Here is a 72,089-nt window from a genome sequence, read left to right on the forward strand (position 1 = left end):
AAAGCATCGTCATGATCTCCATCGTCACCGGCGCGACACCTTGATCTCCATCATAGCATTGTTGTCGTCTCGCCAACTATTGCTTCTACGACTATCGCTACCGCTTAGTGATAAAGTAAAACAATTACATGGCGATTGCATTGCATACAATAAAGCGACAACCATATGGCTCCTGCCAGTTGCCGATAACTTTTTTACAAAACATGATCATCTCATACAACAATTTATATCACATCATGTCTTGACCACATCACATCACAGCAAGCCCTGCAAAAACAAGTTAGACGTCCTCTACTTTGTTGTTGCAAGTTTTACGTGGCTGCTACGGGCTTCTAGCAAGAACCGTTATTACCTTCACATCAAAACCACAACAAATTTTTGTCAAGTGTGCTATTTTAACCTTCAACAAGGACCGGCCGTAGTCAAACTCGATTTAACTAAAGTTGGAGAAACAGACACCCGCCAGCCACCTATGTGCAAAAGCACGTCGATAGAACCAGTCTCATGAACGTGGTCATGTAATATTGGTCTGGGCCGCTTCATCCAACAATACCGCTGAATCAAAGTAAGACGTTGGTGGTAAGCAATATGACTATTATCGCCCACAACTCCTTGTGTTCTACTCATGCATATAACATCTACGCATAGACCTGGCTCGGATGCCACTGTTGGGGAACGCGGTAATTTCAAAAAAATTCCTACGATCACGCAAGATCTATCTAGGAGATGCATAACAACGAGAGGGGAGAGTGTGTCCATGTACCCTGGTAGACCGAAAGCGGAAGCATTTAGTAATGCGGTTGATGTAGTCGAACTTCTTCACGATCCAACCAATCCAAGTTCTGAACGTACGGCACCTCCGTGTTCAGCACACATTCAGCTCGATGACGTCCCTCGTGCTCTTGATCCAGTTGAGGACGAGAGTGAGTTCCGTTAGCACGACGACGTGGCGACGGTGATGATGATGTTACCGGCACAAGGCTTCACCTAAGCACTATGACAATATGATCGAGGTGTGTAACTGTGGAGGGGGCACCGCACACGGCTAAGAGAAAACTTGGTGTGTTCTAGGGTGCCCCCTGCCCCTGTTTATAAAGGAGGGAGGAGGAGGCTGGCCCTAGAGGGGGGCGCCAAGGGGGGAGTCCTACTTGGATTCCGGGTCCAAGTAGGATTCGCCCCCCCCCCCCTTTCCTATTCCAACTAGGAGAAGGAGGAAGGGGGAAGAGGGGAGAAGGAAGGAGGGGGGTGTCGCCCCCTCCTAGTCCAATTCGGACCAGCCCATGGGGGGCGCATGGCCACCCCTTCCCGCCCCTCTCTCCTTTCCCTAAAGCCCATTAAGGCCCATTAACTCCTCGGGGGGTTCCGATAACCTCCCGGTACTCCGGAAAATACCCGAACTTCTTCGGAACCTTTCCGATGTCCGAATATAGCCTTCTAATATATCAATCTTTATGTCTCGACCATTTTGAGACTCCTCGTCACATCCATGATCTCATCCGGGACTCCTAACCAACTTCGGTGATCAAAACACATAACTCATAATACTTATCATCATCAAATGTTAAGTGTGCAGACCCTACGAGTTCGAGAACTATGTAGACATGACCGAGACATATCTCTGGTCAATAACCAATAGCGGAACCTGGATGCTCATATTGGCTCCTACATATTATACGAAGATCTTTATCGATCAAATCGCATAACAACATACGTTGTTCCCTTTGTTAACGGTATGTTACTTGCCCGAGATTCGATCGTCGGTATCATCATACCTAGTTCAATCTCGTTACTGGCAAGTCTCTTTACTTGTTCCGTAATACTTCATCCCACAACTAACTCATTAATCACATTGCTTGCAAGGCTTATAGTGATGAGCATTACCGAGAGGGCCCAAAGATACCTCTCCGGAACACGGAGTGACAAATCCTAATCTTGATCTATGCCAACCCAACAAACACCTTCGAAGACACCTGTAGAGCATCTTTATAATCACCCAGTTACGTTGTGATGTTTGATAGCACACAAAGGTGTTCCTCCGGTATTCGGGAGTTGCATAATCTCATAGTCTGAGGAACATGTATAAGTCATGAAGAAAGCAATAACAATGAAATTGTAACAATCGTAATGCTAAGCTAACGGATGGGTCATGTCCATCACATCATTCTCCTAATGATGTGATCCCGTTCATCAAATGACAACACATGTCTATGGTTAGGAAACATAACCATCTTTGATTAATGAGCTAATCAAGTAGAGGCATACTAGGGACACTATGTTTTGTCTATGTATCCACACATGTACTAAGTTTTCGGTTAATACAATTCTAGCATGATTAATAAACATTTATCATGAAATAAGGAAATAAATAATAACTTTATTATTGCCTCTAGGGCATATTTCTTTCAATCCATAAGTGGCTCTCATAATAGATTCATAAGACAATTTAATTTTCTTCCTAGGAAAGTGTTCCATGCCTTTCCTTCACGGAAATTGAAATCTAATGTTTCCTTCTTTCATATCAATAATTACACCAATCGTTTTAAGGAAAGGTCTACCAAGAATAATAGGACATGTGGAATTGCAATCTATATCAAGAACAATGAAATCTACGGGCACATAATCCCTATTTGAAACAATAAGAACATCATTAATACTTCACATAGGTTTCTTAATGGTGGAATCCGCAAGATGCAAATTTAAAGAATAATCATCAAATTCGCGGAAACCTAGCACATCACACAAAGTTTTTGGAATCGTGGAAACACTAGCACCCAAATCACACAAAGCATAGCATTCATAATCTTTAATCTTAATCTTAATAGTAGGTTCCCACTCATCATAAAGTTTTCTAGGGATAGAAACTTCTAGTTCAAGCTTTTCTTCAAAAGATTGCATCATAGCATCAACGATATGTTTAGTAAAAGCTTTGTTTTGATTATAAGCATGAGGGGAATTTAATACGAATTGCAACAAGGAAATACAATCTTTTGAAGAACATTTATCATGATTAAATTCCTTGAAATCCAAAATAGTGAGTTCATTGCTACTTAAAGTCTTGACCTCTCCAATCCCACTTTTATCAATTTTTGCATCTAGATCTAAAAACTCTGAATCATTGGGATGCCTTTTAACTAAAGTTGACTCATCTCCAGTCCCATATTTATCAACATTCATATTGGAAAACAAAGATTTAATAGGAGTCACATCAATCACTTTTAGATCTTCATCATTATTATCATGAAAACTAGAAGAACACGCTTTTACAAACCAATCCTTTTTAGCACGCATCCTAGCGGTTCTTTCTTTGCACTCATCAATGGAAATTCCCATGTCCTTGAGAGACTCATTGATATCATGCTTAGGTGGGATAGATCTAAGTTTCAAAGAATCAACATCAAGAGAAATTCTATCCACGTTCCTAGCCAAATCATCAATCTTAAGCAATTTTTCTTCAATCAAAGCATTGAAATTCTTTTGCGAACTCATAAATTCTTTAACACTATTCTCAAAATTAGAGGACATCTTATTAAAATTTCCATAAGAGTTGTTGTAGGAATTACCATAATTATTAGAGAAATTACTAGGAAATGACCTAGGATTAAAATTGCCTCTATACATGTTGTTACCAAAATTGTTCCTACCAACAAAATTCACATCCATAGATTCATTATTATTCTCAATCAAAGTGGACAAGCGCATATCATTAGGATCAGAGGGAACACTTTTATTAGCAAATAATTTCATAAGTTCATCCATCTTTCCACTCAAAACATTAATCTCTTCAATCGCATGAACTTTTTTACTAGTGGATCGTTCGATGTGCCATTGAGAATAATTAACCATAATATTATCTAGGAGTTTAGTGGACTATCCTAAAGTGATTTCCATAAAAGTGCCTCCCGCAGCCGATTCTAAAAGATTTCTAGAAGCAAAATTCAATCCGGCATAAATTTTTTGTATAATCATCCATAAGTTTAAACCATGTGTAGGGCAATTACGTATCATCAATTTCATCATCTCCCAAGTTTGTGCAACATGCTCATGATCAAGTTGCTTAAATTTCATAATATCGTTCCTAAGGGAGATGATCTTAGCGGGAGGAAAATACTTAGAGATGAAAGCATCTTTACACTTATTCCATCAATCAATACTATTTTTAGGCAAAGATGGGAACCAAGTTTTAGCATGATCTCTAAGCGAAAACGGAAATAGCTTCAATTTAACAGTACCATTATCCACATCTTTCTTCTTTTGCGTATCGCACAAATCAACGAAATTGTTTAGATGGGATGGGGCATCTTCACTAGGAAGGCCAGAGAATTGATCTTTCATAACAAGATTCAACAAAGCAGCATTAATTTCACAAGATTCAGCATTAGTAGTAGGAGCAATCGAAGTGCTAATAAAATCATAGTTGTTAGTATTGGAGAAGTCACACAATTGGGTATTATCTTGAGCCATAGTGACAGAGCAAGCAATCCAACACACAATCACACAAGAAGCAAGCGAAAAGAGACGAATGGAAAAGGGGCGAAGAAAAGGCAAATGTTTTCGAAAATCATTTTAGAAGTGGGGAAGAGGAAAATGAGAGGCAAATGGCGAATAATGTAATGCAAGGGAGAAGAGTTTATGATGGGTACTTGGTATGGCTTGACTTGATGTAGATCTCCCCGGCAATGACGCCAGAAATCCTTCTTGCTACCTCTTGAGCTTGTGTTGTTTTTCCCTTGAAGAGGAAAGGGTGATGCAGCAAAGTAGCGTAAGTATTTCCCTCAGTTTTGAGAACCAAGGTATCAATCCAGCAGGAGACAACGCACAAGTCACCTAATATCTGCACAAACAATCAACAACTTGCACCCAACGCGATAAAGGGGTTGTCAATCCCTTCACAGTCACTTGCAAAAATGAGATCTGGTAGAGATAGATAAACGGTAAAGTAATTTTTTTGGTATTTTCGGTTTATAGATTGGAAAGTATAAAGATTGCAATAAAAAGGAACAGCGACAGGAATTGGCAAGTTGACGGGAAACTAATAGATTCAATATAATGGAAAAGAGACCCGGGGGCCATAGGTTTCACTAGTGGTTTCTCTCAAGATAGCAAATATTACGGTGGGTGAACAAATTACTACCGAGCAATTGATAGAAAAGCGCATAGTTATGACGACATCTAAGGCAATGATCATGAACATAGGCATCACGTCCGTGTCAAGTAGACCGACTCCTGCCTGCATCTGCTACTATTACTTCACACATCGACCGCTATCCAGCATGCATCTAGAGTATTAAGTTCATAAAGAACGGAGTAACGCATTAAGCAAGATGACATGACGTAGAGGAATTAACTCAAGCAATATGATGAAAACCCCATCTTTTTATCCTTGATGGCAACAATACAGTACGTGCCTTGCTGCCCTACTGTCACGGGGAAAGGACACCGCAAGATTGAACCCAAAACTAAGCACTTCTCCCATTGCAAGAAAGATCAATCTAGTAGGCCAAACTAAACCGATAATTCGAAGAGACTTGCAAAGATATCAAATCATGCATATAAGAATTCAGAGAAGAACCAAACAATATTCATAGATAATCTTGATCATAAATCCACAATTCATCGGATCTCGACAAACACACTGCAAAAGAATATTACATCGAATAGATCTCCAAGAACATCGAGGAGAACATGGTATTGAGAATCAAAGAGAGAGAAGAAGCCATCTAGCTAATAACTATGGACCTGAAGGTCTATGGTAAAATACTCACGCTTCATCGGAGAGGTAATGGTGTTGATGTAGAAGCCCTCCATGATCGAATCCCCCTCCGGCAGGACGCCGGAAAAGGTCCCTAGATGGGATCTCATGGGTACATAAGGTTGCGGCGGTTGAAAAGTGGTTTTGTGTCCCTCCTAGATGTTTTCAGGGTATAAGAGTATATATATGCGAAGGAACTAGGTCAGGGGAGCTACGAGGCCACGAGGGTGGGGGCGCGCCCTACCCCCTGGGCGCGCCCACCTTCCTCGTGGCTTCCTTGTTGCGTCTCCAACTTCATCTCCAAGTCTTCTGGTTTGCTTTTGGTCCAAGAAAGATCATCACGAAGGTTTAATTCTGTTTGGTATTCCTTTTCTGTGAAACTCTAAAATAGGCAAAAAAAACAAAAACTGGCACTGGGCCCTCAGTTAATAGGCTAGTCCCAAAAATAATATAAAATAGCATATAAATGCCTATTAAACATCCAAAACAGATAATATAATAGCATGGAACAATCAAAAACTATAGATACGTTGGAGACGTATCAAGGGTGTGGAGGCTGAAGAAATTTGTGCTAGCGTCCATCGTTGACAATTGCGATGGCTAGGGTGTCGCATATCACCCTGGTGGCGGTATCCCGCCTTCGCCCTCATCGGGTGGGCTTGTGAATCAGGGAGAATCTCTATTCAGCAAGTCTGGCCATGACAATGATGACACAATCATTCTCTAAGTTGGTGGTGTTGTCTTCATCCCCTTCTCGCTTTGCATTCTCTAAGAGCATACTCCAAAATCCACTTTGTTGTCGTTTGGTTATCCTTGTTATGGCCACTCTTGTTGTTGTTCGTCACACGTCATAGGCACTGACCACTCTTCTAGTGTGAATTATTTCATTACTGGCATTTGTTGAGATCATGCCACCTTTTCACTATTTATCCCCACTCCCATGGCCAATGACCACCCTTCTAGTGGAGAGTTTGCGCAACCTTTTTGTGCCTTCTCTATGAGGTAGAGTGTTTCATCGTCTTCATTCACAATCTTTCTTGGGCAATGACCACCCTTCCAATGGGTGTTGGATGGTGTGAGCTCAGTAATGGCACATCTCCTTGATGTTCATTGTCTACAGACTATCCTTGTTGGCGGTGTCGACGTTGCCTTAGGTGGGGCTCCCATGTGGTATTCTTCAAAATTTTCCTCCTTTTGTTTGCTAGTGTTGCCTTGTACTATGGTTTAACATATCCCGGTTTGCTTCATCCAACCCTATATGTTTAAGAAGTTGTTTTCTGTGTTGTGTTGTGATCTCGTAATTAGTATTTTCTGTTTTTAGAGTACTTTCTTCAGCAAGACGTCCCCTCGGGGTTTCCTTTGAGGAATGTTTTTAAGTGGGAATCTTGACCCGCAGTGAACTTCTAAAAAATATTTAACATATACTAAAAAAATTCTTTGTATTATAAATTAAAAAGAGGCGTGTAAATCTATGATATTTGTACATTTATACACCTTTACATAGAATTTGCCAGATCTTGGAAACTTAATCTTGTACCCTCGTAAGGCAAAGTATGGAGCACTAAAATTGTTTCCTTTAGATGCCACAAAAATGCCTTTCTTATGAACACACTAGACTTGACTGATATGACTAATCATTTGTAAATATATATTTTGAACATATAGTTACCCAAGTGTTCATCTATGTTATCTTGCACTAATTGTTTCACATACTTAACTCATCAAAATTTGAAATAAAAGCTAACACATGGCCACGTAACCAAAAACGTGTTGCATAGTCCCATTCACTTTTATTTCATATAGAGTCCCATAACTTTCTCACCTACATTTGTGTTCTATACCTTAATCCTATCATGGAAGATGTAGGAAACACCGACACTCATATATACCATTCTTGTTTCCTTCTTCTACTACTGATCCATCTTCATGTGACTCTCCTTCCCACCGAACACCATGATAGATATTGTTTGACATGTTTGGATCTTAATTATACTTAGAAATGAATGGTGTGAGGAATTATCCAATAACACCCAACCACGTTATAGCTCTCTGAACTTTGACGGAGCTCAAGCTTCGTGGACTATGTTACCCTAAGTAGTTTATTTCTAGTCTATCCTAACTTTCTTTCCATTGTACATGGTTCAACCGTGTCATCTTCTTTTTCATGGTTGATTAAACGAGCTTGGGTTTTGCTCATGACCATGATTTGATGCTCACTTCAGGAGGGGAAAAGACCATCAAATTCTTCCGAGGAACTTGAAAATCACATGCCTCTGTTTGCGTGGAAAATGATAAACATAGTATTGTTTGCTTTCTTATATTTAACTAACATAAATATATACTCCACACATGATCTTCCGCCAGTCTTTAAATTGTTTTCTTACATTTGTTGATTTGAGAACACAAAAGCATACTAATACACACATGTAACCTTTAAAAGGTGTACATGTGCATATGACATAACGGTTATGCTAACCCTTCGCACACATGATGTAGATGATCATATCTTAAAGTGAACTCATAAGGCTAAAGATATGCCTATTTGAGTTCACAAATAAGGATTCATTACCCTTAAAGTTTAGGTAAAAGGTTTCCCTTTTTGAATAGTTTGAATTGCTTACTATATGTGTCATGTGGTGGTAACAAGTTTCCCTTTGTTATAAAATCCTAAGCTAATACTTGAAAAATAATATAATATCTGAGTAGTAATTAGTGAAAGTAGTTTTTTTACCATAAGACAGTAAGGCAAAAGCCCTACTGTGTGTCGTTTTTCATTAATAAGGGAATAACAAAACATAGTCTTACAATGGTTGATGGGGGGACAACCAGAGATAGCAAGGAATACAAAATAAGGAAAGTATAGAAAGGGAAATTAAATATTATCAATCCAGGATGACATGCCATCCTTCAGACTTGGTTTGGCTCTCAGCATGGTTAGCTTGAATGTTCTGATGAAGTCATATCTGCATTCAGAAATTGAGCAAGGGATTCCTTCAAATATCAAGTCGTTTCTTTGATTCCAGATGCACCAGTAGCCCACAATCATAATTTCCATGAAATAAGTAAGGTGGTATCTTTGTTTAGCGTCCATTATCATATCATGGATATCCATATCTGTGTTCCATTCAAAGCCAATATTCCACCAAAAACCTTGACAAAATGGGCAAGAAAAGAGAAGGTGAGTTTTGTCTTCCATATCTTCAGCATTGCATAAGACACACATAGTGGAGTCAAGGTGCATATTCTTCCTAGTCAATAGGTCACATGTATTTATTCTGTCATTGAGCATTAGCCAACAAAAGAATTTATGCTTTGGTAAACAACACGATTTCCATATCCATTTGAATGGATCAGCAGCATCTTCATTTTTCATTAGAAATTTGTCGATCTTCTTGGTCATGTTTATAGCGCTGCCCCAAGTGAAATTCCAGATGTCATGATCATTATTATGTCTTATGTTATTTAACTGATCAGATAGCTAGTGAAACTGATGGTGGGCAGTAGTGGATAGTGGTAGTTGGAATAAGCTATAATAATTTTCCACACTTTTGGCAGCCCAAATAGACATGTTCTCCTGTTGCTTGAAGGAGTGTAATTCAGGGAACTTCATTTTCATAATATCTCCATTCCAATTGTCTTCCCACAGCCTAGTAGAGTTTCCTGACTTAACCTCACAGATAGTCTTATCCTTGAATAACTCAAACATTTTCATGCAATCCTTCTACCAAAAAGAACCTTTGTTGTTGTTGGAGTGTGGTGCATCATTGTTTTGGTAATAGGCCTCCCAAATTAATTTGACCCATGGAACATCCTTCTGGTTGTAGAACTTATATAGGTGTTTGATAAGGAGGGCTTTATTTTGCTCTCTAAGATTTAGTACACCAAGACCCCCTTGTTGTTTTGGTTTGCATATCATATCCCAGCTGGCCAGACATTTGCCTCTTTTATTAATCTCATTACCATACCAGAGAAAATTTCTGCTTGATTTGTCAACATGATCCAATATGGTGATATGAACTTTAAGAGAGCACATAGCAAATATAGGCATGGAAGCAACAACAAAGTTTATGTATGTAAGCCTACCAGAATGATTCATGAATCTTGCCACTCCAGACAATCTCTTATCAATTTTGGATATGGCAGGACAGTGAAAGTAGCTTTTGTTAATAATCTAACCACAACATGGCTATTTTGAACTTTTCTCCTAAGAAAAAAGCTATTTTAAAATTTATATGTTGTATTATTTACAATTGTGCTCTTAACAGAGCGCACGAAACGATGAGCGGTGCCCGATTGCGCGACACGGCAAAACAAGCAACCAAACAATAATCATAGGCATTAATTCAGTTAAGAGATGCAAGCATACTTCACTCATGCATACGCTCGTTGCACAATGGCTGAGCTAATCTTATTTTCTCTCTCTCTCCAGCACTCGGAAGCACATGTATCAAAAAGCAAAAGAAGAAAAATGATAAGACACCGATCCATGCGGCAAGCAACAACAATGATCGACCGGTTACAAACACATGCTATTTGGGTGACATCCATCTATCCAACACCCTCAAAAAGGATCTAGATCACTACACAAGAGCCAAGGGCCAAACTCCAAAACCCAACCTCTCTGCACAACATAGCAACCACCCGCCTCGACGATGAAGTGTGTTGGTTAAAAATCACATCGTTGCGATGTTTCGAGAGTCCCAAGCCACGAGGATCAAGATGGAGTGAAGGGCCCGATTATACCGACGAAGCAGTCCTTGAGCATCATCAATCCAATAGCTTATCGTCACGGTACGGCCTAGTCAGCCCTTTTCTAGACACACGCATGACTACGCCCTAGACCAATCATGTGAGAACACAACCGATCAAAAAGATGGTTGATATTTTCATTGTGTTAATTAATCACTTTTTTTTTAATAATAAAGCAAATTGGGTTTCTTTCGTCCGTCATGACAGTTTTTCAGAAAAGTCCCTCTATTTCAGAGAATTCAACCCGTAGTCCTGTTTTAAGTTAAAACGAAGCGTTATTTCGTATTTTACACAAAAGTCCCTGTATTTTCTTGAAATCAACCCGTCGTCCGGATTTAAGTCACACCCAAACCGTTATTTTACATATTTCGACCCCCCACCCCCACCTGATGTTTTAGGTAATTCATCCGCGAATCATATTGAAGTCAAACACATGCTTTTTAAAATCATTCATATCTTTTAAACCGTAACTCCGATTTAAACATGTTATATATGAAATTTGATTAGAAAAATATGTAGAATATGAATATGAGATTATTTTTACCTGTTAAGTATTTTTAAATATTATTTTGAAAATATATTTGAGTCAAACCAAATGATTTTCTAAATTATCTGTATCTTTTAAACCGTAACTTCGATTTTAACATATTATATATGAAATTTTATTAGAAAAATGTGTGGAATCTAAATATGATGTTAATTTTACATGTTAAATAATTTTAAAATATTGTTATGAAAGAAAACTTATAATTTATAGTGCAAGATCCGTTTTTTCATACCGACGGCGATCCAGATTGCAAATAAATACCCCACTATAACCATATATGGAAAAAAAAACATCGATAACTACACGTGCATACCTCTGAAAAATGTCGCAAGGGAAACAACAGATTTCTCATCGCGAGAGTGGGAGAAAGCGAGCGAGAGAGAGAGGGGGAGAGGGAGAGAGGGAGAGGGAGAGAGAGACGCCTTAGGATTAACCATATTCAACACACGTTTTTTTTTGTTTTGTGTGAACACCGAGGCCATCGCCGGCGAGGGTGAGAAGGAGGATAAGCGGCAACACAAATATGATGCCTCGTAAAAATAAAGAAGATGGACCTATTGTGGCCTTGAGTGATGGTTGTTGAGTTAAGAGTGTGTGTTAGGTTTTCTCCCCCGTTGTAACGCACGGGCTCTTTTGCTAGTTAATCATAAAAGGTGAAAAATGCCATAATGCAGCAACCCACGACAACCAGACATCCATCACCCTTTCTTCATGACCAACCAGACAAGAAACTTACAACTCGTCGATATTGAAGAACCTGAAATAATGTTGGCAGCCGATACACCCCGAGAGGGGCAAATGGCGTCGTATATGCAGAGACCTAGGAGAGAAGAGACCGTTTCTCTCCCAAGTTCACAACACACACACAGTATGCTACACATTTCGCGCCTCATCCGGGCTGATTACAATACCGCCTGGATACCCAATAGTTTAATTTCACATTTTTTTTTCTGAGAGAAGCCGTACATATCCTCCGGAGAAAAACAAGGGCCCAAAGGAAACCTCCGCAAACCCTCGTCGCGCCGCTGCCGCTGCCGCCACCTCGCCTCCCCTGACGCATCCCCGCCCCCGCCACCAATCCTCCCTCGACGCGCCGCCGCCCCACCGTGCCTCTCTCGACGCGCCTCCGCTGCCTCGATGCGTCAATCCAATCACTGCCGCCCCTTCCGCCCGCCGGACTGGGGTTCTCCGCCTCCGCACTGCCGCCCGCACCACCAGCAGAGCCACCGCCAGCCGCAATTGGCCCCGCGGTTCGCCGTGATCCTCTTCCGCGCGGGCCCCAACATCTCCAACCCGACCGCCACGGAGATTGACGCGCTCGTCGCCGATCTCCCCTCGCCGCCCCCCGACAACCTCTCCGTATTCTCCTCCGGCCGCGACGCCGCACGCCTCCTCTTCCGCTCCCTTCCCGCCGCCGCGGCCGCAGCGCGCGAGCTCTGGTCGCTCCGCCTCGAGGGCCTCCACCTCCTCACGCCCTACCTCCCCAATGCCGCGCTTGCCGCCCACGCCTTCCCACTCATCGCCTCTCTCTTCGCCTCCCACGCCTCCCGCCTCCTCGACACCGACCTCGTTTCCCGTTCAACCGCCCGCTCCGCTGAGCTCGCAGCCTCCATCCAGTCTCTGGAACACCGGCTGCGCAGTCGCAATTCCTTCCGCGACTTCGACCAGCTCCATCTCCAGAAGAAAACATTGGAGGCCGAGAAGGACTTGGTAGATGCCAAAATTGCCGAGTACAAAGCGTCAATGAGTTCCATACGGCGTGCCATGTTACATGGGACCGATGAGGAGGAGGAGGTGGAGGAGGAGGGGGTGTATGTGTTTGGGATTGGGGAAGGCGAGGATGTGGACTTCGCAAGGTTGCACATGACGATGCTTCGCGAGTGCAGGAGACTCAACGAGGGGCTACCAATTTATGCATACCGCAGAAAAATTCTCAATCACATTTTTAATAATCAGGTGAGGATGTGTGTTCCTCTGCAGTTTTATTTGTGATAGCATTGCAAATTTGTAGTGTGAGCCATTTGATCCTTTATGAACTTCACTCTTAGCTGTAGTTAGTCTGTCTCATGACTCGAGTTATAGGTACCGCATATCAAAACTTCCCTTATTTAGTTTGACTTTCCTCTTTTTTTTTGTGAATTATGACATACCGTTGCAAAACTTGTGACCCAAATTATGCATGCTCTGTTTCTACAGGTTATGATCTTAATTGGAGAGACTGGTTCTGGGAAAAGCACACAGTTAGTTCAGTTTCTTGCTGACTCAGGTCTTGCTGCTAATGGCTCAATTGTCTGTACTCAACCTCGAAAAATTGCTGCCATGTCATTGGCACGTAGAGTGGATGAAGAAAGCAACGGCTGCTACAAAGACAATTTTGTGTTGTCATATTCAACCTTTTTAAATTCTCAAGACCTCAATTCGAAGATCATATTTTGCACAGATAGTTGTCTTTTACATCACTGCATGAACGACACGGGCCTGGATGGCATTTCATATATCATTGTTGATGAAGCTCATGAAAGAAGCTTGAACACTGATCTTCTTTTAGCCTTGATCAAGAAGAAGCTGCTTGATAGGTTGGATTTGCATCTCATTATAATGTCTGCCACTGCTGATGCTGACAAACTTGCTGACTACTTTTATGGCTGTCAAACATTCCATGTTAAAGGGCGAAATTTTCCTGTTGAAATTAATTATGTCCCAGATGTATCAGTGGAGGCTTCCTCCAATGCTGTGCCAAACTCAATGTGTGATGCTTGTGCAACTGCTTCTTATGTCAATGATGTTGTAAGGATGGTAAGCATCATTCACAAGAATGAAGAAGAGGGTGCTGTCCTTGCTTTCTTGACATCTCAGCTGGAAGTTGAATGGGCTTGTGAAAATTTCAGCGATGCAAGTGCCGTGGTACTTCCTATGCATGGAAAGCTTTCCCATGTAGAACAGAGCCGTGTTTTTAAAAGCTATCCTGGAAAGAGAAAAATTATCTTCTGCACGAATATGGCTGAAACATCACTGACAATAAAAGAAGTAAAGTATGTTGTTGATTCTGGACTGGCCAAGGAGAGCAGATTTGTGCCCAGTAGTGGTCTCAATGTATTGAAAGTTAATTGGATTTCCCAAAGTTCTGCTAATCAACGTGCTGGTCGGGCAGGTCGAACAGGAGCAGGGAAGTGTTACAGGCTTTACTCTGAAGCCGACTTCAGTATGATGGATGTGCATCAAGAACCTGAGATCAGGAAAGTTCATCTTGGCACTGCTGTTCTAAGAATACTTGCTTTGGGTGTTAAAGATGCACGGAAATTTGAGTTTGTTGATGCCCCAAATCCCGAAGCAATCAGTATGGCTGTGAAGAATCTTGAACAGTTGGGTGCTGTCAAACATAGACTTAATTGCTTTGAGCTGACTGATACTGGACGCTACCTGGTCAAATTGGGGATTGAGCCAAGACTTGGGAAAATTATGCTTGATTGCTTTGATGTTGGTTTGAGGAAGGAAGGTGTAGTTCTAGCTGCTGTTATGGCAAATTCTAGCAGCATATTTTGTAGAGTGGGCACCGATGAGGAGAAACATAAAGCTGACCTTCAGAAGGTCCGGCTGTGTCACCGTGACGGAGATCTTTTCACTCTACTTGCTGTTTATAAGAAATGGGAAGATGGGCATGACAACAGAAATATGTGGTGCTGGCAGAACAGCATCAATGCGAAGACTATGAGGAGATGCCAGGAAACCATATCAGAACTTGAAAACTGTCTAAAGCATGAGCTGAACATCATTGTCCCAAGTTATTGGCGTTGGAATCCCGAGGCTCCCACTGTGCATGATAAGGATCTAAAGAGAATTATCCTATCATCACTTACAGGTAATCTTGCCATGTTTTTGGGACATGAAAGGTTTGGTTACCAGGTGATTTCGACAGGTCAGGTTGTGAACCTTCATCCCTCATCCTCATTGCTCAATTATGGCATCAAGCCAGAGTGGGTTGTGTTTACAGAAATTTTGTCAGTCCCGAATCAATATTTGGTATGTGTAACCGCTGTTGATCATGATGCCTTGTATACAATTCACCCAGTGTCTTTCATTAAGCAACTGGAGGAACAAAAATTGCAGATAAAAGTGATTAGTGGGCTCGGTACTAACTTACTGAGAAGGTTTTGTGGCAAATATGGCCAAAATCAGCAAAAGATCATCTCGCGTCTCAAGGAAGATTGCAGGGATGACCGAATAACTGTTGAAATTAACTTTCAAAATAATGAAGTTGTGTTATTTGCTACGGAACAGAATATGGAAAAAGTCTTTTGCGCTGTCAACAGTGCTTTGGAATGTGAAGGTAAGGAACGAGTGCCTAGAGAGAAATTTATTTCCTGGGAGGCCTGGCAGTTCTCCTATTGCACTATTTGGTTCAGGTGCTGAAATCAAGCATTTGGAACTTGGGGGGAGGTATCTAACAGTAGAGGTTTTGCATCAAAATGCTCATGATATCGATGACAAGGAGCTTATTTTCTTGGTGGATAGTATTGGCTCTGGCGTCGCTAATTTTCATAAATCCACTGGAAGTTTTCGGATAGCCTCAGATGGAATTAAATGGGGGAAGTTTACATTTCTGAAACCTGAAGATGCTGAAGATGCTGTTTCAAACCTCAATGGCATAGAATTTAATGGTTCCTCATTAAAATTAGTTCCTATATGTACTTTCGATAATCGAGGATTACCATTTCCTGCGGTGAGAGCTAAATTATGTTGGCCACGTAGACACAGCAGTGGACGTGCACTTGTAACATGTGCCAGCGGGGAAGCTGAATTTGTTGTAAATGACTGCTTTGCCCTAGGAATTGGTGGAAGGTACATTAAGTGCAGGGTTAGTACTAAGTATGAGAATTGTGTTTTTGCTGAAGGAATTCCAATGCATGTCACAGAGCCAGAACTGTATGATGCTTTTCATAGCACAACAGCAAGGAGAATCCTTAATATCCGTTTGCTCAGGGTCAAGGGAAATGCCATAGCTAGCCCCTCTGTTTCTACATGTGAAGAAGAACTGGTTAGAGAAATTTCTCCATTCATGCCAAATAAGAGTTTTCCCGGACAGAATTTCCGTGTTGAGGTGTTTCCTCCGGAGGAAAATGATTCACTGACAAGAGCAACTATAACTTTTGATGGAAGCCTTCATCGAGAGGCTGCAAGAGCACTGGACCATCTTGAAGGGCACTTTCTTCCTTGTTGTCAACCTTGGCAGATAATACAGTGCAATCATGTGTTCCATAGCACTCTGTCCTGTCCGGTACGTGTTTACAATGTTATCAGCCAGGAAGTTACTTCTCTGCTTGAGAGTTTCCAAAGCCAAAAAGGTATGCTTGCATTCCATATCTCCTATCCACTTCGATCTTTTTCACTGTTCTATGGTTGAATGACATCCCACATTTTGGTTCATTTATTTGTTCTTTCTGTTTATTCATTTAGTCAGTTTTATGAGTTGGCAGACTTTTGAGCCATCTTTTTCCTGGAAATTCATCAAGGCCCCTTATCCTCCTCAGGACTTTGCTTTGTTATTTTCTCTAGTTTTTCATTTGTTATATGTTTTTGCTACTACTGAAGACCCACTCTCATTCTCTCCTTACTTCTACTATAATTATGCTGATACCATTGCTCTCTTGTTCTCAGCTATATTTTGCCACATCCCCACATTACCGTCAGGTTAGCTCTGTTTGACTAGTCAGGGCAAGACTTCACCCGAAAATGCCCTTGTACTGCTTAAGTCTATTTAGTGATTCTTTGAGCATCTGGACCGTGGCTTGCAAGCTGATACATTTATTTTGGGGTCTGCAAGACCTTATTTAGACCATGCTGATGTATTCAGGGTGGGTGAAGTATAAGATAACTCATGTAGAAATTATGGATTAATAGAAGCACTGTATCTCCCATGTCATTTTCAGTCACTCTTTGTCCATTCACAGAAACGGCGAAAGAAAAATATTGAGCAATATAGCACTAAAGAAAAATCAGCGACATAAGCATCAGGTTTCAAGATTTTGCTAACTCATTTTCCAGACGTCCATCACAATAGCATCAGGTTTTAAGCAAGTATCATAAGCATGATAACATTGTGAAAGACCTGTTTTTCAGGTGATCCATCAGAACTAGCTGCCTAACATCAGATTCTACTTATCAGTACAAGTCCTTGCCATCTTACTACTATCTAGCATCATTACAAAAGCATCAGGTTTAATGTAGCTTCACAAGTTAAAGTTAAAAAAAGGTACCTTCGCAGCCATTACAGTTTTTGGCATCATTATGAGCCATCAGGGCACATAAGCATCTGATAAACAATCAAATTGCAAGTCTCTTCGTGCTCCTTGTATTGCATGCTGGGCAGCAGTGGTTTTTGTAGTTGTCTAGCATGCCACTGAAGTTTCATGATCATCACATTCATTTACTTGGTTGGATCCTAGTATTGCAGGGTTGCAGCTTCATCTCCATCTCCTGACACTCTTCTTTTGCCTCTTCTTTTTGTTCCGGCATCCCTTTCTGGAGCTACAATGGTTCAAATGTTGCATGCCAACTAGTGTTGAATTAAGCTAACATGGAGCAAGATTAATTTGAATGCTTACCTTGCAGAGCTTGCTCCAGTGCCTTCTAGCTGTACAGGTTCCTTGCAATGTTTCATCATATGACTACTTATCCACTGGAGCTTCCTCTCCCATGCTCCTAGTCCAGATCTCTCATGCCCCAATCATGTTACTTCTTGGTCTCCAGGAGGTCTGTTAAGAACTTTTATTATAGAGGTCTCTGAACTGAAGGATGAATCTTGAACCCTGGATCAATTGACACCCACTGCATATTCCCTGTCATAGCTGTGATATTATCTGCATAAGCTGCTTTATAACTCTGCACTGTGTAAAATTCATAATACAAGTATATAACCTTCAGCTCCTCTAATTGGAGTGATGAACACATCAGGCTCACATTGCAGTACAGAAACTTGCCACTGTTTGCCGCTGCATGTTCTTTTCAACAATTCAACTGGATGCCTCCACTCTATGCCATCTCTGTCAGTGTCAATACATTTCAGCTTCATGGCTTGAACCCCTCTTCTGTTTTAGCACCAAACCCCTAGACTTGGCATCGAGTGCACTGACAACACTTGGTAAGAATTTGAGACCTTGATATTGTCAAGTCAACCACTGGAAGAAGCTTCAATTTCTTGATCTTGCTGTTAAGTCACTCGGCAAGATTAATGTTAACGTAGTGCACCTTGCATATCTCATTGAACTCGCTTCTGCTCCATATGTGGGTCTGATGTATGCTCAAATACTTTGTGACTTCCAGACTTGCACACCTTTTTGCTGAGTATTACTTCTCAGCAAGCAATGGACCTTTGAAATTCTTAATGAAGTTAGCCGCCTCAACACTATATTGCCTCTCATTACCAGATTGTGCACACTCGTCTGCACCAGAGTATTATCAATGCACATTCATGATGCCTCAACACAGTCATCTACATATGCTGTGTAGTGGTATTATCAATGCACATTCATGTTGGCTGGGAAGAAGGTTCAAAACTTCAAATATCTCAGAAGGTGCAGTGACAGTAACCTCAGAAGGGGGATCAATGGATGCGGTGCTTGGTCGTTGGCTGCTCCTACACACACTATTCTTCTTTACAATTAAAGTAGCCATATAGGTGTTCGGCTAAAACCACTATTTTGTTGATGTGTGAATAGCCATAAGAATCATCTATTATCGAATCCCTTCCCTCTACTGTATCTTCGACCATCCAAGGGGATCATACCCTGGGGATTACAAAATAACGAAAAAGTAAAAGTGCCCGAGTTGTGAGGGAAAAACTTATGTTTCAGAATTCCGGAAAGACCACCTATTTGTTTGTTTACCAGGATCAGCACGAAATCATAAATCAACTCCTATGAGGCTGCTATTCTAGCATATTTAATTTATAGATGCCTTTTCCCATCTGCTGACCTTATTCCAAACTTTGCTCACAGTATTTGGCGTTTAAGTTCTTTTTTTGTACTTTTTTAGTCACCTTTTTACCAGGAATGCTCTTACACCTTGTTTCTCTCCCAAGAATTGATTTTGATTCATTCAATTAGATCCCAAACCCAACTCTGATGGATCTGTTTTTTATTCTAAAAGATTCCAGTTTCATTATATATGTTTGAATGTCACATGGAATGGAAGTAATTTGTTCTACGAAATTTTGCATTTTAGAATTCGTGCAAGTGGGTCCCACATATGTGTGCAGATGGCCTTCGTAAAATTTTGGATTTAAATTTTCAACCCCACGTTCACACTAAATTTTCCACAAAATTATTTGAAATCTCATTGTCCGCGTGCTGGGGAGTAACTTTGAGCTTATTATTGGTGGATCAATTCATGCAAGTGAGTCCCACGCACTTGTGCAGATGGGTTTGTAAAACTTGGTATTTAAATTTTCAACCTCGTGTTCACGCCATAAAATTCTCAGGAAATTATCTAAAATTTTGGGGGGTGACTTGGTGCATAGAGGAGCAACTTTCTGCATTTTGCTGAGTCCATTTGATTCTTTGCTGATAGTTAAATTGTTTGGACATATTCTAACTCACTGGAATTGGGTTTGAAGTTTGTGATTCCAATTCTTGTGGTAGCCAAACACCCCTATTTGTAGAACCCAATTCCAGTTCTTGAATTTAGGCGATTCATGAGAGCCAAACAAGGTAAATGCAACAATGCCAAGGAGATATGGCCTAATTAATGTGTGTAAACATGCCAGAGTAGCCATGTGTAATCTATCACTGGCTTGCTTGTTTCCAAGGTCTAAAACTGCAGCTGCATTTGCCAGCTAAGTATTTTTGGAGTTTTTGTAGAATGCCATGTTTTTTTTAAACCATGGTTTTAAAAACTTGATGTGGTTGGCGTCAGCAAGTACCACGTTTTTTATAAACCGTAGTATCTACAATACTGTAGCATTTTAGCGGTATTTTAAAAAGAGGTCTTGCCCTCTTTTTCTAAACCAAACTGAGGAAACTATGGTTTGTAGAAACAGGAGTATTCATTGCCCAGGCATTGGAATACTGCGGTTTAACGTCGCCATGGTTTTGAAAATACTGTGCTGCAGTAATTTTGCATGGTGGCAGTATATGCATACATACAGCATTTGTATGGCGTGTTGGTCCGTTGGTTTGTAACTACTTCCTGTGTAAATTCAGTGGTATGTGATGTTTGTGCTCAGATGTAAGTTTCATGTAAGTTTCTTTTAAGTACCACTCTAAACTTCACTGGCTGATACACTAATATATGTAGATTAGCTTCGAGACTGCAACTAACGTAAGCATCCAAGAATATGTAGCATTAGTAAATAGGGATGTCCTGTTCCTTGCCTTCATTACCCTGAATCTCATACTATGCTGTTAATCTTACATAGTTCTGTTCCCACCTTTGTATTGTTTGTTTAGTTCTTTGAGACTGCAAAATATTTCTGTCTGCTGGTGGGCTTAAAGTCGTATCTTTTTCTACTTCATGCAGGTGTATCTTACAATTTTGAAAAGACTGAGAATGGTATTTTTCGATTAAAGCTCACAGCAAATGCCACGAAAACAATAGCAGATTTGAGAAGGCCACTTGAGATTTTGATGAAAGGCAAAACCATAAACCACCCTGATCTGACATTAAGTGCAGTTCAACTGCTCTTGTCCCGTGATGGTGTAGCACATTTGAAATCAATTGAACAAGAAACTGGTACTTACATTATGTATGACAGGCAAAGTCTAAATATTAAAGTCTTTGGACACCAAGATCAGATGGCTGCAGCGGAGGTGAAATTGGTTCATACACTTCGACAACTACTTGAGAAGAAGCCGCTTGAAATTTATCTTCGTGGCCACAACCTACCTCCGGACTTGATGAAGAAAACGGTAGAAAACTTTGGAGTTGATTTGGAAGGGTTTAACAAAGAGATGCCTGAGATAAAGGTTGAGTTACACCAACACCGCCATTTACTTAAAGTTTGGGGCAGTAAGGAGGATAAGCGAAGGGTGGAAAGGATGATCTCTGAGCTAGCCTCTTTTAAACACAGTTCCCTGGTTCAACTTGCATCAGAGAATGTTGGAGGCAAAGAAGATAATCAAAGGGTGGATTACAATGAGCCGTCAGAGGATGCATGCCCTATTTGCTTGTGTGAGATAGAAGATCCTTTTAGGCTTGAATCATGTGGGCACATGTTTTGTCTGGCTTGTCTGGTGGATCAGTGTGAATCTGCCATGAAATCACATGATGGGTTCCCTATTTGTTGCCTGAAAACTGGGTGCAAGGAGCCTCTCCTTGTTGTAGACCTGAAGCATCTCTTGTCAAATGAGAAGCTGGAGGACCTATTCAGAGCTTCCTTGAGGGCATTTGTTGCATCTAGAGCAGGAATGTACCGCTTCTGCCCAACACCTGATTGCCAATCCATCTACCAAGTGGCAGCTCCAGATGCAGAAACCAAACCTTTTTCTTGTGGGGCTTGCTATGTGGAGATATGCACCAAGTGTCATTTTGAGTATCATCCTTTCATATCATGCGAAGCTTACAAAGAATACAAGGAAGACCCAGACTTGACGCTGCTTGAATGGCGCAAAGGGAAGGCGAATGTGAAGAGCTGCCCTTCCTGTGGATACACAATTGAGAAATCTGATGGCTGCAACCATGTTGAGTGCAGGTGCGGCAGCCACATTTGTTGGGTATGCTTGGAGAACTTCAGGAGCAGCGAGGAGTGTTATGGCCATCTCAGGTCTGTGCACCAGTCGTTTGTGGACATTGTGTAAATGTGTAGTAGAACCCAGATGTAGTTTCAGAAGGCAGGCCATGGCCAAGTAATGAATTACTGTTTCTAGTTACTTTTTTGCTTCTTGTTTGCCATGCCATTTCATTCTGTTCTGTCTGGGTGGGGCTCGAGAGGGAGGTGTGGAGGCAGAGAGAAACTTGTGCTGGGGTTTGTCTCCCAAGTGCAGATCAAGCTCGACACTGCATCCTTACATCCAGCAAGTTATTGCCTCATACCCTCTCTAGATTGATCTCTGGTACTCCCTCCGTAAATTAATATAAGAGCATTTAGATCACTACTTTAGTTATCTAAACGCTCTTATATTTGTTTACAGAGGGAGTACTTTTTATTGTCTTTCCTGTGACATCCTTTTGCCCCTTTTATGGAAGTAAGTTGTTCAAATTTATTTCTTGCAGGCTTATTCTCTGGACCACAGAGTTTTTTCTGGTGATGTTAACGGGGCTGGATCGAATAATTGGACCATTCTCATTGGAGACCATGGTATTTTGTAATACAAATGTTTATTTACTTCTAAATTCATAGTTTGCTTTTAGATTCAAGTTTTTTGCTTTTGCCTTTCGTGCACATGCTTCTATTTAAAGGGAAGAAGCGGACCGGGGGCACGCAAAGACATTCACGCAGCAAGTACAGTCTGCTATTGTCAATGCTTGCCGAAAGGTCTACAAATTGAAGAGCTATCAATTAGTCCTAATTTTCAAAAACTGATTTTCAGCAATATTGATAGCTTTTCTATTGTTCTGTTGTTTGCCATACAGGACGATACATGAGAAGCTAGCTGCCATTACTGATCTGCTTGTGAAAATGATGTCAGGGAATCCTAGATTCGGTCATTGAGGTTAGCAAAGAGGTTTTTTAGTGACAATGAGCGAAAAAGGTTCCAGATATCACCCTTGCATGCATGGGATGGGAAATTTACTGAAAATAAGGGTGCTGGAATTGTAGTCCACTTAGCCGATGAACATTTGATTTATGAAAAAGTGGGCTCCGTACTGACATTTGTATTATTATTATTTGCAATTTCTAGTGGAAACCAGAAAGACTTGAAGATCCTAACTCGAGGAGGAGAGATGCTAGAACTTCGTTATGCCAACGGACAGCCAGAAACCATTTGCTATGTCCGGTTCTGCTAGTCAGGTCTGTAACAAGTTGATATACTTATGGATTTTTTTAATTTTATGAGTGTAATAGCTTATTTTAGTTGTGTGAACGTATGGATGGATTTCTGTTTTGTTCTGTTGCACTGTATTTGGCCCCCTTTTTGATATATTTGTTGTACTTCCTATTTCCTTAGAAAATAGTACAGTTGCTAGATTGGAGATGTTTTTTTTAATGGTACGAAAACATTTTTGTATCTCTATTTATTGGTGTTGAGTGCGTTTCTAGAGTTAACTGTTAATTGTTTAGCAGAAGCTATGCAAAGGCTTCGAGTAGAGTAAGTTACATGGTACGTATAAAAGATGACCTGTAAATATGTGCAAATCATACTATACTGTTATTTTAACATCTTATTAGCCATCACTATGGTACATGCAATTAACTATGTTTCATCACAGGTCTACTAAAAATAAGTTAATCCTGTGTCAAGGTCCCATGAAAAGTTGCTAGCCGTTGGAAGGCGTCATGATATGTTGATGGAACATCCTTGGGATAAGACACATGTAAGTTGTACTACATATAACTTCAAGGAATCATTCAAAACCTTTTTATTTTGGACTGCAGATGGCACAAAATCTTTACCTGGTAACTACAAGGAATCATTGAAAACCTTTTTATTTTGTACTTGCCCATGGAAGTAGATTTGACAGGCAATAGATAACCGTGGCAGAAAAGTGCTTACCACTTCACCAGCTATTCTGTTGTGCAGCTCTTTCATTGTTCCTCCTTTGTCACTGTTGTCCTGAAAAGGAGAAATAGGTAATGTACCTCCAACAGGAAGGCTTCTGGCCTGTGCTAAAAAAAGGGAAAGGAGACTGGATCATGAAATGGAACTTGTGGCTTTAGTACTGAAGCAATGAATAGGGTACATAATATATACTTCATCCGTCTGGAATTAGTTGGCTCTCAAATGGATGTATCTAACGTCTAGGTACACTATCTAAATACTCATGCATTCTATGGTGACAACAGCAATAAAATATAGAATGCATTAGGAAAATAGTGCCTTGTCCCTCATCGATTATCGTGTACGCCTCGAAACCCACTTTATCCGTGCGACATCTCATTCTGTTATGCCTACCATGCAAAATATCAATGTGTTGATCATTCCTTCGATCCTTGCCACTACACACGTTGGTTCTTTCATATACAAATATCTTTATCGTGGAATTTGTTCCCACCGTTTTTCCCAGAATTAAGTACATAATTTGTGCGAGAGCCGAGAGGAACATTTGATATATAATCAGCATAACAAATCAATCTATAGATGTTACAAAATAAGTAGGACTTGGGAAGATATCCATCGGATTTTGGACTAACCAGGCCATTCAAATATAAATTTTTATTCCTCTTTCCCTTGTGTTCCTATTTGGCTAAGTCCTGGAGTTATTTGGCTAAGTCCTGGAGCAAGTGCAGAAACTTCAAAACCATACTGTGTTGGAGACACTGAAAATGAAAGATGGACAACACGTCAACATCTTACAATCTGACAATGATATATAAGGTACATATACTCAAAGTTGCCTGCATGCTTTGTCATCATTGAAGGGAATTTGAACAACACGGGGAGACTGGTGAATACTGGATGATAAATTATTTATATGCAACAACATAGCGTCAAGTTTTCAGATCATGTAATTTATCCAGTAGGCGTTCATTCAGTTTTCAACATTCGTTGAAAAACTACAGTTCTCCCGCTTGCTCCCTCTCCGGAAATCACCATTTCCCTTTCTCCCTCCCAACCCTGAAGAAGATAAAGCATGACTATGGTACATCTCTGTCATTCCTCGTCTCTGCCTCGGGCTTGCAGCTGCTTTTGTTACATATGCACTCTTTATCCAACTCCAATGAATTGTAGGTTCTTGTTGCTGCTTAGAAAAAATGGCTACACATGAAGGCCACGCCTTAATATAGATAATTAAACAGGGGACATGTGGTAATCTCAAAGTCCTTGCCACCCACAAACAGAAACTGTAACGTGAACAAATGTGCAATTAGCTTTCCTCTGGCTTCACATCAGTCAGTACAAAACCCGACGCCAAAGTTTTTTTTTTGGCAAAGGGTATAGTAAGAAAGCAGGGAACATGTAAAAATATCACCCACCTGTTGAGCACTCACACATGTGGACCATCCTGTTGCACCAGCTAAATGCCGGCCGACGAAAACATGATCGAGCCCCCCTTTGCTGAGGTTCCTCTCGACCGTGTACTCGGGAGATCTTCCTATCTGGTCCTGATAAGATGAGGGAAGTTACCATCAATTTTTGGCTCTCATTCGATACAAGATTGACAGTTTGCCGTATGTGTTTCACTTCAGCTTGGAGATTCTGTTGTCGCACCAGCAGCCTGCACTGCTGCTGAATATGCAAACTCTTTCTCCGTACAGTATTTACTTCAACCACATGCCTCAAATTTCCGTAGAAAAAAAGGCTCCCGAACAGGTTTGCATCATAAAACTATAAAGCTATTAGAAGCATTGTAGTGGACTAATCACGTCCATCAGAATAACAACCATCCTAATTCTGTCATTTTTTTCTAATGATGCATCATCCACATAGTTCTCTTACAATAGAAATAGTATGTCAACACCTACGATTATTAGTCCAGGACCTACATAGTACATACCATCTAAGAACTAAGAAAATACATCATGTTTTAATTGACTCTTTCTGCTGGTACCATGTTCAGTTGACTCTGCTCAATGTATATATCTGTTACAGTTTAACTATATTTAGAAAGTAATGTCTACCAAACAAACCTCCGTTTTGAAATTAAAATTGACAAAACAATGTGTAAATTGGGATATTTTTCTGAAAAATAGCAACACTAAAGCTATTGTGCTGCAACAGTAGCAATAAAAGATGAAGATGTCTTAATGTGTTAAGAAATCTGATTGATCTCCTTGGCATCCTCCTATAGCTGAAACATGTATTAAAAGTATAAATCTTTATTATCATCATTCAAAAAAATATCTCAATTACCTTTGCAAAAAGCATATCCCTATGCGGAACTCTGTAGTGAGGCTTTGCCTGTTGTACGGTGCAAATTCTGTTTTCGCACCAGCAGCTTTGGGTCTGCTGCTGAATATGCGAAGTCTTTCTCCGTCCAGTGTTTACTTCAACCACATGCTTCAGAGTTCCATAGCAAAAACGGCTCCTGAACACATAGGTTTGCATCATATATAGAACTATAAAACTATTAGAAGCATTGTAGTGGAGTACTCACTTCCAGCAAATTAACGTCCACCCTAATTCTTTCTTTTTTTTTCTCTAATAATATATCATCCATGTCGTTCTCTTACATTGTACATAGTACGTCAACACCGGACGCAGAGTTTCTGCACCCGAGCTCAAATGAGCTCGGGTGAACAGTAAAATCAAAACTAAATCAAAAAAATTCAAAAAAATCCTTTTTTTGGGAGAAACATTGACAAAAGTTTTTAAGTGCTTGCAAAAATTCGTCATGAAATCACATTTCTAGAAGGCGTGGCAAAAAAAAAAAAATCGGTACTCTGAAAATGCTACTTTCAAAAGCATTTTGGAGTACTGAATTTTTTTTTTTTTTTGCCACGCCTTACAGGGATGTGATTTCATGATGAATTTTTGCAAGCACTTAGAACCTTTTTGGAATTTTACAGGGATCCAAATGTTTCTCCCAATTTTTTTTTCGATTTTTTTTCGATTTTACTGTTCACCGAGCTCAAATGAGCTCGGGAGCAGAAAGGCACTTTCGGTCAACACCTACAATCATTAATTCGGACCTATATACCATCTACGGAAATGCAAGCATGTTTGACTGACTACTTTTCTGCGGGTAGTATGTTCAATTGAATGCGTGTGTTGATTATCAAAAAAAGTACATATATCTTGAAGTTTGACTGTATTAGAAAATAAAGTCTACAAAGCAAACCTCCGTTGTCTGGAGAGTCTTTTGCTAGATGTGAATGAAACCTACATGCTATACATGCAAAAATGTTACTGAACGAAGTGACTACCGTGAGTGTTTTTCAAGGGCCTGGCTCACTTCCACTAAGGTATAGCTGTAAAAATGTACAAAACAAAAGTACAGATAACTTCCACCCTGTAATAATGAATATATTTTTCTCTGAACAGTAGAATGTGAATACCAATGCTAACAAAACTGAACCTGGAAAAAAATTGGAGTGAATTGGGTCATGCCGATAGGCTTAGGGAGCGATTACACTGTCGCATTTCCCCACAACCTCATCTTGCTCTCCATGCTCTCCCCTTCTTCCTTAGTCCTTACACCAATGCCGCTACTTAGTTTCCTCCCACTTCTCTATCACTCTTTCTGCACCACCACTGCCACGCCTCTTTGTTCTCTGCTGTTGGTGGTGGCACAACCATCACCGTCGCTTTTGGAACTCCACTTAATTATTAAGTATACTATGAGTAATGCATTGTCCCAGATTGAGATTGATCATGTTGTTGCATTGACAAAATAATCTGTATTTGGGATATTTAAAAAAATAGCAGCTGTAAAGATATTTTGGTGTAACAACAGCAATAGAATTCTGATTGATCTCCTTGGCATCCCCATATGAGTTGCCTCCTCTGACCATGATGACACCACGCCGCCGCTAAATTATAAGCTAGCTTTACCCCATGGTGTTCACCTTGTGAGAGTTTCACCATCTTCTGGGCCTGATCGGTGAGGGGATGGTATTCGGCGGTCACCTTTAGGCAATTTTATTAGATGCCTAATAATATGCCAACTGAACCACACACGGATGAAAAATCCCATATATCTGTCCAGATATGAGGGCTGATGGGATCCCTGATGATCACTAACAAGAATGGAATGTTCCAATCGGAAACTGAAGGGATCAAGACATAACAGAAGATCAAACCTGATAATGTAGCATGCAGCGGCTGGAGACTCCTGACACACGCCTCCGCTGCTGGTCAACCACGGGTCAGCAGCGCCGGTGCGTGCCGACCAAAGGGATGAAGAGACCGACGAGACAACGTACATGTGCAGAGAAGCTCCGGCGGAGGGAGCCGCACATAACTGCCAGGTGGAGGATTGGCTTCGCACAGCTGGTTGCCATGGCCTCCTTCCATACGTGACGGTGGAGGGTAAGATGGGATCTGCACCGCCCCCCGCCGCTGCCTCCTTCAATCCATGACGGTAGAGTGGCTTGGACGGTCGTCGCCCGGGGGCTCCGGCTATGGCAAACCTATGGAGGGAGGGCGCCGCGCGGTCGCGAGGAGAGGAGAGAGCCGGGTCGTTCGGGTTTGTGCGAAAGAGATCTGGCAATGAGATGGACAGTTTGGGGAGAAGGTGGAGAATGTGTGGTTTATCTCGGTTTTTTCGCTACCATGGAACGTGGGGTTCTATTTCCTGCGATTTTTTTTCCAGCGAGGCGGGGATATGAGGCGGAGGAGTAGCGCGAGGAGGTCGAACCATCACGACGTTCGATTCTCCTTTAGTAGTAAAGATCTGTTTGAGTGCCAACTATTTCCGGACGGAGGGAGTATTTTGTGATATAATATATTCATCCTAAAGATGGAAATGGGGAGAAGTGGCAAAATGTAGAAGGAAAAGTGGGGTCGACAACTTCTTTCAATATATCTGTACTGTAGCCATCCCCTAGAACACATTTTTTTTTCGAGGAAACGCAAAAGAGCTTGCGTTTCATTGTATTGAAAAGAAGGGAGGGTTTAATAGTTACAATCCTCCTGGGAGGCGGTTACAGTTCGGGGTGAAGATAGTCTAGTGGACGTCCCAGGTTTGCGGGATGATGGCTCTAAGCCCTAACGCGCCAGCGGCAGCCCAAAGGGCAGCCTCCTCCTTGATCTTTGTGAGCAAGTCAGCAATGAGGGGGCGGCCATGATTAAAAACGCAGTCATTGCGGTGCTTCCAGAGCATCCAGGGGACTAGCAGGACCGCAGAGGCGATTCTTCTGGCAGCAAGCTGCACATGCCATGCACCATACGCCATACAAAGACATTTTAATCTCACTTAAAAACCCACGGTGCAGCCTCGTATCATGACCTTTAGACATTGAAATGCTGGTAATTTCTCAAAATGAGAAAACCAGGTAGTTATAATTGTTATGACGGTGTTACCACAATATTTTGTCCTGTGAGTGCCTGTCATAGGATCAAAATGAATGGACTGTCAGCTGATTTCTGTGTTCAAACTTGTATCTGATAACCTGATAACCTCACAGAAAACCAAACCCCTTGGTGCTGTTGGTGTGAGCATTGCACTTAGAGTTTCCTACCTAATAATACTTAATCTGACTTCTGTTTCGCCAAGGCTGCACAATTGATCATCTATGTTTCTATACCGCATTCCACACCCCGTTCTAATGGGTCACTGAGATTCCTTTGGACGCACTAATGTTTGTCCTTCTTCAGGATCAAACATAGCATCAGGGCACTTGTCTTTTCAAAGGGCGGCCGCGGACTTCCTGAATGAGGGCGTGGAACTTTGGGAAGCTAACATAAATGTGAGTTCTACAGAAGCCCTGCAGACAAGGGTTAGTGGGGATTGCAAGGTGCTTGGTGTGGCTTTGTGCAATCTTGGTTGCCCCTTTATGGACCAAGATTTTGCAGGGTGGCCTCGATTCAAGGAAGTGAGGTGATTGGTCGCATGGTGTGATCCTGATATCTCTCATGTGGATATCTTCGATGCAAGTTGAGGGATAGCTGCTGCAAGGCGATCTCGGCTGCCAGTCGGGGACACCTTGTGACTAGGTAGGTCAGGAGAGTTGCTGCTGCATTGGATCGTGTAGGTCGAAAACGTGCAATGTACTCGTTGCTGGCGGAAAGACTGCATAGTTGAGGCTTCAGTACTTCAGATTGCTTTACATCATGTGTGTAGAGCTCACTTTCCTTGTTTAGATTGTTCGTATGAAACACTCAATTTGCCAGTGTAGTTTCCGTATATATCATTGTGAACATAGATATAAGCTGATGGACAAAAAGAACGTGTGCGGCATCCATGTTTTTTTTTTCTGGAACCGCTGACAGGGATGCAGGCTATTTCTCACCCAAAGATAGCAGCCATCCAAGTTCAAATCGATGAGGGAACCTTACTGCAGTGTGATGATTTGTGATCGTAGTCATGCTAGCAAGCAGAAACGAAATTGTGATAATAATAATGTATATATGCAGGTTGCGTGATGGCGTCGTGCCCGGCACGGAATGCGTGGAGGTTTGCTGCACTAGCACTACTGAAGTGATGAGGGAGAAGTGGGAGACGACATGGCAAACACGCTGTGTTGTGTTGGTCATTGAAGTTCCCTCTCTATTGTTCTCGTACTTCTTCCGTCCGAAAATACTTGTCAAAGAAATTAACATATCTAGACGTAGTTCCGGCCAAAGGGGTACTATAGGATCTTCTGTCCTGCATATGCCATATATGCAATCTGCTAGCTCAACGGCGGTAGTTGTCTTTTAGGCCTTGTACAGTGCAAGAAATAAATGTTTTTCAAGCATAGATGCTTATTTTATAGAGGTATGGTAGACACTTAGGCATCCCCTCTTGTGTAAAGATAAAGTATTGATGCTTAAGCAAAACTTGGTTCACTTTTTTTAGGGACACTTGTATTATGCTTTGGATATAAGATGCAAGAAAATATAAAGTAACTCCAGTGACTAAGAATTACAATATATCTCTTGGAAACATCTCAAGACTTCAGTGAGCAGCGATACTTTCACTCTTTCGCTCACACGAAATTGATTGCCAATGAAGGTTTCTCAGCCCCATGAGCCGTCCACCCAGAAAGATGGGAAGCCTTGAGTGGCTGGCTGGGATGAACCTTTGAAAATCTGTGTCGCCGAATCTTGTGATCTTCACTATGATGTTGAGGAAAAAATTTCAACTCCACACATAATCAAATCAATGACAACAACTTGACAGAATAAGATAATTCATCACCGAGTAATTGAATGTGCCAGAAAAAACCCTCTCTAGCTTTATGGCACCGCCAAAAAAGGACGAGAGGAACTTTATTCTCATAAAACTATGTTCACTAAACACCAACGAAGAACATATAAAACTCCTAAAATCAGAAGACCCTAACACTAAGGTGACTGCCGAAGGCGAGGGAAGCAGAAGTATATGCAGCGGCGGCGGTCCTTCTCTCAAGAAACCCTCATGTACATATCTAGATTCGGTTCATTTTATTAAGCATCTTACATTATACAAGGTGCCGAGAAAAGAAAATAGGTACACCTAATACTCGGCTGCAGGAGAGCATTTCCGAATAGGAAACTGTTCACCCTCCCACCAGACCAGCGGAACAAAGGAAATAATCGATTTCCTTCACTGAAATAAAATCCCTCATCTTACTTTTCTTGTCTCCTCTCTCCCGTTCTATCCCGTGAGTTGACTTAGTTTTGCTCACCACAAGAAATTAGACGGCCTCTACAATCCGATCAGAATTCGGCTTCAACCTGATTGATCGATCGATCTAGGCCGGCTCTCCGCTCTGCAACTGCGTCCCTGGCAGGTAACGAATTCCCCGTGCTATCCCAGCCATTGTTTGCAGTAGCTCATACGCGTCACCGGCGTGCAGCTGAGGCCGCAGCGAGAAGCTGAACGCCGCGCCATGGAATTGGAGGCTCCGGTAGTCGAAGCAGATCCGGGGAGAAGGATCACAAGAGGAGCAGGAGGCGGCGGCGGCGGCGGCGAGGGGGAGGGCCCGGTTGGTCGGACCACCCTCCTGCCCTGCCCCAATTGCGACATCCAGGTGGTGCACAAGCTGGCGCAGCTGCTGCTCCCGGGCCTGGCCGCGGCGTGCGTCGACAGCACCCTCGGGAGCCCCTCCTCCTCGCTCGCCGTCCAGCTGCGCGCGGAGCTGGTGCGCTACGTCGCGCACCGGAGCAGCACCCCGGCCGGGGCGGAGGAGGATCAGGATCCGATCGACCGCGACGACCCGGCCGAGGCGCTGGCCGTGTTCCTGGACGACTTCGCGGGCAGCAAGAGGAGCGTCGCCGTCTCCATCGCCGGCTGGCTGCCGTACCTGGGCGGCGGCGACGACGGCCGCGACGACCGGATCGACGACCTCGTCGAGGAGATGGAGGCGACCCGCTTCTGGCCGGTCGAGCGGCGGGAGGCCGTCGCGCGGGACCTCCTCCGCGGCCTGGACGCCGGCGGCGGCCGGTTTCGCTGCCGCGAGGAGCTGGGGACGCCGGAGGAGCTCGCGGACCACGTCGCCAGGCGCTGCGGCTTCAGGCCCGTGCGGTGCCGGAACCACGCCCAGGGCTGCCGGGCCGAGGTCTCCGCCTGCCGCGCCGACGCGCACGACGAGGCGTGCGCCTTCAAGCTCCTCCCCTGCGAGCAGCGCTGCGGCCTCGCCGTCGCCCGGCGCCAGATGGACCGGCACTGCGTCACCGTCTGCCCCATGAAGCTCGCCAACTGCCCCTTCTTCCAGCTCGGCTGCGAGTCCGCCTTCCCGGCCTGCAAGCTCGGATCGCACTGCGCGGAGTTCCTTCGGCCACACCTCCGCCTGCTCCTTAGTCCGAGCAAGATCGGCGCTGATCGTCTGGATCCGGAGGAGCGTCTTCTACGGCTGGAGAAGGTGTCCATCTCCTCTCTTCTACTCTAGTTTTCTAACATTGCTTGCTTAATTTATTGGTAAAATACTGGCAAAACTGATGCTACTCTATGTATGTTTCAGTATGATTCCGATGGTGCGTTGGGCGAAGCTTTGGACGTGAGGTCTCTCACTAACGCTCTTGCTCAGCTAGAGAAGAAGATGAACGCTGAAGATGGTTCCCCCGGTTACACCGGAGACGACAACAAAGAAGCAGTGCCCACGCAAGATTCCAACTCCGCAGCTCTGCACTAGTTTCGTTCCCTGATGCAGATTTTTTTTGGAAAAAAGGCATTTTTGTTTCGTATATACTCCCTCTGTACCATAATATATATGTCGTTTTAACAGTTCAAATTTTGAATTGCTAATGGTACGGAGGGAGTATTTTTGGAAAGCACCACACCTTTTTTTGAACAACCGGCAGAAGCGTTGTCCTTTTATTCAGCAGAACATAGAATTTGTACAAAAAACGATGGTCCCATTATTTAAGCAGTTTATACAAGGTTTGCGGAAAGTTTAAGTGCTACAACCTAGGGTTTATGCTCTCAGCATTATTTGTCTCGAATGCTTCGCGCTGGTAGTAGTCCAAAGTGATGCCTCTTTCTTGATGACATCAAGTAGCATTGTTGTTGTTCAGAAAATTCTAGCATTTTCTCGTTTGAATTCATCCAAGAAATGACCATGTTGTGGGAGGCAATGGCCTTCCATTAGGCTTGTTGTTGTTCACTTTGATCCATCATTCTTCGAGCGAGCACACTTAAGAGGAGTTTCGATGGCATCAAGGCGTAGCCACTACTTGGTCAAGTTCTAAAGCCTTAGGGTGAATCCACACTAGAAGAGAAGATTGCCGTAGATTTTTGCACTCTCTTGCACAAGGGGCAAAGGCCATGATTTTGCCAACTTCGCTTGGCTGACTGATCGGCGGTCCAAGTTTTATTCTAACTATGCAAAAAGGTTGGCCTTTGGCAGCGCCCATGCACCCACATTGAACTCTTCATGGACGAATGTGTCGAGCCGCTGTATTGTGTGTTGTATGCTGTGGCTTCCGAGTAGTGACTGCTTTCTGTGTGTTTCCACACAATCCATCCTTGGTGTCTGCACTGAGTTGAATTTCACGAAAGCATGCACAAAGTAAGACGTACTTATGGAAGTGTTCCATGGATAGGAGGGAACTAATTTTTATCTTGTGGATCCATGCATGATCCATCATGGCTTCCCACACTTTCCAATTCTTCCCCAGTGAGACCACGTAGATGAGGGTGGGGGGCAATGTCCTTTGCCTTTTTATCGTTAAGACACAGGGAGTCACAAAAAGGGGCACAAGCGCCATTACTCATTGTGATGGTGGTAGAAGAATATAATAGGTCAAGTCCGCCTCATCGCACGGGTTCCCCATGCCCACCCACATCCTTGAAGATTATTTCTATTCATACCATGGCCATCTCAATCTTAGAGTATAGGACAATTTCTCAAGGTGAAGCACACCAAGGCCCCCCCCCCCCCCCCCCGGATCCTCGGGACTACAAACCGTTACCCAATTAATCACATTTGACGCCAATTGTTTTGTCGGTACCCGACCACAAGAAAGCCCTCTCAACCTTCTGAGTCCTCTCATTTATCCTAGACAACCTCAAGCCCCAATTCCATATCTTATGTACTCAATTCGTATTGTCATTGTACACCCAAAAGGGGGAGATTGAAAGTGCAACTTTATCCTTAAGTGGGTTTTGGTGTATATGACAATATAAATTGACGAGTAACCTTGTATGTTGAGTATATATATGATGGGTTAGTCCAAAGGTTGAACGCAAAGATGGTTGTGGACCCCTCAATTATCAAAGAGAGAAGCAGCTTTTGTCAGCCCTGCTGGGATGCAAATCATTCAAGACGTGCAGGGATGCATTCGGCTTGCCCAGAAAATGGGCTATAAGTAATGAGAAATAGGCTGTAAATTTTTAGAACACAACAAATCGGCAATTAGTTTCAAATTTCATTTTTTGAATTCCGAGATTTTAAATTTCATTGAAACTTTTGCGGGGAATATTTCATTGGATTTTAAATTAATATGGTTAAATCTAACTCAAAATTTTAGGATTAAAAACCTCTCGGACCCCACTGAAATATGCAAAATTTCGTTGATTGTTTTTACCATGGCTAGAATATAGGCTGTAATGCTAACATAAATAATCTGGGCTTAAAAAAATTCTGAAGAATTAGCAAATGAGCCATATACTGGGAACTCCCCAAAAATTTCCACGCCCTCACTTCTACCATGATTTTTATGTCATGGACAGTCTAAAGAATGTCATGCAGGTGCGTCTCCTGCTCGCCCAGGACGAAATACCCATTTTCTATCATATTTTTTTGTCATAGAAGTAGGAGCCCACCACATCTATGATGATATGTGTTTTTGTCACATTTATCTTCATAGAAGTGTCATAACCGTGACAGAAAAAGTTTCTGTTCGGGCCATAATGTCATGGATGTGTCTTTTTTTTGTAGTGAAAGATATAAGTGAAGCACATAGAGTATTCTAACAAATCATGATAAATATATGTATCCCTCAAAAGGTGTGTCCAACAAACAATGATTGTGGCAAACTAACAAGCAAACAAAATAAAACTATAACACAAGACGCTCCAAGTAAAACGCATATCATGTGATGAGTAAAAATATAGCTCCAAGTAACATTCCAGTGAATTGTAGATGAAAGAGGGGATGCCATCTGGGGTATCCCAAATCTTAGACGCTTGGGTCTTCCTTGAATATTACCTTGGCTGCCTTGGGAATCCCCAAGCCTATGGTATTTTCGCTCCTTATTCCTTCATCCGTCGTGATCTCACCAAAAACTTGAAAACTTCGGTACACAAAACTCAACAAAACTTTGTGAGATCCATTAGTATAATCATCAAATCATAAAGTTTAGGTAAAATCATTCATAATTGTTCTTGCATAATAATTACTATATTCTAACTTATCCATGACTTATACCCCCGATTAATCCACAACATCATTAAAATAAGCACATAATGCAATAAAAACAGAATCTGTCTAAAACAGAACAGTCTGTAATGATTTGAACAAAAACCATACTCCTGTAGCTCTTAAAATTCTGAAAAATTAGGAAAATGTGGGTAATTTGTATATCAATCATGTGTGAAATTTTTAGACCAAATCACATTCTAGTAAAAAAAATGTAAATTCCTGCACTGGATGCAAAACTTTTAGTTTTTGCACAAAATCAAGTCAACCATCATCTAAACCATCCCAAAGGCTTTACTTGGCACAAACACTAATTAAAAGATAAAAACACAATCATTACAGTACCAATAATCATGTCCTCACACAAAACAGAAATAAAATATAGACATTTAAGATAACTATTTGGTTGCCTCCCAACAAGCGATATTGTTTTATGCCCCTAGCTAGACATAATGCATAGTTTCAACTATTATCATCTTTGGATTACAAATCCTCAATTATACATCCAGACTTTCTAGGAGATTTGGAAAACATATTTTTAAGAATTACACTCGTAGGAACAAAATTGAGGAATTTGTTTTCAGTAATAGGTTCCTTTATCATATCGATGAAGTTGGGTTGCACGCTAATCATTTTGAGATCCTATTTCTCTTTACTAGAAGGGGCACCCTTATTTCTAAGAACATACATAAGCTTAGAATTTTTATTTGTGGGAATCCTCTCTATAGTTTTAATGGAAGAAATGTTGAACCCAAATTATTAATGATTTCTTCCAATTTATATATTGTAGCAGGACTCACTATAGGAATCAGCTTATTTGCTGTCTGCCATGGCACACGATAAACGCACCAAAAGCGGATGACAAAGCCCTTTGCCGTCTGCCACCGACGGCAAACCAGCCTGGCAAAGAGAGTGACGGTAAACAACCTCTTTGCCGTCTGCTTCCCCAAAGCAGACGACAAAGGCCCTTTGCCGTCCATGGCAGACGACAAAGAACATGGACAATAATTAACAGGCATTAGCCACGTTAGGTGGCTAACGACAGTCTTTGCCGTCTGCCAGTGGACGACAAACATGTCCTCCCCTTTGTCGTCCGCCACAGAGGGCAAAGTAACCAAATGGTATAGCTCCCAGGTTGCACGGGTAGCTGCCACGTGGCCTCTTTGTTGTCTTTGGCAGACGACGAAGAGCCCTTTACCGTTGGTGGCAGACGGCAAAGAGGCTACATTGCCTCTTTTTTTCTTTTGTTTTTTCTTATATCCAAGCAATTTCACAGTAATATATAGCCGGTCTATTCTGCTAATATTAGTAGAATAATTATTCTGATAACACTTCCGCACTGCACGCTCAACGCGAGGGCACTGCATCCCCTATCAAACGAGCATTGCAATGTCACTAGGAAAAACTGCATGCACTTTTTGGCATTGCTTTTGCTCTAGTTTCTAAACTGTTTGTCGGGACGAGGTGTATAATATATCGTTGGATAGCTATGGAAAATGCGCAGCCTCATAATGTTGAACACTTTTCGAGATTCATCGCGGTTTAAGAGCAATTTTAAAAACAGTGCGCGCATGACGGGATGCAACGAGCGTATTTTCACGATTTTTTCTAAACCGCACATCGGAATGAAGCAAACGATACGGTGTTGGAAAGATATCATCGAGCCGCATCTTTTTTATATTTATTATTTTCTCTAATTTGTTACAGTTTAAGATCAGTTTCAAATTTACTAAATCGCGGAATTCTGTTTTTCAATTTTTTTCAAATTTTCGATATTGTTTTCACTCCAGTTTTTTACCGTTTGTCGAAAAGAGGCGTGTAATATACCGTTGAAAAGATATGGACGAGGCGCAACTTTCATATGTTGAAATATTTTTGAGATTCCTTACGGTTTTTAGTTAATTTTGAAAATCGTGTGGCTGACGACGAGAGGCAGTGGCCATTTTTCGCGAAATTTTTACAAAGCACTGAGCGGAATGATTCAAATTATATGCCGTTGGAAAGATATCGTCGAGACACAACCTTTTCATGTAGAACGCTCCCTCTAAATCCTTACGGTTTAAGACCGATTTGAAAATTACCGAAACGCGGACACTCTGTTTTTCGCGACACCCAAATCGCCGACTGAACCGCAATAGACAGAGGAACACACTGCATCAGACTGAAAACCGCACTGCTTTAGACAGACAAGCGCACTGCATGATTTATTTTATTCAGAAGTATTTTTCTTGGGCGAGAAAGTTGACCACGCTTCACATCGGGCGGAAGTGGACCGCTACACCATTGAGAAGTGAACCACATTACTTTTTCTCGTTTTTGTAACAATTTTTCGCACTTCACGATTGGGAGCAAGTGAGCCGCGACATTATGGGAAGTGAACCACAGGGACGAGACGAGTTGACTGCATGTCTTTTTACCTTGGATTTTTAAAAAAATTATTGAATGTTTCTTTTTGTCTTTTTTTCACTCTCTCCGAGAGGAGACTAATGAAGTGTATTTTTATACAATTTTTTTGGCGTTCCGAACTGCATCAGACAAATTTTTTAGCGAAGTAAACGAGTGCCTTACAAACCCACGCATCGAACAGAAATAGAATCGCCAGATCTGACATTACAAATGACTTCTATGGGCCATGCCGGGCACTCAAATATGTGCACGAACCAAGGCTGGGATGACTAATCAACAGAGTACACCACCAGGAAACTCCCATTCAGAGGCCACAATACATCGACATTGTGCATCATAGAGATAGTTAGCATCATGGGGTCATGCGATGAGAGCAAAATAGTCAATGTGCACACAACTACACAAGTTTGCAAATCACCTTCTTTCCAGGACCAGGAAATCGCTCTTTACAATGGGAATGGGTGGCGTTCTGCTTGCACCCACACTTTGGACTGCATGGCGCCGGTGGGGCGTGCTACGCGCACCCACGTACTGGACTACAGGGCGTCAACGGGGGAAGGGGGTGCAGTTGATCTCGGATGGGTCAACACATCTACCGGTGAACTGCAGTGCGGAAGGGTGATTTAGCACTGCACTGCACATCCAACCAAGCTGCACAAAGACGGGGCCATGACCGACCTGCATGAGGGCCGCGACCGAGCTGCACAAGCCCTCGTCGCCATGCCGTTCACCCCCGATTTTGTTGCTACAGAGGAGGGTTTGTGGGGTGGTGAACTCACCTTCGATCCAGTACACCTAGACGCTCAGCGGACTTCTCCCCTGCTGGCAGGAGTCAAGGACTCCCAAGGCAACATGTAGGACCTTAAGAAGAGGTGTCTAGAGGGGGGGTGATTAGACACTAAGTACCAAAGTTGCGATTTTTAAGATCTTTAAGTTTAAGTGGAGTTTAGGCACAAGTTTAACATTCACAATACATAACAAGCAAGCATGCAAAGAGTATATGAGCAGCGGAAAGTAAAGCATGCAACTTGCAAGAATGTAAAGGGAAGGGTTTGGAGGATTCAAACGCAATTGGAGACACGAATGTTTTTGTCGTGGTTCCGATAGGTGGTGCTATCGTACATCCACGTTGATGGAGACTTCAACCCACGAAGGGTAACGGTTGCGCGAGTTCACGGCGGGCTCCACCCACGAAGGGTCCACGAAGAAGCAACCTTGTCTATCCCACCATGGCCGTCGCCCACGAAGGACTTGCCTCACTAGCGGTAGATCTTCACGAAGTAGGCGATCTCCTTGCCCTTACAAACTCCTTGGTTCAACTCCACAATCTTGTCGGAGGCTCCCAAGTGACACCTAGCCAATCTAGGAGACACCACTCTCCAAGAAGTAACAAATGGTGCGTTGATGATGAACTCCTTGCTCTTGTGCTTCAAATGATAGTCTCCCCAACACTCAACTCTCTCTCATAGGATTTGGATCTGGTGGAAAGAAGATTTGAGTGGAAAGCAACTTGGGGAAGGCTAGAGATCAAGATTCATATGGTAGGAATGGAATATCTTGGCCTCAACACATGAGTAGGTAGTTATCTCTCAGAAAATGCATGCTGGAAGTCTAGGTTCAGTTTGATGGCTCTCTCCACGAACGAAGAGGAGGTGGAGGGGTATATATAGCCTCCCCACAAAATCTAACCGTTACATGCAACTTGCCAAACTCGGTGGGACCGAATTGATAAACTCGGTCGGACCGATTTAGCAAATCTAGTGACCGTTAGGATTTTCGGTGGGACCGATATGCAACTCGGTAGGACCGATATGGTTAGGGTTAGGGCATAACGTAATCTCGGTGAGACCGATTACACAAACTCGGTTGGACCGATTTTGGTAATTAGCTAACCAGAGAGTTGGTCAGGCAAACTCGGTTGGACCGATTACACAAACTCGGTGGGACCGATTTTGGTAATGAGTCTACCAGGAAGTTTGCATTGTAATCTCGGTAGTACCGATTGCTCAAACTCGGTGAGACCGAATTTGGTAATGGACACACACAGAGAGATTACAATCCCATCTCGGTGAGACCGAGATCCCTATCGGTGAGACCGACTTGCCTAGGGTTTGTGGCAGTGGCTAAGACAATTGAACTCGGTGGCGCCGGATAGAAAGAATCGGTGGGGCCGAGTTTGACTTTAGGTTTAGGTCATATGTGTGGAAATGGGAAAGTAGTTGAGGGTTTTGGAGCATATCACTAAGCACTGTGGAGCAAGAAACTCATTAAGCAACACCTCATCCCTTCTTGATAGTATTGGCTTTTCCTATAGACTCAATGTGATCTTGGATCACTAAAATGTAAAATGAAGAGTCTTGAGCTTGAAGCTTGAGCCAATCCTTTGTCCTTAGCATCTTGAAGGAGTTCCCACATCCTTTAGTTCATGCCACTCCATTGTTGAACTTATCTGAAACATACTAGATAAAAGTGTTAGTCCAACAAGAGATATGTTGACATTAATTACCAAAACCACCTAGGGAGCACTTGTGCTTTCAATCTCCCCCTTTTTGGTAATTGATGACAACATACATCAAAGCTTTAGATAAAGATATAAAGAATAGCAAGTAAAGCTTTGGAAAGACATGTAACAAGCATAGGCTCCCCCTACATGTATGCAATCATGTGAATATGGAATATAGAGTCATGTGAGAGCATAACCATGATAGAGTGGGCAATGTGTTACATGTATCTTGGCCATATGCATCAGAGCAAAGAATATTAAGGAAAATACCTTCATGCCCATGAGTCCTTCTTGCAAACAGTATGTACATCAGCAAGAATTCCTCATACACATGATTGTGATGCATATACTTACCTTGTAGTCTTGAGTTGGCTTAGGATGGAATGAACCTGCGTAAACAAGGTTAGATAACACAGATACATCTACTAGCCAGAGCAAACAGAAGAGACTACAAGAATACCAATACTGGGATGACATGTAGAGAGTGAGTACTAAGTACCACATTAGATTAGACATGTCCCCAAGAGTAAAGATATGCAATGAATTTTAAAAGATTTCTTTCCCTTAGATGTCTTGCTCCCCCTGAATCTAGCATGGGATATTGGGAGAAGATAGGGAACAGAAAATCAGAGCTGAAAGATATAAATGAACAGAGCTAATGCAAGCTAATGCAAAATAAGCACATATGAACATGTCTTTCCCCTCAATAAGACATGTGGCATCTCTCCTCTTGAACACCAATCATCTGGGATCCTTGAGAAATACTTTCTACTTGAGTATTCTCTCCCCCTGGAGATCTCTTTCTCCCCCTGAGGAGGTGATACTCTCTCTCTGATGTGATCTCTCTAAGTGATAAGCTTTGATGTGATCTCTCTCTCCCCCTTTGACATCAATTTCCAAGAAGGGTTTGATCCTTGAGTCACAGACAAAGCATTTATAAAAATGTGATGCTTGTAGAGGACAAGATTCATTGAGTGGAGCTGGATCAGAAGAAACACAGAATAAGTGGCAAACTGTTTTTCCTGTTGTGAAATCGGTGGCACCGAGTGGTATGCTTCGGTTGTACCGAAAGGATTCGGTTGGACCGAAAACAACAAATCGGTGAAATCGAGTTCATCACAGAGAAAACACTTGTCACCTCAGCTCACTAGACTAGTAAGATCTCACAAAGATTTGCAAGGAATTTACTGAATGATATGCAATGAATTGGATGCAGAAAATGCAGAGCAAACAGAAAGAAAGAATGAAATCTAGATGAAGTTTTTTTTGAAAGGGGAAACAAATATGCATGAGACAAATGCAAAAACACAGAAAAGAACACAAGAGAACTTCATCTAGAGATGGTCGGCGACAAAGTCACCTATGTTAGAGTATATTGACTTAGGAGTCAAGTGAGATCACTTGATCATAGGTCATACTCATCGTTTAAGCTCAAAATGGGGTTGCCATTTTTCGTTTAAGCATCTTGATGTATTCACATCTTGTCGAGTTGCTTTAGCTCATGACTTGGAGTAAAGCTTCTCTAAGATGGAACAACATACCTTGGTTGGTGGTGTTGAACATGTAGTTGAACTTATGTGGGTTGCTCAAGGTTGATGTAGCTCATCAAGAGTTGGGAGCACCACTTGGAATTTGAGTCCATCTACCTACATGGGTTAGTTCTTGCAAGGAAGAGCACTTGTGTATCCAAAAATGACAATCATGAAGCTCAACATAGAATTTGTCAAAGGATATGTTTGAATGGTTCGTGCTTCCTTGTCTTCAACCACCATAGTGTAGAAACTTGGTGATGTAGAGATTGCTCAAGATGTGAGTAGATTACAATCTCATGGAATATGATTCCACCAAGTACCTACATGGGTTAGATAACATGCAAGATCAAATATATCCAAGACATAAGATTTTCATCATAAGAGAAATATCAAGGATTAGTCATAAGCTCATGTCTTGCATGTATCCAATGGAGTTTCTACTCCAAGTTTGAAGCATCAATGATGTTCAATTCTCCTCTTAACCTGCAAAACACTTTCTCATCAAGAGGTTTAGTGAATATATCCGCTAATTGCTTTTCGGTGCGAACATGCTTAAGATCAATGTCACCCTTAGCAACATGATCTCGAATGAAATGATGACGAACTTCAATATGCTTAGTTCGAGAATGTTGTACGGGATTATGACCAATTTTGATAGCACTTTCATTGTCACAAAGCAATGGAACATGTTTCACATATATCCCATAATCTTTAAGAGTTTGGGTCATCCAAAGTAATTGAGCACAACATGAACCAGCGGCAATGTATTCCGCTTCGGCGGTGGATAAGGATACCGAGTTTTGTTTCTTGGAGGACCAAGACACAAGAGATCTACCAAGAAATTGACAAGTACCCGAAGTGGACTTTCTATCAACCTTGTCTCCGGCATAGTCCGAGTCGGAGTAGCCAACAAGATCGAAAGAGGCCCTCTTAGGATACCAAATGCCAAAATTTGGTGTATGGATTAAGTATCTCACTATCCTTTTCACGGCCTTAAGATGACATTCTTTAGGAGCAGCTTGATATCGTGCACACATGCACACACTTAGCATGATATCGGGACGTGAAGCACATAGATATAACAATGAACCAATCATAGAGCGATAAACCTTTTGATCAACCGGTTCACCATCTTTGGTCAAGTCAAGATGTCCACTAGTAGGCATGGGTGTAGACATACCTTTGCATTCTTGCATATTGAACTTCTTGAATAAGTCCTTGGTGTACTTCGTTTGAGAAACAAAAGTACCTTCCTTAGTTTGCTTGATTTGCAACCCAAGAAAGAATTTGAGTTCACTCATCATAGACATCTCAAACTTCTCCGACATTAGCTTCCCAAACTTTTCACTAAAATGAGGGTTAGTTGAACCAAATATAATATCATCAACATAGATTTGGCACACAAATAGTTCTCCATTAACCCTTTTAGTAAAAAGAGTAGAATCAATTTTCCCAATTTCAAAGCCTTTTTCAATAAGGAACTTGGTCAAGCATTTATACCACGCTCTAGGAGCTTGTTTAAGACCATAAAGGGCTTTGTGAAGTTTGTAAACATGATTGGGTTTCTTAGGATTGACAAAGCCGGGAGGTTGCTTAACATAAACTTCCTCCTCTATTTCACCATTTAGAAAAGCACTTTTAATGTCCATTTGGTACAAGGTGATATCATGATGATTAGCATAGGCAAGTAAGATGCGAATGGACTCAAGTCTAGCAACGGGAGCGTAAGTCTCACCATAGTCCATACCTTCGACTTGTGTGTAGCCTTGGGCGACGAGACGTGCTTTGTTGCGAACTACTTGTCCATCTTCATCTTGCTTGTTGCGAAACACCCATTTGGTACCGATGATGTTGTGGTTGTTGTCGGGCTTCTCAACCAATGTCCAAACTTGGTTCCTCTCAAAGTTGTGTAGCTCTTCATGCATAGCATTTATCCAATCCGGATCTTCCAATGCTTCTTCGACCTTCATAGGTTCAATGCTAGAGATGAAAGAATAGTTTTCACAAAAGTTAGCTAAACGAGTTTTAGAGCGAGTGATTCTCCCGGTTTGAATATCATTGTAGATTTGCTCGACGGGATGGTCTTTAGCAATTCTTGCTCGAACTCGTGAAAGCTTTTGCTTGGTTCTTGGTTGAACTTCTTCTTCATCTTGTTCTTCTTCTTGGCCTTCTTCATTGTTGGCGTTGTCGTTCTCTTGTCGTGGTGGAGAAGGAGGTTGTTGACGTTCATCTTGATGCACTTCCTCGTTTTCTTCATCTTGGTGTGTCCCACTTGTGGATGCTTCCGTATCAACTCTTGGTTCACCTTGTCGTGAAGTAGAAGCTTCCACTTGGACGGACGAGGTACTCTCCTTCACCTCCGTTGGACGAACCTTGCCAATAGACAAGTCTTGGATTGCTTCCGAAGGATCTTTGTCTCCTACATCAATTGGCAATTGCTCTACTTGCGAGCCGTTAGATTCATCAAACTTCACATCTACCGTCTCTTCAACCTTTCGGGTGAAATTGTTGTAGACACGGTAAGTGTGAGAGTTTGAGCCATAACCTAGTAGGAAACCTTCATGAGACTTAGGAGCAAATTTAGAACGACGATGCTTATCAAGAATGTAGCACTTTGAGCCGAATACTCGAAAGTATCCAACTTGGGGTTTGTTACCGGTGAGGAGCTCGTATGCCGTCTTGCCGAGTAGCTTGTGAAGATACAAGCGATTTGTTGCATGACAAGCTGTCTCAACCGCTTCTGCCCAAAAGTGCTTCGGTGTCTTGTACTCATCAAGCATCGTTCTCGCCATTTCGATGAGCGTCCGGTTCTTCCTCTCAACAACTCCATTTTGTTGAGGTGTGTACGTAGCCGAGAACTCGTGTGAAATCCCTTCTTCGTCAAGAAAGGTGTCCACATTTGCGTTCTTGAACTCCGTTCCGTTGTCGCTGCGAACCTTCTTGATCTTCACTTCAAATTGATTTTGGGCCTTCCTAGCGAAGTTTTTGAAGATCTTTTGGACCTGCGATTTATCATCGAGAAAGAACACCCACGTAAATCTTGAAAAATCATCAACTATAACTAGACCAAAAGAATTTCCACCGAGACTCTTGTAAGAGTTGGGACCAAAAAGATCCATGTGAAGTAGCTCGAGTGGCCTCCTTGTGGTCATGATGTTCTTCACGGGATGCCTTCCTCCAACCTGTTTACCTGCTTGACAAGCACTGCAAAGTCTATCCTTATCAAATATGACATCGTTAACACCAAGGATATGATTTCCTTTAATAAGCTTGTCAAGGTTTCGCATACCAACATGACCTAGTCGTCTATGCCATAACCAACCTTTTGAGGATTTAGCAATGAAGCAAGTTTTAGGTTGAGCCTTTTTAGTGAAATCAACAATGTATAGATCACCTCTACGTATACCGGTAAAGACCATTTTATGATTGTCTCGACGAAACACTTGGCAATCTACTTCAGTAAATAGGACATTGAAACCGAAATCAGCAAGTCTAGATACTGAAAGTAAGTTGTATCCAAGAGATTCAACGAGCATGACATTTTGTATGGAGCTATCATGTGATATGGCCACCTTACCGAGGCCAACCACCTTACCCTTTGAGTTGTCACCGAAAGTGACATACTTTCGAGGACTATCATTTTCAGCAAGCTCACGAAACATGTCTTTATCTCCGGTCATGTGATCGGTACATCCACTATCAAGAACCCATTCCTTTCCTCCTGACATATATCCCCGAAGATTTGCCATAAGACCAAAGTGTCTCATTGCATCATCAAGATCGAAGTCACTATCATCATCCTCATCATAGTATCCATGTTCAACATCGTCATGTGGTGGATCAAATCCTAGAGAGGGTGATTCGTTAGAGTGAGTTTGACAATGATCTTGCTTATGAATTTTATAGCTTCGGAAATAATATCACTAATAATTCCAACATCTCCTTTGGCACGCATAAGGTTTGTAAGTTCAAATAGACGATCACCAAACATAGGATCACTAGTATTCATCTTACTCAAGGCAATAGACTTATGGAGAATTTCATCTAGATTTTTCAAGGAATAATTTGGAAAGCGTTCCTCAAGAAATTTCCATATAGTGTAGGCACACTCAAGAGTAGGCAAGTTTATAATCAAGTTTCTAGGCAAGCCTCTAGTGATAAGATTAACAGTTCTAAGATTCCTAATCATGTCAATTGACTCATCAAGAGTAGGATGCATAGGATCAACATGAGGTACACAATGGCTAGCAATGTACTTGTTCAAATGATATTGATTGAAAATTACAAGCATCTCATTTTTCCACTCATGAAAATACTCTCCATCAAGAATAGGCACTCTATGTCTAAGACTCCCCAAAGTAGACTCATCCATCTTCCTCCAATGGTGATTAAACCAAGGCAATGGAGACCAATGCTCTGATACCACTTGTAGGACCTTGAGAAGAGGTGTCTAGAGGGGGGGGTGATTAGACACTAAGTACCAAAGTTGCAGTTTTTAACTTCTTTAAGTTTAAGTGGAGTTTAGGCACAAGTTTAACATTCACAATACATAACAAGCAAGCATGCAAAGAGTATATGAGCAGCGGAAAGTAAAGCATGCAACTTGCAAGAATGTAAAGGGAAGGGTTTTGGAGGATTCAAACGCAATTGGAGACACGGATGTTTTTGTCGTGGTTCCGATAGGTGGTGCTATCGTACATCCACGTTGATGGAGACTTCAACCCACGAAGGGTAACGGTTGCGCGAGTCCACGGAGGGCTCCACCCACGAAGGGTCCACGAAGAAGCAACCTTGTCTATCCCACCATGGCCGTCGCCCACGAAGGACTTGCCTCACTAGCGGTAGATCTTCACGAAGTAGGCGATCTCCTTGCCCTTACAAACTCCTTGGTTCAACTCCACAATCTTGTCGGAGGCTCCCAAGTGACACCTAGCCAATCTAGGAGACACCACTCTCCAAGAAGTAACAAATGGTGCGTTGATGATGAACTCCTTGCTCTTGTGCTTCAAATGATAGTCTCCCCAACACTCAACTCTCTCTCATAGGATTTGGATCTGGTGGAAAGAAGATTTGAGTGGAAAGCAACTTGGGGAAGGCTAGAGATCAAGATTCATATGGTAGGAATGGAATATCTTGGCCTCAACACGTGAGTAGGTAGTTCTCTCTCAGAAAATGTATGCTGGAAGTGTAGGTTCAGTTCTGATGGCTCTCTCCACGAATGAAGAGGAGGTGGAGGGGTATATATAGCCTCCACACAAAATCTAACCGTTACACACAACTTGCCAAACTCGGTGGGACCGAATTGATAAACTCGGTCGGACCGATTTAGCAAATCTAGTGACCGTTAGGGTTTTTGGTGGGACCGATATGCAACTCGGTAGGACCGATATGGTTAGGGTTAGGGCATAACGTAATCTCGGTGAGACCGATTACACAAACTCGGTGAGACCGATTTTGGTAATTAGCTAACCAGAGAGTTGGTCAGGCAAACTCGGTTGGACCGATTACACAAACTCGGTGGGACCAATTTTGGTAATGAGTCTACCAGGAAGTTTGCATTGTAATCTCGGTAGTACCGATTGCTCAAACTCGGTGAGACCGATTTTGGTAATGGACATACACAGAGAGATTACAATCCCATCTCGGTGAGACCGAGATCCCTATCGGTGAGACCGATTTGCCTAGGGTTTGTGGCAGTGGCTATGACATCTGAACTCGGTGGCGCCGGATAGAAAGAATCGGTGGGGCCGAATTTGACTTTAGGTTTAGGTCATATGTGTGGAAATGGGAAAGTAGTTGAGGGTTTTGGAGCATATCACTAAGCACTGTGGAGCAAGAAACTCATTAAGCAACACCTCATCCCTTCTTGATAGTATTGGCTTTTCCTATAGACTCAATGTGATCTTGGATCACTAAAATGTAAAATGAAGAGTCTTGAGCTTGAAGCTTGAGCCAATCCTTTGTCCTTAGCATCTTGAAGGAGTTCCCACATCCTTTAGTTCATGCCACTCCATTGTTGAACTTATCTGAAACATACTAGATAAAAGTGTTAGTCCAACAAGAGATATGTTGACATTAATTACCAAGACCACCTAGGGAGCACTTGTTCTTTCACAACGCTGCTGGGCTGCTCGTCAGGGGGAACGAACTGCACTAGCCGACCGGCCAGACCATGACGTCCAACATGCGGTGGCGCACATGCCCCTCCTCCTGCCACCCGCGCGACAAAGCCACGCATTGAAGCCAGAGAGCCTCGGATCCGGCCCAGTTGGGGCAGATCTAGGCCATCGGCGGTGAGGGGAGGCGGTGTGTGTGTGCTGTAGGGCACGGCGATGGGGGCGAGGGGACTTGGAGGCAGCGAAGTTGCAGTGTTGGCGAGGTAAGGCCATGGCGCGGCCGGGGAGGAGTCAGGATGAGGAGGACCTTGGTGGTCGCGACTCTGGTTCTTCACCGACGGAGTAGAAGTAAGGAGGAGAAGGTAGAGTGCTCGATGAAGGCAAAGGGGAGGTGGCCGTGGCGGATCCGGTGACGGGGCGTCGCGAGGGCATCGCCGTGGCCCTGGATCCGGTGGTGGGAGGATACCGCGGCCTAGATCCGGCGGTGGCTGGTACTGGGAGGTGTCCCGGGGGCACGAGGACCAGCACGGCTCGCACGCGGGGGGAGGAAGGCCGCGTCGGGGCTGTGGCAGTTCGGCGTGGGAAGGGCAGGACGAGTGGAAGGTTGAGGGAGGTGGGGCGGATTGGGGATGGGCGGTGGGGGGCGTTGAAGGAAATATGGCCGAGAGGCAATAATAAAGTTATTATTTATTTCCTTATATCATGATAAATGTTTATTATTCATGCTAGAATTGTATTAACCGGAAACATAATACATGTGTGAATACATAGACAAACTTAATGTCACTAGTATGCCTCTACTTGACTAGCTCATTAATCAAAGATGGTTATGTTTCCTAACCATAGACATGAGTTGTCATTTGATTAACAGGATCACATCATTCGTAGAATGATGTGATTGACATGACCCATTCCGTTAGCTTAGTACTTGATCGTTTAGTATGTTGCTATTGCTTTCTTCATGACTTATACATGTTCCTAAAACTATGAGATTATGCAACTCCCGTTTACCGGAGGAACACTTTATGTGCTACCAAACGTCACAACATAACTGGGTGATTATAAAGGAGCTCTACAGGTGTCCCCAAAGGTACATGTTGACTTGGCGTATTTCGAGATTAGGTTTTGTCACTCCGATTGTCGGAGAGGTATCTCTGGGCCCTCTCGGTAATGCACATCACTATAAGCCTTGCAAGCAATGTAACTAATGAGTTAGTTACGGGATGATGCATTACATAACGAGTAAATAGACTTGCCGGTAATGAGATTGAACTAGGTATTGAGATACCGAGGATCGAATCTCGGGCAAGTAACATACCGATGACAAAGGGAGCAACGTATGTTGTTATGCGGTTTGACCGATAAAGATCTTCGTAGAATATGTAGGAGCCAATATGAGAATCCAGGTTCCGCTATTGGTTATTGACCGGAAACGTGTCTCGGTCATGTCTACATAGTTCTCGAACCCGTAGGGTCCGCACGCTTAAGGTTTCGATGACAGTTATATTATGAGTTTATGAGTTTTGATGTACCGAAGGTTGTTCGCAGTCCTAGATGTGATTACGGACATGACGAGGAGTCTCTAAATGGTTGAGACATGAAGATTGATATATTGGAAGTCTATATTTGGATATCAGAAGTGTTCCAGGTGAAATCGGGATTTTACCGGAGTACCGGGAGGTTACCGGAACCCCTCGGGGGCTTAATGGGCCATAGTGGGCCTTAGTGGAGAAGAGGAGAGGAGGCCAGGGCAGGGCCACGCACCCCTCCCCCCTAGTCCAAATAGGACAAGGAGAGGGGGGGCGGCGCCCCCTTTTCCTTCCTCTCTCTCCCTCCTCTTTCCCCCCTTCTCCAAGTCCAACAAGGAAGGAGGGAGTCCTACTCCCGGTGGGAGTAGGACTCCCCTTGGCGCATCTCCTCCCTAGCCGGCCGCCCCCTCCCCCCTTGCTCCTTTATATACGGGGGCAGGGGGCACCTCTAGACACAACAATTGATCTCTTGATCTCTTAGCCGTGTGCGGTGCCCCCCTCCACCATAGTCCTCCTCGGTAATATTGTAGCGGTGCTTAGGCGAAGCCCTGCGATGGTAGAACATCAAGATCGTCACCACGCCATCATGCTGACGGAACTCTCCCTCGACACTTGGCTGGATTGGAGTTCGAGGGACGTCATCGAGCTGAATGTGTGCTAGAACTCGGAGGTGCCGTAGTTTCGGTGCTTGATTGGTCGGGCCGTGAAGACGTACGACTACATCAACCGCGTTGTTCTAACGGTTCGGTCTACGAGGGTACGTGGACGACACTCTCCCCTCTCGTTGCTATGCATCACCATGATCTTGCACGTGCGTAGGAATTTTTTTGATATTACTGCGTTCCCCAATAGTGGCATCCGAGCCAGGTTTTATGCGTAAATGTTATATGCACGAGTAGAACACAAGTGAGTTGTGGGCGATACAAGTCATACTGCTTAGCAGCATGTCATACTTTGGTTCGGCGGTATTGTTGGATGAAGTGGCCCGGACCGACATTACGCATACGCTTACGCGAGACTGGTTCTACCGACGTGCTTTGCACACAGGTGGCTGGCGGGTGTCAGTTTGTCCAACTTTAGTTGAACCGAGTGTGGCTACGCCCGGTCCTTGCGAAGGTTAAAACAACACTAACTTGACGAACTATCGTTGTGGTTTTGATGCGTAGGTAAGAACGGTTCTTGCTCAGCCCATAGCAGCCACATAAAATTTGCAACAACAAAGTAGAGGACATTTAACTTGTTTTTGTAGGGCATGTTGTGATGTGATATGGTCAAGACGTGATGCTATATTTTATTGTATGAGATGATCATGTTTTGTAACCGAGTTATCGGCAACTGGCAGGAGCCATATGGTTGTCGCTTTATTATATGAAATGCAAGCGCCCTGTAATTGCTTTACTTTATCACTAAGCGGTAGCGATAGTCGTAGAAGCAATAGGTGGCAAAACGACAACGATGCTACGATGGAGATCAAGGTGTCGCGCCGGTGACGATGGTGATCACGACGGTGCTTCGGAGATGGAGATCACAAGCACAAGATGATGATGGCCATATCATATCACTTATATTGATTGCATGTGATGTTTATCCTTTATTCATCTTATTTTGCTTTGATTGACGGTAGCATTATAAGATGACCTCTCACTAAATTTCAAGAAGTGTTCTCCCTGAGTATGCACTGTTACGAAAGTTCTTCGTGCTGAGATGCCACGTGATGATCGGGTGTGATAGGCTCTACGTTCAAATACAACGGGTGCAAAACAGTTGCACACGCGGAATACTCAGGTTAAACTTGACGAGCCTAGCATATACATATATGGCCTCGGAACACGGAGACCGAAAGGTCGAACATGAATCATATAGTAAATATGATCAACATAGTGATGTTCACCATTGAAAACTACTCCATCTCACGTGATGATTGGACATGGTTTAGTTGATTTGGATCACGTGATCACTTAGATGACTAGAGAGATGTCTGTCTAAGTGGAAGTTCTTTAGTAATATGATTAATTGAACTTAAATTTATCATGAACTTAGTACCTGATAGTACTTTGCTTGTCTATGTTTGTTGTAGATAGATGACTCGTGTTGTTGTTCCGTTGAATTTTAATGCGTTCCTTGAGAAAGCTAAGTTGAAAGATGATGGTAGCAATTACACGGGCTGGGTCCATAACTTGAGGATTATCCTCATTGCTGCACAGAAGAATTACGTCATGGAAGCACCGATGGGTGCTAGGCCTGCTGCAGATGCAACTGACTACGTTAAGAACGTCTGGCAGAGCAAAGCTGATGACTACTCGATACTTCAGTGTGCCATGCTTTACGGCTTAGAACTGGGACTTCAACAATGTTTTGAACGTCATGGAGCATATGATATGTTCCAGGAGTGTAAGTTAATATTTCAAGCAAATGCCCGGATTGAGAGATATGAAGTCTCCAATAAGTTCTATAGCTGCAAGATGGAAGAGAATAGTTCTATTAGTGAACATATACTCAAAATGTCTGGGTATAATAATCACTTGATTCAACTGGGAGTTGATCTTCCTGATGATAGTGTCATTGACAGAATTCTTCAATCACTGCCACCAAGCTACAAGAGCTTCGTGATGAACTATAATATGCAAGGGATGGACAAGACTATTCCTGAGCTCTTTGCAATGCTAAAGGTTGCGGAGGTAGAAATCAAGAAGGATCATCAAGTGTTGATGGTCAATAAGACCACCAGTTTCAAGAAAAAGGGTAAAGGGAAGAAGAAAGGGAACTTCAAGAAGAACAGCAAACAAGTTGCTGCTTAAGAGAATAAACCCAAATCTGGACCTAAGCCTGAGACTGAGTGCTTCTACTGCAAGCAGACTGGTCACTGGAAGCGGAACTGCCCCAAGTATTTGGCGGATAAGAAGGATGGCAAGGTGAACAAAGGTATATGTGATATACATGTTATTGATGTGTAACTTACTAATGCTCGCAGTAGCACCTGGGTATTTGATACTGGTTCTGTTGCTAATATTTGCAACTTGAAACAGGGACTACGGATTAAGCGAAGATTGGCTAAGGACAAGGTGATGATGCGCGTGGGAAATGGTTCCAAAGTCGATGTGATCGCGGTCGGCACGCTACCTCTACATCTACCTTCGGGATTAGTTTTAGACCTGAATAATTGTTATTTGGTGCCAGCATTGAGCATGAACATTATATCTGGATCTTGTTTGATGCGAGACGGTTATTCATTTAAATTAGAGAATAATGGTTGTTCTATTTATATGAGTAATATCTTTTATGGTCATGCACCCTTGAAGAGTGGTCTATTTTTATTAAATCTCGATAGTAGTGATACACATATTCATAATGTTGAAGCCAAAAGATGCAGAGTTGATAATGATAGTGCAACTTATTTGTGGCACTGCCGTTTGGGTCATATTGGTGTAAAGCGCATGAAGAAACTCCATATTGATGGACTTCTGGAATCACTTGGTACTTGCGAACCGTGCCTCATGGGCAAGATGACTAAAACGTCGTTCTCCGGAACTATGGAGCGAGCAACAGACTTGTTGGAAATCATACATACTGATGTATGTGGTCCGATGAACGTTGAGGCTCGCGGCGGATATTGTTATTTTCCCACCTTCACAGATGATTTGAGCAGATATGGGTATATCTACTTAATGAAACACAAGTCTGAAACATTTGAAAAGTTCAAAGAATTTCAGAGTGAAGTAGAAAATCATCGTAACAAGAAAATAAAGTTTCTACGATCTGATCGTGGAGGACAATATTTGAGTTACGAGTTTGGTTTACATTTGAAACAATGCGGAATAGTTTCGCAACTCACGCCACCCGGAACACGACAACGAAATGGTGTGTCCAAGCGTCGTAATCGTACTTTACTAGATATGGTGCGATCTATGATGTCTCTTAATGATTTGCCGCTATCGTTTTGGGGTTATGCTTTAGAGACGGCCACATTCACATTAAATAGGGCACCATCAAAATCCATTGAGACGACGCCTTATGAACTGTGGTTTGGCAAGAAACCAAAGTTGTCATTTCTTAAAGTTTGGGGCTGCGATGCTTATGTGAAGAAACTTCAACCAGATAAGCTCGAACCCAAATCGGAGAAATGTGTCTTCATAGGATACCCAAAAGAGACTATTGGGTACACCTTCTATCACAGATATGAAGGCAAGACTTTTGTTGCTAAATTTGGATCCTTTCTAGAGAAGGAGTTTCTCTCGAAAGAAGTGAGTGGGATGAAAGTAGAACTTGATGAGGTAACTATACCTGCTCCCTTATTGGAAAATAGTTCATCATAGAAACCGGTTCCTGTGACAACTACACCAATCAGTGAGGAAGCTAATGATATTGATCATGGAACTTCAGATCAAGTTACTATAGAAACTCGTAGGTCATCCAGAGTAAGATCCGCTCCAGAGTGGTACGGTAATCCTATTCTGGAAGTCATGTTACTTAACCATGGCGAACCTACGAACTATGAGGAAGCGATGATGAGCCCAGATTCCGCAAAATGGCTTGAGGCCATGAAATCTGAGATGGGATCCATGTATGAGAACAAAGTATGGACTTTGGTTGACTTGCCCAATGATCAGCAAACCATCGAGAATAAATGTATCTTCAAGAAGAAGACTGACGATGATGGTAATGTAACTATCTACAAAGCTCGACTTGTTGCGAAAGGTTTTCGACAAGTTCAAGGGGTTGACTACGATGATACTTTCTCACCCATAGCGATGCTTAAGTCTGTCTGAATCATGTTAGGAATTGACGCATTTTATGATTATGAAATATGGCAAGTGGATGTCAAAACTACATTCCTGAATGGATTTCTGGAAGAAGAGTTGTATATGATGCAACCAGAAGGTTTTGTCGATCCAAAAGGTGCTAACAAAGTGTGCAAGCTCCAACGATCCATTTATGGACTAGTGCAAGCCTCTCGGAGTTGGAATAAATGATTTGATAGTGTGATCAAAGCATAAGGTTTTATACAGACTTTTGGAGAAACCTCTATTTACAAGAAAGTGAGTGGGAGCTCTGTAGCATTTATAATATTATATGTAGACGACATATTGTTAATTGGAAATGATATAGAATTTCTGGATAGCATAAAAGGATACTTGAATAAAAGTTTTTCAATGAAAGACCTCGGTGAAGCTGCTTACATATTAGGCATCAAGATCTATAGAGATAGATCAAGACGCTTAATTGGACTTTCACAAAGCACATTCCTTGATAAAGTTTTGAAAAAGTTCAAAATGGATCAAGCAAAGAAAGGGTTCTTGCCTGTATTACAAGGTGTGAAGTTGAGTCAGACTCAATGCCCGACCACAGTAGAAGATAGAGAGAAAATGAAAGATGTTCCCTATGCTTCAGCCATAGGCTCTATCATGTATGCAATGCTGTGTACCAGACCTGATGTATGCTTAGCAATAAGTTTAGCAGGGAGGTACCAAAGTAATCCAGGAGTGGATCACTAGACAGCGGTCAAGAACATCCTGAAATACCTGAAAAGGACTAAGAATATGTTTCTCGTTTATGGAGGTGACAAAGAGCTAGTCGTGAATGGTTACGTCGATGCAAGCTTTGACACTGATCCGGACGATTCTAAATCGCAAACCGGATATGTGTTTATATTAAATGGTGGGGCTGTCAGTTGGTGCAGTTCTAAACAAAGCGTCGTGGCGGGATCTACATGCGAAGCGGAGTACATAGCTGCTTCGGAAGCAGCAAATGAAGGAGTCTGGATGAAGGAGTTCATTTCCGATCTAGGTGTCATACCTAGTGCATTGGGACCAATGAAGATCTTCTGTGACAATATTGGTGCAATTGCCTTGGCAAAGGAATCCAGATTTCACAAGAGGACCAAGCACATCAAGAGACGCTTCAATTCCATCCGGGACCAAGTCCAGGTGGGAGACATAGAGATTTGCAAGATACATACAGATCTGAATGTTGCAGACCCGTTGACTAAGCCTCTCCCACGAGCAAAACATGATCAACACCAAGGCTCCATGGGTGTTAGAATCATTACTATGTAATTTAGATTATTGACTCTAGTGCAAGTGGGAGACTGAAGGAAATATGCCCTAGAGGCAATAATAAAGTTATTATTTATTTCCTTATATCATGATAAATGTTTATTATTCATGCTAGAATTGTATTAACCGGAAACATAATACATGTGTGAATACATAGACAAACTTAATGTCACTAGTATGCCTCTACTTGACTAGCTCATTAATCAAAGATGGTTATGTTTCCTAACCATAGACATGAGTTGTCATTTGATTAGCGGGATCACATCATTAGTAGAATGATGTGATTGACATGACCCATTCCGTTAGCTTAGTACTTGATCGTTTAGTATGTTGCTTTTGCTTTCTTCATGACTTATAGATGTTCCTACAACTATGAGATTATGCAACTCCCGTTTACCGGAGGAACACATTGTGTGCTACCAAACATCACAACGTAACTGGGTGATTATAAAGGAGCTCTACACGTGTCTCCAAAGGTACATGTTGAGTTGGCGTATTTCGAGATTAGGTTTTGTCACTCCGATTGTCGAAGAGGTATCTCTGGGCCCTCTCGGTAATGCACATCACTATAAGCCTTGCAAGCAATGTAACTAATGAGTTAGTTACGGAATGATGCATTACATAACGAGTAAAGAGACTTGCCCGTAACGAGATTGAACTAGGTATTGAGATACCGACGATCGAATCTCGGGCAAGTAACATACCGATGACAAAGGGAACAACGTATGTTGTTATGCGGTTTGACCGATAAAGATCTTCGTAGAATATGTAGGAGCCAATATGAGCATCCAGGTTCTGCTATTGGTTATTGACCGGAAACATGTCTCGATCATGTCTACATAGTTCTCGAACCCATAGGGTCCGCATGCTTAAGGTTTCGATGATAGTTATATTATGAGTTTATGAGTTTTGATGTACTGAAGGTAGTTCAGAGTCCTGGATGTGATTACGGACATGACGAGGAGTCTCGAACTGGTCGAGACATGAAGATTGATATATTGGAAGTATATATTTGGATATCGGAAGTGTTCCGGGTGAAATCGGGATTTTACCGGAGTATCGGGAGGTTACCGGACCCCCCGGGGGCTTAATGGGCCATAGTGGGCCTTAGTGGAGAAGAGGAGAGGAGGCGAGGGCAGGGCCGCGCGCCCCTCCCCCCTAGTCTGAATAGGACAAGGAGAGGGGGGCGGCGCCCCCCCCCCTTTTCCTTCCTCTCTCTCCCTCCTCTTTCCCCCCTTCTCCAAGTCCAACAAGGAAGGAGGGAGTCCTACTCCCGGTGGGAGTAGGACGCCCCTTGGCGCGCCTCCTCCCTGACCGGTCGCCCCCCTGCTCCTTTATATACAGGGGCAGGGGGGCACCTCTAGACACAACAATTGATCTCTTGATCTCTTAGCCGTGTGCTGTGCCCCCCTCCACCATAGTCCTCCTCGATAATATTGTAGCGGTGCTTAGGTGAAGCCCTGCGACGATAGAACATCAAGATCATCACCACGCTGTCGTGTTGACGGAACTCTCCCTCGATACTCGGCTAGATAGGAGTTCGAGGGACGTCATCGAGCTGAACGTGTGCTAGAACTCGGAGGTGCCGTAGTTTCGGTGCTTGATCGGTCGGGCCGTGAAGACGTACGACTACATCAACCGCGTTGTTCTAACGCTTCCGCTTTCGATCTACGAGGGTACGTGGACGACACTCTCCCCTCTCGTTGCTATGGATCACCATGATCTTGCGTGTGCGTAGGATTTTTTTTGAAATTACTACGTTCCCCAATAGGCATTCAGGGTGGTTGGGTGGGCAGAGGAGGAAGAAGGTGGGGTGGGGGATTATCGATGGCTTTTTTATGCGTGCAGTTCACCCCGGAGTTTTTATGCGAAGGGCAAGTGTTAGCTGAATAAGTGGGTGTTAGCAGAATAACACTCTTAAGGGGTGTTAGCAGAATAAGACTCTTAAGGGGTGTTATCATAATAGACCCACCCTATATAAGCGGGTGTTAGCAGAATAAGCGGGTGTTAGCAGAATAGTGGAATTGGGGAAGTTTTGGAGGTGGAGGCCAGAGCGGATGGCGAGGCAGTGGGTAAATACCTCCGGGTTAAGGTTAGAATGGGCGTTAAAGAACCGCTGATGAGAGGGATCAAGGTGGAGCAAGAGGAGGAGGGAGAGGGCGCTCAGAGTCATGCTGCAGGGAAGAAACCCATCCATGAGGAAGATGACATTTGTTGGTGCCCTTTTCAATATGAATTCCTACCTGGATTTTGTTATGTGTGTGGCATTTTGGGACACGAAGACAAGTTGTGTAAGGTGAAACTAAAACGTGGGGATAAAGCACAGTTTGGTCCATGGATGAGAGCCTTCATGCCACGGCGAAGTGGGGGAGGGGCTCGTGGAAGATGGGGCAAAGGGGGAGCGGGTCATAATGGTAGATTTGCAGGCAGTAGAAGCCAGGGTGCGTTGCATGGGCGATCTTCGTCAGGCAGTGACACATCATCTTGGCGAAAAAAATTCAAGGAGCGGTGGTGGTGCAGTGGAGGAGGAAGAGAAGGGACAGGAGGTGACGAGTCCTTTAAAGTTACCAAGTACAGGAGCCCTGGGAACGTGTGTTGGTGGTGGAGTAGCAAAACAATTATTGTTTGAGCCATCAAATCAGAATATACAAAATGAAAGGGAAGGAGAGGAGGGAAGGAACAAATCCCGAGAAGAATACATTCAAAGACAAAGTGATCCTGTGGAGGGGACCCAGAGTGCACATGATGGGTGGGGCACGGAAGGCGAGGCCATGCAGACTGCACTTTCCATGCAGATTGACGTAGTCCCTCCCCCGTTTCGTCATACGCAACAGGATGTAGCAGCCGGGGAGAGGGAGAGTTCAGATGCACAACTCGACAAGTATGTTGGCACCTACAAAAAGAAGGGTAGGGGGCAGGAAAGGGTTCTGCCTGCACAAAATTTGGAGAATATATCTGGTTTTAAGAGGGCATCTGAGGTTCGTGAAGAGGATGGAGAAGAGACTACAAAGATATTGAAGCAGAAGGAGGGGTACACCAAGGGGAGTGAGGAGACTATTAACTTTGACCAGATTGCGGGGCTGCCAGGACAGCCCTGCAGGACCCAATGAAGATTATAGTGTGGAACTGCCGGGGATTGGGGAACAGGCCGGCAGTTTGTGGTCTTCTGGATATCCAGAAGAGGGAGGACCCCGATATTTTGTTTTTATCAAAAACAAAGATGAATAAAGAGAGGATGGGCAGTTTTAGGGATATGTTAGGTTTACATCATATGGTGGCTCAAGATAATAAAGGGAAGAGCGGTGGCTTATCACTGTTCTGGAGGAGAGGAATCAATGTGACAATAAGGTGGATGGGCAGAATGCACATTGATGCTATTGTGGAGGAGAAAGATGGCTTCAAATGGCGGTTGACTGGTGTGTACAGAGAATCACACGTGGCCAATAAGGGTGAGACTTGGCGGCTACTAAGGACGCTCCACCATCAAGTTCAGCTTCCGTGGGTGTGCATGGGCGACTTCAATGAGATCCTCTTTAACCATGAGAAGCAAGGGGGGGCTCCCTGCTCCCATAGATGTATGCAAAGTTTTCGAGATGCTCTGGATTTTTGTAACTTGCATGACCTCGGTTTCGAGGGAGATGTTTTTACGTGGAGGAATAAAAACTACCGGGTTGATGGCTATATTCATGAAAGACTAGACAGGGTTGTAGCGACACCGGAGTGGCATGCTCGTTTTCCGGCTTATAAAGTGGTTAATGGTGATCCAAGAAAGTCAGACCATCGGCCCATCACACTTTCCCTTGATGGTAGACCCAGACCGAGGCGCTGTGGGGGTGGAGGGAGTGGTGAACGCCTGTTGCGGTTTGAGGCCCGGTGGCTGTTATAAGAGAAGTGTGATGATATCGTGAAGGAAGCTTGGGACGGGGAGAGGGGGGAGGATGCCTGGGGGAAGTTGAAGGTAGTGGTTAAGGCTCCCAATACATGGAGCTGGGATGTTTTGGGCGATCTAGGAAAGAGGATCAGGAAGTTGAGGAGTGAGTTGGAGGCTATTAGGAGGGAACCCATTTCTGATAGTCAGGTGAGGAGGGAGCAAACTATCAGTTTTAAGTTGGATCGTCTTGAGGAGCAGGAAGATTTGGTTTGGAGGCAACAAGCCCATGTCAATTGGCTTGTTTATGGGGACCGTAACACTAAATTCTTTCAAGCCTTTGCCTCGGAGCGGAAGAGGAAGAACTCCATCCATAGACTGAGGAAGGATAATGGGGAGGTTGTGGAGAGTGAGGAGGGGATGAAGGAGCTCGTCACTAACTATTTTTCTTCTCTTTTTACCTCTGTGGCAGGAGATAATACAAGTGATATACTAAACCATATAGCTCCAAGGGTAACCGACCAAATGAATGCACATTTGTTGGCTGAGTTTACCAAGGATGAAGTGAAAGCGGCCCTGGATGACATCGGTGATCTCAAAGCACCGGGAATGGATGGCCTACCTGCAATTTTCTATAAGCACTATTGGCACCTTGTCGGAGAAGAGGTGACGCGGGAGGTGTTGCATGTGTTGCGAGGCGGCAGTATGCCGGAGGGATGGAACGATACCCTTGTGGTTCTTATCCCAAAGGTTCAAAACCCTGAACATCTGAAGGATCTTCGCCCTATTAGCCTTTGCAACGTCGTGTACAAGCTCATGTCCAAAGTCCTGGCAAATCGGCTAAAATGCATTTTGGGAGAGATCATTTCACCAAACCAGAGTGCCTTTGTGCCGGGACGTTTAATCTCAGATAACACTATAGTGGCCTATGAGATGACACATTTTTTGAAGAGGAAGCGGATGGGCAGCACGGCATATGCTGTGTTTAAACTAGACATGAGCAAAGCGTATGATCGCGTCGAATGGGACTTTTTGGAGAAGGTGATGAGGCAGGGGGTTCACCGAGCAGTTTGTGCAGCTAATCAGTACGTGTATCAGATCAGTACGATTCAGTTTCAAGATTAATAGCTCCTGCACTGACCTAGTCATCCCGGAGCGGGGCCTTCGTCAGGGCGAGCCCATCTCCCCCTACCTATTTTTGATTTGTGCCGAGGGGTTGTCAGCTCTGTTGCACCATGCGGAGCAGGTTAGGCAGATCAAGGGCATTCAGTTGGCGGCTCAGGCACCCCCCATTAGCCACCTGCTTTTTGCTGATGACTCGCTGCTACTACTGGAGGCAACACCGGAAAGCATTGTGGCTGTAAATCACATCCTGCATGTTTACGAGCAGGGTTCAGGCCAAGTCATTAATCGAGACAAGTCAGCGGTCCTTTTCAGCAGGAATACTTCCTCGGCCAAAAAACATGTTCTGCTAACTGCTTTAGGACTTCGGTCGGAAAGCTTGCATGGCAAATACCTGGGCCTGCCGAGCTACGTGGGTCGTTCCCGCCAGAAATGCTTTGAGTACTTGCGTGACAAAATTTGGGAAATCCTTAAGGGATGGAAGATCAAGTTGCTCTCGAAAGCTGCAAAAGAGATCCTTATTAAAACAGTCATTCAAGCTATCCCCACTTACGCTATGGCTTGTTTTGATCTTACTAAAGAGCTTTGCGGGAGCATTAGTGCCATGGTGTGCAAATTTTGGTGGTCTAACCAGGAGGAGGAAAATAAGCATCATTGGATTAGTTGGGAGAGGATGTGCTTACCGAAGGACCAAGGTGGGCTCGGATTCAGGGATCTGCACACGTTCAATGTTGCCATGCTTGCTCGTCAAGTGTGGCGACTCACCCAGGCTCCAGAGTCCCTCTGTGCAAAAATTTTGAAGGCAAAGTACTTCCCCGATTGCGATATTCTGGATGCTTCTGCTAAAGCTGGAATGAGCTATGTGTGGCGTAGTATCTTACAGGGTCTGGAGGTTGTAAAGGCCGGGATGATCTGGAGGGTTGGATCGGGGGAGAACATCCATATATGGCCCGACCCGTGGTTACCGTCTAATGACACGAGGAGGCCCAGTACGCTGCAAGGGGGTCACTTGCTTACGAGAGTGTCTGAACTCATTGACCCAATGACAAACCGATGGGATCAGCAACTAGTCTCACAAACTTTTACGCCGGTCGATGCACGTACAGTCCTGGCTATTCCCATCCGCGACCAATACGAGGATTTTGTGGCTTGGCACTTTGACAAGAGAGGCATGTTTTCCATTCGATCTGCATACCGGGTGTATATGGACCTGAAGCTGCAGCAGAACACCAGGCAAAGAGGCGAGAATATTGATGGAAGTCAGCATAGTACAAGGTTCTGGAACAAACTATGGCGCCTCCGGTGTCCGGCACATGTGCATCATTTTCTGTGGCGCTTGGCCCAGAATAGTCACCCGCTACTCCGCAACGTTGAACGGCTAGGAGTTGAACTTGATACATCCTGCATCCTGTGTGGCCGGTTTGCGGAGAACGGAGGGCATCTATTCTTACGAAGCAAGGAAGTGAAGAAGGCGTGGAGAGAGTGTGTTCTTGATCATCTCAGAAAAGATCTCCTGGCTATGCAATCCCCCCAAGCCATGCTGGAGGTTATCTTTAAACTCCCTGACGAGCTGATACTGAGAGTCGCTAGCCTCCTGTGGTCGTGGTGGTCCAAGAGGAACAAAGCTAATCATAAAAAATAGAGACTAACACCGGAGGCTTTCGACGCAAAGGTGCGTCATGATGTGGTTGAATGGACCGAATTCCTCGGGGAGAAGAACCAGGGCTCACCCACGCCGACAGCTTGCTGGAACCCCCCGCCTGCTGACTATGTTAAGATCAACTTCGATGCGTCATTTCATGTGGTTACAGGGTCAGCAAGCTGGGGCGCCATTGCCCGAGACTCTGATGGTCAGATGTTGTTAGCTGCGGCAGGGGGCCTTCGGGATATGCAGGATGCCATGCATGTGGAAACTGCTGCTTTGCTCAAGGCCATCGAGGTTGCTGGACATTTTGGTATGGGGAGGGTGATTTTCCAGACCGATTGCCTCCTCTTGCAACAAGCAACTACATCCTCGTTTTTAGACCATAACCCCCTTGGTGTCCTGTTTAGAGAAGCTAAGTTCCAGATGCAACAAGAGTTCATAGCTGCCTCTGTAGTTTTCCAGCCAAGGGAGTGCAACAAGCCAGTGCATGTGTTGGCTGCCTCTATCAATCGGAACTTTCCAAATAGCCAATCTGTTTGGCTTTCGGAATTTCCAGTCGAAGTAACCCGTGTTGTGGCCGCCGATTTGGTCGGTCCGCCGTAATCTTGGAATGCTAGGTGTTCCAGTTCAAAAAAAAAGAATAGTACTACTCTCTCTCTCTCTCTCTATATATATATAGTAGCACTATTCTAATCCCGGGATCAAAATAGTTATTTGGATCACGATCAGTCCTATATAGGGCTCTGTCGGGCCTCCCGAACTCCAGAAAACGCAAAAAACAAAACACCCGACCGACCCATTCCCACCCCCACCTCCTCCTCCCGCACCGCATCACCTCTTCCTGGATCTCCCGACCACCTCCCGCCGCCTCCCCCTGACTCCGGTGCGGCTCCCGCCGCCGGCCCCTCGGCCCCAGCGCACCACCCCCGCCGCCGCCCCCGACCTCGCCGCCTCTCCTGCCGCCGACCAACAGACCTGAACGCCAGCGGCCCATCGGAGCCGCGGCACACACCCCCCCCACACACACACACGCTGCCGGCCACCAGAGCCGCCACCCCCAGTCATGAGCTCCGCCGCCGCCGGCCTAGCCCCTACGCCACCTCTTCTCGTCGGCGTTCGTCTGCGAGATCCCGCCTGCAGCAGTCGTCGGATCCCGCTTCCGCACACTGGATCGTGGGTGCCTTGTTCCTCCACGAGCCTGGATCCATGGCCACTGGTCAGATCCAAGATGGATGTAGGGGCTCCCCCACGCGCCCCGGTGTTGGCTACTCCGTTCCTCAACGACCCACGCTGCTCTCCGCTCGCCCCCTGTCTCCCCTTGCTTCCTCTACTCACTATCCCGGGCGCCGGTGGATGAGGCTACCTACAGGTGCAATGCCTGACTGCTCAACATCGATAGTCCCTCTCCAGTGCACCTTCCAGCAGCCACACCATCGTTGAACTCCATGTGTCGGTCGTGCAGGTCCGCCTTCTACCCATATGTGTGGCTGCAACAAGCTGCAGCGAACACCGCTCCTCTGCTCTCTCGTGAACTTCAGATGCATCAGTGTTTGGACCATGGAGGAATTTTATCTGGGAGGCATTCCGTGGAGAGAGAGACGCTGCAACCATTTCTTCTTGTGGATATTTGCACGTTGTTGCCTTTCTGTTCTTGTAGCACAACCGCGAAGCTAAATTCTGTTCTTGTAGCACAACTGCAAAGCTGAAGAAAATTTTAAAGGTTGAGATTTCACGGACAGGAACTTGATCACTTCTCATTCTTCTTCCCACTCAAAAATAGTGTGTATTTGTTTGTCTGGTAGTGTGCTCGTGCAAAATGCATGCGTGCATTGTTTTTCTCATTCCTGAAAAAAATGAGTGTGTTTATGTTGGTTTAACAAGATACCAATGCAAGGGAGTAGTTCTATGTCTATGGAAAACCCAAAATTCTTTCTCTTTCTAAGAGAAATAAAAGTATGAAGTTCAATTTAAAAAATACTTGATGCTTATTTAAAAATCATATTATATTAGGAATAAAATTAAGAAGTTCAAATTAAAAAAAACAGAGAAGTTCGAAATTTTATTAAAATCAATAACAACTCTTTATTCGAAATAAAAAATGTGAAGTTTAAATTAGAATAACAAAGAAGTGCAAAGTTTATAAAGAACTCAGATTTTTTCTTGTTACCGAAGAATAAAATGATGAAGTTCAAAATAAAATAAAGGAAAAACTAAAAACATGATTTAAAAAAGAAATTTTCTGTTTTTCAAAACACTAGAAGTTTAAAAATTGAAATAACAAAGTGATTCGGTGTTTATGAAAAAAATCTAAGACTTTACCATAAAAAACTAAAATATTCGTCGTTATTAAAGAATCAACCATGAAGTTCAAGAATTGAAAAAAAAATTCAAACTCGATGTTTATTTTAAAATCAAACACAATTATTTACTCAACAAAAAACTCAGATATTTTCACGTAATCGAGAGAAGTTCAGATTGATAATTGCCAGAAGTTCACGTACTACACGGTGTGCATTTTGTATGAAAAAAGAATAAAAAAGCAAAGGCTAAAAAGTTTTTTTGCTAGAAGTTCAAGTGCTCTGTCCGGGGAAGTTCAAAAAATTCTTGTGAGAGAGGTTGAACAAAAAATACATGACAGAAGTTCAAGATGAAAATAGCGGGAAGTTCAACTACTATACGAAATGCGTTTCAGATAGGAAAATAAGAATAGAAAACAAAAAGCTTAAAAGATTTTGTTGCTAGAAGTTCACGTGCTACTCCCGGTGAAGTTCGTGATCTCTAGTGTGAGACGTCCGACCTTCAGTTACATGTAAAAAACAGGCAAAAAAGACATTGTTTTACGCATTCAAAAATATATTTTGAACCATTACGAGTATGAAAAACTCATCAACACAAAAAAGTTGCGTGTTTTTAATAGCTTTCCATCGGTATATCATTTTCTCAATTACGGTAAGTGGTTTGAGAATTACGGGCGAAAAACATCACTTCAAAAAATAGAGTGAAGTTCAAACAGACATGCTCCAGAAGTTCAACTACTTCACGCAGTGCATTTCCGTTCACGATGAATGCAGAAATCATTATCTCGCCATTTTCTAATTTACCTCGAAACGACGATAATATCATTAGTGTAAGTTCAAGTCCTTGGTCGGAGAAAGTTAAAAAAAAAAATTGTGAGAGACGTTTGTACAAAAGGAATATTATTTGTGTAACACTTACGAATGGATGAGAAAATTAGAAACAAAAATATGTCCCAGAAGTTCAACGTGAAAACAGCAGGAAGTTCACATACTACGCTAAATGAATTTCAGATGAAAAACTTTCAAAATCGTCGCGAGTATGAAAAAATGATCAACACGGGAAAGTTGCGTGTTTACAGCAGCTTTCCATCGGTATATCACCCGCTCAATTCCCGTGAGTGGAATGGAGAGCTACAAGCAGTGGATGAAGATCTACGAGCAAAAAAATCACGTGAAAAACAGAGTGAAGTTCAGGTGCACGCACCGAGAAGTTCAGGTTCTTCACGCGGTGCATTTTTGAAGAATCTGTTTCGCGGTAGAGGCAGAACGAATGATCCCGCCGTTTTCGGAATTACTTGAAAACGACTAGGAATCAGAGAAAACCATCAACATAAAAAAGTTTCGCATTTTCCGTAGCTTTTCAACGGTATATTAGTCGCCCAATTCCGATAAAGTTTGTAGAAATTATGGTGAAAATATGTTGTTCGCCATTTTTGAAACTGACTTAAAACCGTAAAGAATTGGGAGAAACAATACATACCAAAAAGTTTCGCATTTGTTCAAGCTTTCCAACGCCATATCATTTGTTGCATTCGGACGCATGGTTATAAAATTAGCTCAAAAATACGAACTCATTAAGACTTGGACCATTTTCTAAATTACTCTTAAACCATTCAAAATTAGAAAAAAAAATTCAAGACACAAAAGTAGCGCATTTTCATAAGCTTTCCAACGCCATATCATATGCCTCCATTGGATTAGCCGTTTAGAAATGACATTGAAAAAACAAACTCAGTTGTTCGGTTTATGAAATTTTACGTTTTTTCAAATTACTCTTTAACCATAGGGAATTAGAAAAAATTTCAACATGTGGAAGGAGCGGTTTTGCAGCAGCTTTCCAACGCCATATTATATGCCTCATTCCGATAAACGGTTTAGAAATGCGATTGAAATTACGATTCACGTTTTTTGTGTGAAGAAAAACGGTTTTCAAAACTGCTCTTAAACCACTTACATTTTGCAAAAAATTTAACTTGGGTCATGATACTCATGTCTATAGCTTTCCAACGGTATATAGCAAGCCCTATTTGGGCAATGTTGCGGGAAGTTCAACCTAGCACAGGGGGAAGTTCAGGCGCGTTACTCAGGCAGTAAAATCGCAAAAAACGCGAGTTCTTCACGACCCGAGTGCAAAATCCGCCTATGAGCGAGATTTCTATCTAAAACGAGTATTTAGTTGCTAAAAATCATTTTAAGACTACACTTACATCACATGGAACACGACTAACCAGAAAAACTCGCGGTAGAAGGCACAGTTGCGAAGATAGCCCGAAGGTCGGGTTTGTACAGAGAGAAGTTCAGGCGCGTTACTCAGGCAGTTCAGGTTGTGATCAGAATATTATTCTGATCCCGTGATTAAAATAGTGTTTATATATATAGTAACACTATTCTGATCATGGGATCAGAATAACTATTTGGATCACAATGGGCTCTATAAGGAGCGCGACGGTGTTGCCGAACTCCCGCAACTACCGTGACAGAAATACCGACCCCGATCTCATCACCACCAAACTCCTGCCCCGCCCAGACCCACCTCCCCCGTGCCGCTGTGCGACCTCCCCGACTCCCCCGCCGTCAGCCGACCTTCAGGGAACCCCCGCCGCCGCCCGACCTCCTGCACGCCCCGCCGCCGCCCACCACAAACGTCGCCGTGGACGGACCCCGCCTCCTGCAACCCCGCAGCAGGCCTCCTCCCGGGGCCCAGCTGTTGGTCTCCTCGCGCGGACCCACCTTTCTCTCCGGCCACACGAGCTACCGCGTCGTCCCCTAGCGCCCAAGCGCCGCTGCCCTCACCTTCCTCCCCCGGTAGCAAGTGCCGCCACCCCCACCTGTCCAGCACCCCCTCCCCGGTGCTCCCTACCGGCCAGACCGACACCCAGCTCCGCTGCTCCCTATGACGGTCGTCTCTCCTGTTGCTCGTTACCGACCACGACGGAGCGACCAGGCAGAGATTTTGTAGCAGTTCTGGCTCTGAAAAAGTGGCAGGTCGAGAGATTCGTCCTTCGCCTGCGTGGATGCTGGCTACCGCAACATGGAGCTAGGGCCTCCCTGGCCTGCGGCTTTCACCAACTACTGCGGAGCCGCACCGCAGCTGCTGTTTTTCATGGGTTCGGGATGATTCTAGCCATTAAAAACTAGCTGCAGCTCGTCCGCAAGCTCACTGCCTCCACCCTGGTGCTCCGCCTCATCTTCCGAGGATGCACAAGTTCTGTGACCAAAATGGGACGAGCTGCAGCAGCATCCATACTGCTACTAGTAATGCAATCTAGTGAGGAAAGAAAATTAAGCTGAAAAGTTCAGAGATCCCCCTGCTGAAAGTTCAGAAAGAAATACAGACAAAGTTGTATGTTTCATGATATGTGTGCGTGGTGAGTGGATAGGAAAGAAAATGAAGTTGTGGTGGAGAAAGAGGCCACCGCTTCTCACGTGGCCATCCACTTACTCCGCTTCTCAAGTACCATTATTATATTACTCTTAATCTAACTTACTAAGGAGAATATACTTCTTTATAACTCGAGCCTAATGGAAAGAAATTGTATTGTAAGGAAAAATGTGCATGCATTAGTGCATGTGGTTTGTTGATGGAGTGCGTGCGCACTAGCTGTCTGTGCATGTTCAAAATAAATAAAATTCGACAGTTCTAAAAAAGTGTTTTGGGTGTACAATTTTTCCCGTTGATTTTCTAGTTATTGAAAGAAAATAACCAACAAGATCAAATTAAAACAAAAGCAGCTCAATATTGGTAAAACAACATATATTTTTCAGCGTTGCTAAAAAAGCCCAAGAAGGTCAAATTAAAATAATGGAGCAGTTCGAATAATAATAAACCATGAAGTTCAATTTCAAAAGATGGAGCAGTTTGATATTATATTACAAAAACTCGAATTTTTCATGTTACTAACAAAAACCAAGAAGTTCGATTTGAAATAATGAAGAAGTTTGACATTTACTAGAAGAACTCAAATTTTTCACATTTCTAGAAATACACAAAGATGTTCAAAATTTTGAAAAAATATAATGGTTCGATGTCTATAAAAAATCATTTTTTTTGTTGCTAAAGGGTAGCATCGTTTTACAAAACAACCAAAAAAACAAAAGAAGATCGAAAAATGTTTTAAAAAACAACCATCCACATTTATAAAAAAACTAGAAGTTCACATTAAATTAACGGGAGCGGTCCGATGTTTATGACAAAACTATGATTTTCCCCGTTACTAAAGAACAAACCAAGAAGTTCAAAAATAAAAAAGAGGCAGTTTAAAAAGTTTTAAAAGATGGTGTTTCTACATTTAACTAAAAAATGGAGAAAGTTAAATTTTAATAACATAGAAGTTCAAAATGTTTATAAAAAACCAGGAAGGTCAAATTAAAAAAACCGAGTAGTTCAACAAGTTTGTAAACATGGATTCGCCACTATTTTTTTTAAGATCAGGAAGTTCAAATTTAAAGAAGTGAGCAGTTCAATGTTTATTACATAATTAGGACTTTTCCATATACTAATGAATAACACCAAAAAGTCTTAATTTAAAAAAATGAAGTTATTTGATGTTTATAAAAATCTTAGATTTCCCCCCATACTAAAGGTACACAATGATGTTCAAAACAAAAAAGGTAGAGTGTCTATAAAAAACTCAGATATTTTCACCTAACCGAGAGACGTTCAGATTGATAACTGCCAGAACTTCACGTACTACACGGTGTGCATTTGTATTAAAAAAGAATGAAAAATCAAAAGCTAAAAGTTTTGTTGCTAGAAGTTCAAGTGCTCGGCCCGAGAGAGTTTAACTTTTTTTGTGAGAGAGGTTGAACAAAAATATGTGACAGAAGTTCAAGATGAAAACAACGGGAAGTTCAACTCGTTTCAGATAAGAATGTAAGAATAGAAAACAAAAAGCTTAAAAGGTTTGTTGCAAGAAGTTCACGTGCACCTCTGTGCATGGTTCAGAATTTATATTGCGGGACATCCGACCTCCAATTACATGTTTTAAAATGGCAAAAAATGACGTGTGACCTTTAATTGGGTGTAATTCGACGTATACACAAAATACGTGACAGAAGTTCAAGGTGAAAACAACGAGAAGTTCAACTACTGAAAGGAATGCATTTCAAATGAGAATAAAAGTATAGAAAATTAAAAGCTTAAAAGGTTTGTTGAAAGAAGTTCAAGTGCTCTGTCCGGGGAAATTCAAAAATTCTTACGAGAGAGGCTCATCTTGTATTTCCATGTTCGATTTTTTCCGTATAAAAATCGAATACAATTCTTTACTCAAAATATAAAAAGGTGAAGTTCAAATTGAAATAACACAGAAGTTCGGAGTTTATTAAAACCTAGAATTTACCTTTTCAAGAAATAAAAAGCACAACGGCATTTTTTGCACTTTTGAAAACAATCTCATAAACGTAAAAATGGTTGCTAGAAGTTCAAGTGCTCGACGAGGGAAAGTTCAAAAATTCTTGTGAGAGAGGTTCACCGTGTATTTAGATGTCCAAAATACATAAAAAAATATGTTGTTTTTTGTGTTTTAAAATAACTCTCTCAAACCAGAGAGAAGTTCAAAGTGATAACAACCGGAAGTCCACGTACTATATGGTGTGTAATTCATATAAAAACAATAAAGTGAAACAAAGTGAAGTTCAAAAATACATGCCCAAGAAGTTCAACTATTTCATGCAGTGCAAAAAATAGCACGTCAAAAAACAACACGTCAAAAATTAGAGTGAAGTTCAAGCAGACATGCCCGAGAAGTTCAGCTACTTCACGCAATGCATTTCCATTCGAGATGAAGGCAAAAATCATGATCTCGTCATTTTCTAATTTACTTTAAAATGGCAGGAATATCATTTGTGTAAGTTCAAGTCCTCGGTCGGAGAAAGTTAAAAAAATATTGTGAAAGAGGTTTGTACAAAAAGAATATCATTTGTGTAACACTAACGAGAATGGATGGGAAAATTACAAACAAAAATATGTCACGGAAGTCCAACGTGAAAACAGCAGGAAGTTCAACTACTACACTGAATGAATTTCACAAGAAAAAACTTTTAAAACCGTCACGAGTATGAAAAAATGATCAACACGGAAAAGTTGCATGTTTATAGCAGCTTTCCATTGGTATATCACTTGCTTAATTCCGGTGAGTGAATGAAGAGCTACGAGCAAAAAAAGCACGTGAAAAACAGAGTGAAGTTCAAGCAGAACTGCCACAGAAGTTCAAGTACTTCACGCGATGCATTTTCGACAAATCTGTTTCGCGATAAAGGCAGAACGAGTGATCTCGCCGTTTCTGAAATTACTTGAAAATGGCTGGGATTCAGAGAAAACCATCAACATGGAAAAGTTTTGCATTTTTTGTAGCTTTTCAACAATACATTATTTGCCCCGTTCCGATGAAGTTTGTAGAAATTATGGCGAAAATATGTTTTTATCCATTTTCAAAATCAACGTAAAATCGTAATGAATTTGGAGAAACAATATATACCAAAAAGTTTCGCATTTGTTCAGGCTTTCCAACGCCATATCGTTTGCTATGTTCGGACGTATGATTAAAAAAATAGATCGAAAATACAAACTTGGTAGAACTTGTACCGTTTTCTAAATTACTTTTAAACCATTCCAAATTAGAAAAACCTTTCAACAAGAGAAAAATGCGCATTTTCATAAGCTTTCCAACTCCATATCATTTGTCTCAATTGGATTAGGCGTTTAGAAATGGCATCAAAAATACGAACTCGGTTGTTCGGTTTGCAAATTTTTACGATTTTCCACATTACTCTTTAACCATAGGGAATTAGAAAAAACTTTCAGCATGTAGAAGGAGCGGTTTTACCGCAGCTTTCCAACACCATATTATTTGCCTCATTCCGATAAATGGTTTATAAATGCAATCGAAAATACGATTCAAGTTTTTTGTATGAAGAAAAAACGGTTTTCAAAACTGCTCTTAAACCACTTACATTTTACCAAAATTTTAAGATGGGTCATGATATTGGTGTTCATAGCTTTCCAACGGTATATCGCAATCCCCATTTGGGCAATCTTGACGGAAGTTCAACCTAGCACTAGGGGAAGTTCAGGTCGAACAAATCAGGCAGTAAAATTGCAAAAAACACAATTTCATCATGACCTGAGAGCAAAATCCGCCAGCGAGCGAGATTTATATTTAAAACCAGTATTTAGTTGCTAAAAAATATTTCTAGATTACATTAACATCATATAGAACACTACTAACCAGAATAATTCAGTGGGGAAGCCACGGTTGCAAAGATAGCCCAAAGGTCGGGTTCGTACAGAGGGAAGTTCAGGCGCGTGTACAAACAAAAATACGTCACATAAGTTCAACATGAAAACAACATGAAGTTCAACTACTACGCTGAATGAATTTCAGATGAAAAACTTTTAAAATCGTTGCGAGTATGAAAAAATGATCAACACGGGAAAGTTGCAAGTTTACAGTAGCTT

The 72,089-nt window shown here is 42.8% G+C and overlaps 1 protein-coding gene and 1 pseudogene across 2 annotated transcripts; both read left to right on the plus strand.

Moving 5' to 3' along the window:
* Positions 1–11,993: 11,993 nt before the first annotated feature.
* LOC123044168 (ATP-dependent RNA helicase DEAH12, chloroplastic-like) lies at positions 11,994–30,577 on the plus strand (annotated as a pseudogene).
* Positions 30,578–31,090: 513 nt separating this feature from the next.
* Positions 31,091–33,094, plus strand: LOC123044169 (uncharacterized). 2 transcript variants are annotated; one of them, XM_044466827.1, is made up of 3 exons: positions 31,091–31,490; positions 31,561–32,565; positions 32,665–33,094. In XM_044466827.1, exons 2-3 carry the CDS (start codon positions 31,594–31,596, stop codon positions 32,833–32,835), a joined length of 1,143 nt encoding a protein of 380 aa, XP_044322762.1. In that variant the 5' UTR covers positions 31,091–31,490; positions 31,561–31,593; the 3' UTR covers positions 32,836–33,094. The 2 variants fall into 2 exon arrangements, with proteins under 2 accessions (XP_044322762.1, XP_044322761.1); XM_044466826.1 differs by having other exon boundaries at positions 31,095–31,494.
* Positions 33,095–72,089: the final 38,995 nt, after the last annotated feature.

Source organism: Triticum aestivum, chromosome 2B, assembly GCF_018294505.1.
Source record: "Triticum aestivum cultivar Chinese Spring chromosome 2B, IWGSC CS RefSeq v2.1, whole genome shotgun sequence".
Taxonomy (NCBI): domain Eukaryota; kingdom Viridiplantae; phylum Streptophyta; class Magnoliopsida; order Poales; family Poaceae; genus Triticum; species Triticum aestivum.

Bases quoted from the DNA above. Each gene is read 5' to 3' on its own strand.
- LOC123044169 (XM_044466827.1), top strand. From the start codon at position 31,594: ATGGAATTGGAGGCTCCGGTAGTCGAAGCAGATCCGGGGAGAAGGATC. The intron at 32,566-32,664 runs GTGTCCATCTCC...TGTATGTTTCAG, and splicing joins GTCTTCTACGGCTGGAGAAG to TATGATTCCGATGGTGCGTT.